General features: G+C 45.8%; 4 protein-coding genes and 1 long non-coding RNA gene across 5 annotated transcripts in view; 1 reads left to right on the top strand and 4 right to left on the bottom strand.

Annotated features, from left to right (window-relative positions):
• The window catches only part of LOC125546547, a gene marked incomplete at its 5' end in the record, with an annotated part of 45,565 nt that extends 34,301 nt beyond the window's left edge, over window positions 1-11,264 (bottom strand). Inside the window, 10 exons of the mRNA XM_048710772.1 lie at window positions 403-441; window positions 1,145-1,275; window positions 2,080-2,160; window positions 2,341-2,426; window positions 2,602-2,685; window positions 2,779-2,832; window positions 2,931-2,971; window positions 3,218-3,359; window positions 4,145-4,194; window positions 11,226-11,264. Of these exons, the coding sequence (XP_048566729.1) occupies window positions 403-441; window positions 1,145-1,275; window positions 2,080-2,160; window positions 2,341-2,426; window positions 2,602-2,685; window positions 2,779-2,832; window positions 2,931-2,971; window positions 3,218-3,359; window positions 4,145-4,194; window positions 11,226-11,264 (747 nt within the window). The remainder of the gene's footprint in view (window positions 1-402; window positions 442-1,144; window positions 1,276-2,079; window positions 2,161-2,340; window positions 2,427-2,601; window positions 2,686-2,778; window positions 2,833-2,930; window positions 2,972-3,217; window positions 3,360-4,144; window positions 4,195-11,225) is intronic.
• A 29,673-nt stretch (window positions 11,265-40,937) lies between these two features.
• Window positions 40,938-48,151, bottom strand: LOC125546548. The gene is made up of 13 exons (XM_048710773.1): window positions 48,048-48,151; window positions 47,006-47,164; window positions 46,604-46,657; window positions 46,423-46,506; window positions 46,149-46,234; window positions 45,895-45,975; window positions 44,924-45,054; window positions 44,389-44,427; window positions 43,806-43,882; window positions 43,643-43,733; window positions 43,197-43,272; window positions 41,212-41,284; window positions 40,938-41,085 (listed from the first exon to the last, which is right to left on the bottom strand). Exons 1-13 carry the CDS (start codon window positions 48,149-48,151, stop codon window positions 40,938-40,940), a joined length of 1,203 nt encoding a protein of 400 aa, XP_048566730.1.
• A 3,954-nt stretch (window positions 48,152-52,105) lies between these two features.
• Window positions 52,106-52,654, bottom strand: LOC125547790. The gene is made up of 3 exons (XR_007300775.1): window positions 52,507-52,654; window positions 52,294-52,419; window positions 52,106-52,198 (listed from the first exon to the last, which is right to left on the bottom strand). It is a non-coding gene; the product is annotated as an uncharacterized LOC125547790 (long non-coding RNA).
• A 79-nt stretch (window positions 52,655-52,733) lies between these two features.
• LOC125546550 lies at window positions 52,734-53,703 on the bottom strand. The gene is made up of 5 exons (XM_048710774.1): window positions 53,685-53,703; window positions 53,379-53,582; window positions 53,122-53,295; window positions 52,811-53,040; window positions 52,734-52,761 (listed from the first exon to the last, which is right to left on the bottom strand). The coding sequence occupies exons 1-5, from the start codon at window positions 53,700-53,702 to the stop codon at window positions 52,734-52,736; spliced, it is 654 nt and encodes a 217-aa protein (XP_048566731.1). The 5' UTR covers window position 53,703.
• Window positions 53,704-67,028: 13,325 nt separating this feature from the next.
• Window positions 67,029-71,711, top strand: part of LOC125542540 (LEAF RUST 10 DISEASE-RESISTANCE LOCUS RECEPTOR-LIKE PROTEIN KINASE-like 1.2) — a 5,904-nt gene continuing 1,221 nt past the window's right edge. The window contains exons 1-3 of the mRNA XM_048705616.1: window positions 67,029-67,857; window positions 71,363-71,401; window positions 71,485-71,711. The exon at window positions 71,485-71,711 is cut by the window's right edge and continues 43 nt beyond it. Of these exons, the coding sequence (XP_048561573.1) occupies window positions 67,101-67,857; window positions 71,363-71,401; window positions 71,485-71,711 (1,023 nt within the window). The 5' untranslated portion in view covers window positions 67,029-67,100. The remainder of the gene's footprint in view (window positions 67,858-71,362; window positions 71,402-71,484) is intronic.

The raw sequence follows: 71,711 nt of genomic DNA on the forward strand, positions 1-71,711 counted from the left end.
AAACATTAGTATTCAAAGAAATGAACTGTAATATATCCCCAAATTAAATACATACTGAAGTCTATCAAATGTTTTCCTAAAACCTTTCAAGAAAATGTTTCCTTAAAAGATGAAATATAGGACAACCATTACATGGCAATGGTCTTGCCTACATATGCAACTAGCTAAAAGGATTAGAACAATGATATTCAAAATAATATGCACGTTATATAACTTGTTATTCACCTAGGAAAAGATGGCAACAGGACAAATAACCCAATCCTCGAGGGCTGGCAGAGTATTTTTCTTATGGAACTGCTAGAGTAAATTGCTAAGTAGGATAAAGGAGATATCTTTTAAATCCCAATTGTAGTTGCAGGAAGCAACTCTAGTTATCAAGAAATGAAATGCAATTGCACTTGCCTTTGCAGAAATATGGTGTTGATAGAACGACGCAACCAGCTGCACACCAAGGAAAAGGAAATGCCATTAAGCGAGAATAAATAAATGTAACTTTTGATGTGTATGAGATTTGATGAAGGAAAAACTATATTTATATATCAAGGTTCTCCTTTAGTAGCTGAGGGCCACTTCTTAAAATAGTCTATCAAAGGAAACATACATAAGATCACTGGATTCTTTATTTGTAAGTCAAAATCCAGGAATTTTACAATGGAACTGCTCTGCACACGACAAACTCTATGCACGACCATTGCACGATCGCCCATCTGTGGGTGTGCTGCCGTCTGTTGCCATGCATCAACTGACTGATTGGATTGTCGTCTGTAAATCGTGTGCATAGTGTCGTGCATATAGCAGTGCTCATTTTACAAACACATGCATACCGTAGAAGTAATAATTTATTGAAATTATAAACAGAGAATGGTATAGTTAAATAATTCTTCCAAAGAATAATCATGTTCACAACAGCAGTATTAAATTTTACAAAATAGGAGCATCTTAATTATATGCATCAAATACACATGATGGCCGGCAGTCTGTTTATAATCCTGTCAGAATGCATAAGCCATTGCAACCTAACAAACCAATACACATCATGCCTGGCACTCTGTTTTTAATCTTGTGAAAAATACCTAAAGCTATTGCCAGCTAACACACAATATGAAGCCTTCATGTCAACTAATAAGGAATAAATATAACAAACCTGCGAACTTCTAACAAGCTCTAGTGCAAAATTAAATGAAGGGCTGAGTGGGCTACTTGAGCCTACACCATAACCGATTGCACAATTCCAGTTCTTCAAGTCTGTAAAAGGCATAGGATGCTTGCTTCCACCTGTTGGAGTATATTTTTTTGTACACAGAAGAAATCAAAATGCTTGCGTTTGGTGACACAAAATAAAATGCTGGAAAGTGTAAATACAGTGAACATCTATATCCCGACTATCTTTATGTAAGAAACGGCACAGGACTCCAAAGAGAAAATGCTTGTAATAATAAACATATGACATGTCAGCAGAACATTTAGAGTTGATACAGTGCAAATTACAATAACCTAGAATTGTAACTAGTAAATGCATAGCACGGAAATCTCTGTAATTTGTAAAAAGAAAAGGTCTTTAAGTCCACAAACGTGTGCACACATGAACTTGACAAGTTGCTTGTTTATTTATAAAGATCCCTTAGGTATAAAATACACGGTAGGGTCTAGTAATATCCTACATAGAAATCCACAGTAGAGAAAAACCAAATGATGATATCATGGTGTTTAATTGCACTTAGCTTCAGAATAAATTAAGAACAGCATGTTAGTGTTCCACTTTTAGTTTTAACAGGACAACATGAATTTTTGGTTTATAGACCTTTTGTAACTAAAAATAGTTGTCCAAAAACACCCGTGTACAGTTATGTATTGTATGCACCTTATTTATGGTCCTTCCTAAATCAAGAATTTTTTATGGTAAATTCTAAATGAAGTATTAACATTGTAAACAGAAAGCCTCAAAAAGCAAAGGAGCATTTTCCATGTGGACACAGAAGAGTATCAAATATTTAAATAAAAAAGAATATGCAAAAGCCTCAAAATCTGCGGTGTAGAATATATCGCTCTGATAATCAGTGAACGTTTAGTAACACAAACCTATTGGTTTGTATTGTACGCCTGCACTTAAATTCCCTTTTCTCCCAACCAACCATGCACCATAGGGTACCTCACCAGGCGCTACAAACAAAAGTCATATCAGCATACCATGACATAACTGAATTTAAGTATTATTTTATTAGAGAATAACACAAGTAAATATATTTAAAATTGATAAGAGTATTAATACATGGTACATAACATTTTTACTCTGCAATCATAATTCAATACTCCAAGTAGAACTATAAGTAATTGGCATACAAGGAAATGGGACGAAGGAGGCCCCAATTGATAGATTCTCTGAACCATATCTTAAACCCATGACACCATAATCTTCTGGGCATGCCCTGCAAAACAGAAGAATACACTTCTCCATGTTACTAATCGTATTTACAAATCAAGAACAAGAACATCTTGTACCTGGTCGTCATGGAAATGTCTCATCAAGATGTTAGTAGAAAGCTATGTACAACTAAATAGATGATCGACAACCACAGTCAAGATATAAGATACACAACCTACCTGTTTGCCATATTCAAAGGGAATGTCCCAAAGGCGCCAATACGATACTTCGGATAGTAAATGCTTGAAGACAGCCGCATTGTGCTGGAAAATACAAGTTATAAGCCAAATCGGTATAATTTCTGCACCTTGCATAACAGAATTAGAACTGTTCATGACAAACAAGAGATAACTTACGGCTTTGAAGTTGACACAAGAAAGTCTACAAATGTATTGGGATCTTTCAAATCCCTACAAAAAAAATATTTCAAGCCATTTGGTGTTCATCATAACAAGTATGCATTAAAAACTGGAAAATATAGCTACGGTAAACTGTATGCAATAAGCACCTCTGCCATCGAAAGTGAGCTTCCCCCCCATTTGTAGACATCTAGTGAATTAAAGTTAGGGAAAACAACTTTTCTTGCAATAACTCAGGAAAAGAGACAAGAGTCCTGAAACTGAGCAGCTACGTAGAGAAAACAAATAGGGTATAGATAATTTAAGAACTCATTTTATACCAAGCTTCAACAGCAATTATATATACTACTGAAACACAACTTGTAGTCATGAATGGGACAGAACCATACTAATTACAAGAAAAAGCAGCAATGAAATATATTTGCTTGATGGATACGGTGGCAGTGAGATCAGCATGAGAACCTCCCAGCTGCTTCAACACAATCTGCGCATCCACGCCCCCAGAATGGAGGTAGTCATCAAAGAGGCTGTGTCGCGCGAGCTTCCCGAACATGAGCTCATATGCCGGCACCAGCATCCTGCATGATTGATTATGTACTTGAGCGCACATACAACAATCAAAGAGCAATCTAGAGCTATACATATACTCCCTCCATTCTCTAATATAAGACATTTTAGCTTTTTCTTGATTCGTATGTATTTAGACACATTTTAATATGTATGTTCACTCATTTTAGTATGTATGTAGTCAATACTGAAATAGCTAAAAGGGTCTTATATCAGGGAACAGAGGGAGTAGTAGTGATAGTAGTGTTGATACTTGATAGTAGTGCAGATTGTCAGGATGTCACTTCTTTCAGTTCGTCAGTCAGCAGTTGCTGTTTTCTTCAGTTAAAACGAAGTGAATTGTTAAGTGGCATCGGATGGTCCACAGCGAAACAGGAGATGTGAACGGCTCAGATGGGCCAAGCGCGAGAAGGAAGCTGCCGTTGGCTGTTAATTCGGTGTCTTCCAAATTTCAATTTTCAGCTAAACTGGTGCTAAACTGTTAATCGCCGGCTAAACTCAACCAATAATGATGATGCGAAAACTTAGCTTCTATCTACCTTCTCTCCAGCCCATAGTTTGTGTAGCTTAGAGTAACTCTAGCAGATCTAGAGTAACTCTAGCAGATCCCCCCAAACCCTAGTTCATTAAATACCAAATTTCCCTGCGATTTGCGCTACGAAATCGCCAGAAAGATGCAAATTTGTGTGTGTGGGTGGGGGGGGGGGACAATATAGGAATTAAGAGAGGGAAGTAGTCCTAATTGATAATCAAAAGAAAGAATTTGCAAAAAAGATAGGAGTCGACGGACGGCGACCTGGTGCGGGCGGCCAAGGGAGGGAAGTCGAAGACGGGCGGCACTAGCACCTGCGGCTCCGGCTTCACCACGCGCAGCGTTGTCGCTGGCAACCAAGTCAATAACACAGTTCGGGACCTGCTCCATCCACCAGAAGTTAGACACGCCCGCCCTGAACCCGAAAGCAGCCAAGCTATGGGCAACCCTATTACAGGAACGCTTACAAAAAGTGAAATCAAAGGCGTCGAACGACGCAAAGCAGATGCTTCGAGCTTCTCGTAGCAGGACTCCGATGGAGGACTTGTCATACTCGCCCGTCTTCAGAGCATTAACCAGCTGCAGCGAATCTGACTCAAAAATAACCCGATGGATACCCAGTTCGCTAGCAGCTTCAATGACCTTGATGCAAGCAGTAGCTTCTGCCTGAAGTGGTGAGGCAAGGAACTCGAGTTTTCCAGCACAAGCAGAGATAACCTCACCTTGGTCTGAACGGGCAACACAGCCCCAAGCCCCTTGCCCCAAAGCCACGTGAAAAGCTTCATCAAAATTGATTTTAATGAATCCCTCCTCTGGTCTGCTCCAAGATGCAGGGTCTGGTGTTACAACCTGCACCCCAGCCTTGCTTCCTAGTGCTGCAAGTTCAGTCACAAGCTTCCTAACAGTAAAACAGATTTCCTCGCATGTACGAGTCCTTTCCCCTGCATTAGTTTTATTTCAAACATTCCACCACTCCCACAACATGATGAGCGCTAGCTCACGTCGTTCACTATCTAGAGCCCACAATTGGTCAAACATTGCCATGGGATTATTTGACTGGAGGAGGTTCAACCTGATGTCCTCTATCAGTAATGCTCTCCAGACTTGTTTTACTTGTTTGCATTTAAGGAAGAGATGTCCGCCATCCTCGTCAAGACGCATGCACATCGGGCACCTAGTATCCAGCTCAACATGCTTGCGTTTAATATTCATCCTCACAGGCAAGCTATTATACGCAAGTCTTCAAAAAAACATACAGATTTTTGGAGGGAGGTTTAAGTTCCAAATCCTGTTCCACTTCTGTGAATCTGCAGGTGCTTTCTTCTTTCTTGCTAAAGAAGAAGAAGGGTGTCCCAGCCGACCCTGAGCGGGAGTGCCCCAGTGCGTCACGTGGCACGTCTCAGCACCGTTGTGTATATCCTCAAAAAAAAAAAAACACTGTCGTGTATCACCTAGGCGCTTCCCGCACTCGAACGGTTTTTTTCCTCGGTTTTCTGGGCCTTCGTCCCGTGAACACGAGTGGTGACCAACGGTTTTTTTCCCTCGGTTTTCTGGGCCTTCGTCCCGTGAACGCAAGTGGGGCAAATCCTATTTAACGCTGTAGGCGCCCGTTTATGTGTATTTTGCAAACGGGCGCCTGCAGCCAACCAAGCTGGGCCGGCCCATTTCATCCTGTTTTCTTTCTGTATTCCAGACAGCAACTAACCAGCATTAACCATCGTGCCACCGTGCCCATTGTGATGAATGACATCCTCGTACCTCTTTTCTTAGTTTAACTTTCCTTTTTCCTTTTTTTCCTTTTTTCTCTTTTTCTTCTTCCTGGCTCAATGATTTTTTTATAATTCGTAAACTTTTCTTCAAATCAATTAACTTTTTTCAAATTCACTGAACTTATTTTAGTTTCGATGAACTTTTTCCAAATTTGATGAACTTTTTTCAAATTGGATGAACTTTTTTCATATTCGATGAACAATTTTTTCAAATTTGCTGAACTATTTTCAGTTTCAATGAACTTTTTCCAGATTTGATGAACTTTTTTCAAATTCGATGAACGTTTTTCATATTTGATGAACTTTTTTTTTCAAATTCAACAAACTTTTCTAAATTAGATGAACTTATTTTCAAATTGATGAACTTTTTTGTAATTTGTAGATTTCTTTTTATAATCCATGAACACTTTTTTTCATTTTCTGAACTTTTTTCAATATCAATGAACTTTTTTTAAATTTGAGGAACTTTTTTCAAATTGATGAACTTTTCTTCAAAAATGATGAACTTTTTTCAAAATCAATGAACTTTTTCTTATCATAAATTTTTTCGAAAAAATTTAAGCGATACAGTACATGATTATGTGCAACAAATAGCGCTTCGACAGTGTTATTACATATTTCAGGCTGCTACAGATCGCTCCAGTGGTTAGAGAGTTCCGACATGGAACGAACGTTCTGAATTTGAAACCTGTAGCAGAAATCTTTTTTGGGATTTTTCCGCGCGAGTTCAGTGGCCGACGCGTTTCGTGGGCCGGCCCAACTTTCTGGTCGCGTGGGCGCTGGATCTCCTAGCCGGCGCCTTAAGGAGCTCCCCGCAAGTGGTGACCAACGGTTTCTTTATCCCACAGTTTTCTGGGCCTTCGTCCCGTGAACGCGAGTGTTTTTTTTTGCATGGTAATACGTATCTCATTTATATAGAATAAAGATCAAGTTACAAGGCACGTAAGCACCGACCATACATGACTGAAAAGATAGGAAAATCCTATGCAAAATACCAGCGCATGTCCCTTTCCTTCGACGCCACCGAAGCGGCCACCAAAGGGTAAAAAGACAGATCACCTCTTCGCCCAAGCTCGACGCGGCTCCATCGCTGATCAGCAGCTTTACGGACTTCCAAAGTAGTTTGCCAAAAGCAAAACCATAGCCATTGAAAGAATCAGACTGGGGCAACATGTACCCAGACACGCCATCGAACTTCAGAACTGACACCCTTGCATGACGACGACGTCGGAGAAGGAAACCAGAACTGCTTGCCTTCGACCACAGACCCAACACAAGATACTCCATCTTCCAGCTGTCACTTGCGTAGACAACCGCCTGCGCGTACTCCTGAACGACAAAACCTCCCTGCTCCACCATGACGTCGGAGACAACGCCACAGCAACGGGGACAGAGCAGAAGGAGAGACACACCTGATGGAGTCGCCGCCGCCGCCTCGTCAACACCATCCATGAACCCTAACGCTGTCGATCTGAGGGATCGACAGAGACCTGATGCCATCAACTCCGAGACGCCGCCATGAAGGACAACGCCGGTGTGGGAGTGGGGTTGAGGCATATTTATTCGTCCGGGTGCCGCGCCCACCACCCCAACGACGCACCACGACCTACAAATCCAAAACCTAACTACAGAGCGGAGGAACGGGGTCCCCCCTTCCTCCTGCCGCCGGAGCAGCAGCCGAAGGGAGAGGGGGCCAGCGCACCGGCCGGTGGAGATCGGAGGAAAAGAGTGCCTCGCCCTAGTCGCCTGGTGGCGGCGGCTAGGGTAGGAAACAGGGGTGAACGCGAGTGGTGACCAGCGCTCTATCGGCGACACCCACGTACAACCCACGCTATCCTTGTGGTACTGACCGCGGAGATACGTACGCACGTCACAGCGTGGGGCCGGCCTTTGCCTTTGCTGCTACAGTACTACTCCCTCTGTAAACTAATATAAGAGTGTTTACATCACTATTTTAGTGATCTAAACGCTCTTATATTAATTTACGGAGGGAGTAGTATTTTTTCCCAGGCCGGCGTAGAGGCCTAGAGGGCATCAGATTGAGCAGCAGTTGGACGCATATGAATGAGCAAGCGGCGGCTAAATTTCGTGTTTTGACCATTTTTTAAAACTTAATCGAGATCTGGCCCTGATTTGTAAATTTTTTGAGATCTGACCATTTTCTACTGGCAGGGACCTTGGTGGTAGGAAACAACCCTACCTCCAAGCAGATTGGCGGTAACCTGTACAACCCTACCGCCAAGGTGCACAGCGGTAGGTGAGAGCATGCACTGTGTTCCATACTTAGGAAAATTCTCCGGTAGGGTATGCAACCCTACCGCCAGGGACGTTGGCGGTAGGCTGTTATACCTTATCGCCATGGCACCTGACGGTAAGAAAATGGTCAGATCCCGAAATTATTGCAAGGAAGGGTCAGATCTTGATCAAGTTTTGGAAAAGGGTCAAAACACGAAATTTAGCGCCAAGCGGCATAGGTGGCCATTTTTTGAGCTGTTTGGTTCTAGGTCTTGCATTGCTACACTTCGCCACACATTTTTGTCAAACTTGTCTGAGGTTAGTTCAATAAAATGAGAGCAACAAGTTGGCAAGCCTAAGGGAATCTTGTCACATTTTGTGTGTGTATATGTCAAGCGGGGCCCTACTGTGGCTTGCCTAAGGTGTGGTTTTAACCACACACTCAACTAAGTTGGTCAAACTTGCCTAATCTTAAGTGTGACAAACTTTGGCAATCTTAGTCACGAACCAAACAACCCCTTTGTGTTTTGACCTTTTTCCAAAAAAAAATTAACATGATCTGACCCCGGTTCAAAAGTATTTCAAGATTTGACCATATTTCCTACTGCGAGGGTCCATGACGGTAGGGTTCTAAAGGCTACCACCAAAAGCCTAGGAGGTAGCTCACTCATCCACATCAGTCCGAGTAAATGACAGTTGTCTCCTGCCATCCACCCTACCGCCAGGTACACAGGCGGTAGGCTATGAAACCCTACCGTCGAAGACCCTGGCGGTAGATGTTGAACAGTTATAAACCACGGGGCCTGCCCACGAACCCCAGCCCCCATCTTCTCCCTTGAGCCACACCGCCCAGCAACAGAGAGCAACTCCTCTCTCATCCCTCCACTCCCCCTCCGATCTTCTTCGTCTCTCCACCATTTTGCAGATCGAGATGGCTCCTAAACGAGAAAAGTAAGCTCTCTCAATCCCTCCAATTAGTTTTAGTAAAAACATTTTCGATTCGATGCATTATTTGGTCGAAATGAACCATATTTTTCTGCTAGATTTTAATTTTGGTTGATGCTAGATTTGCTTAGCTTGATTCTATATGATGTATGAGGTTGAATATGAACTCTAGTAACTAGCTGGAGAGATTATATGTAGTTTCCATATGAACTCTAGTTTATCACAATTTTTTTAATGAATGGCCATATGATGGATGTTGGAGGGATTGTAACTAGTTGGCTACATATGATGGATGTTGTTGAATGAATGAATCATATACATATGTATGCTGCTTTAGATTTGAACTTGGTATGATTCATGTTGGTTGAAAATGATTCATGTTGATCGAAAGTGGTATCATTTATATTTGAAAACGATATGATTCATGTTGGTTGAAATGATATCATTTATATTTGAACTTGATTCATTTCCAATTGTTTTAGGTGCCCCCCCCTTGCGCCCAACATCGGTGTCAAGTACACCATGCTTTCGACAACGGCCATCGCGCCCGTTTTGTGGAGAATGGAGTGGTAATATCTATGATATAGTTGTTGCAGAAGTTATTGGTGAGAAATGAAGTTACTAACTATTTCTGTTTATATTTTGGCAGATGCTAACCCCATTGTGGATGAGGGGCCACACTAAGGCCGTTCAGATGCAGTATGATGAGCGGTACATGTCGTACTTCAAGAGAGCACGACTGCTAGATTCGTGCTTCAGTTCAAATGAAAGCTGCCGACTGATGTCTACTATGCAACTTTATTCTTGTAGACTCGTGTTGGGCCTCCAAGCGCAAAGTTTTGTAGGACAGTAGCAATTTTCCCTCAAGTGGATGACCTAAGGTTTATCAATCCGTGGGAGGTGTAGGATGAAGATGGTCTCTCTTAAACAACCCTACAACCAAATAATAAAAAGTCTCTTGTGTCCCCAACACACCAAATACAATGGTAATTTGTATAGGTGCACTAGTTCGGTGAAGAGATGGTGATACAAGTGTAATATGGATGGTAGATATTGATTTTTGTAATAGGAACAATAAAAAACAGCAAGGTAGCAAGTAATAAAAGTGAGCACAAATGGTATTGCAATGCTTGAAAATGAGGCCTAGGGTCCGTACTTTCGCTAGTGCAATCTCTCAACAATGTTAATATAATTGGATCATATAACCATCCCTCAAAGTGCGATGAATAATCACTACAAAGTTCCTACCTAGCGGAGAACATAAGAAGAAATTGTTTGTAGGGTAGGAAACCACCTCGAAGCTATTCTTTCCGATCGACCTATCCAAGAGTTCATACTAAAATAACACCAAATAATTTCAGATTCATAATACTGAATCCAACACAAAGAACCTCAAAGAGTGCCCCAAGATTTCTACCGGAGAAACAAATACAAGAACGTGCATCAACCCCTATGCATAGATTATCCCAATGTCACCTCGGGAATCCGCAAGTTGAGTGCCAAAACATATATCAAGTGAACCAATACGATACCCCATTGTCACCACGAGTATTTGTAGGATCGAAAGTATGTCTAGAGGGGGATGATTAGACTACTTGACCAAATAAAAAATCTATCATTTTCCTAATTTTAAGTCTTGGCAAAGTTAGCAACTTAGCACAAGTCAAGCAATCAACCTACACATGCAAGTCTGAGAGTATAGTAGCGGAATGTAAAACATTGCATATGAAGGTAAAGGGAGGAGTTTGGAGGGAGCAAACGCAATGTAGACACGGAGATTTTTGGCGTGGTTCCGATAGGTGGCGCTATCGTACATCCACGTTGATGGAGACTTCAACCCACGAAGGGTAACGGCTGCGCGAGTCCACGGAGGGCTCCACGCACGAAGGGTCCACGAAGAAGCAACCTTGGCTATCCCACCATGGCCGTCGCCCAACAAGGACTTGCCTCACTATGGTAGATCTTCACGAAGTAGGCGATCTCCTTGCCCGTACAAACTCCTTGGTTCAACTCCACAATCTTGACGGAGGCTCTCAAGTGACACCTAACCAATCTAGGAGACACCACTCTCCAAAAGGTAATAAATGGTGTGTTGATGATGAACTCCTTGCTCTTGTGCTTCAAATGATAGTCTCCCCAACACTCAACTCTCTCTCACAGATTTGGATTTGGTGGAAAGATGATTTAAGTGGAAAGCAACTTGGGGAAGGCTAGAGATCAAGATTCTTGTGGTTGGATTGGAATATCTTGGTCTCAACACATGAGTAGGTGGTTCTCTCGCAGAAAATGAATGCTGGAAGTGTAGGCACGTTCTTATGGCTCTCTCTCCGAATGAAGAGTGGGTGGAGGGGTATAAATAGCCTCCACACAAAATCTAACCGTTACACACAATTCACCAAGCTCGGTGGGACCGAATCATCAAACTCGGTCAGACGGATTTAGTTCAAAATGTGAACGTTAGGTTTTTCGGTGGGACCGACATGTCAACTCGGTGGGACCGATTTCATTAGGGTTAGGGCATAACGTAATCTCGGTGAGACCGATCACATAAACTCGGTAGGACTGATTTCTGTAATAGGCAAACAGAGTGTTGGTCAGGAAAACTCGGTGGGACTGTGATACGTCTCCAATGTATCCATAATTTTTGATTGTTCCATGCTATTATATTATCTGTTTTGGATGTTTAATGGGCTTTACTAAGCACTTTTATATTATTTTTGGGACTAACCTATTAACCGAAGGCCCGGTGCAAATTGCTGTTTTTTTGCCTATTTCAGTGTTCCGCAGAAAAGGAATATCCAATGGAGTCCAAATGGAATGAAACCTTCGGGAGAGTTATTTTTGGAACAAACGTGATCCAGAGGACTTGGAGTGGACTTCAAGAAAGAAGCAAGGAGGCCACGAGGCAGGGAGGCGCGCCTGCCCCCCTGGGCGCGCCCCCACCCTCGTGGGCCCCTCACAGCTCCACCGACCTAGTTCTTCCTCCTATATATACCCATGTACCCCGAAAACATCCAGGAGCACCACGAAACCCTATTTCCACCGCCGCAACCTTCTGTACCCGTGAGATCCCATCTTGGGGCCTTTTCCAGCGCTCCGCCAGAGGGGGAATCGATCACGGAGGGCTTCTACATCAACACCATAGCCTCTCCGATGATGTGTGAGTAGTTTACCACAGACCTTCGGGTCCATAGTTATTAGCTAGATGGCTTCTTCTCTCTCTTTGGATCTCAATACAAAGTTCTCCTCGATTCTCTTGGAGATCTATTCGATGTAATTCTTTTTGCGGTGTGTTTGTTGAGATCCGATGAATTGTGGGTTTATGATCCAGATTATCTATGAACAATATTTGAATCTCCTCTTAATTGGTTATCTTTGCAAGTCTCTTCGAATTATCAGTTTGGTTTGGCCTACTCGATTGATCTTTCTTGCAATGGGAGAAGTGCTTAGCTTTGGGTTCAATCTTGCGGTGTCCTTTCCCAATGATAGCAGGGGCAGCAAGGCATGTATTGTAGGGGCAGCAAGGCATGTATTGTATTGTTGCTATCGAGGATAAAAAGATGGGATTTATATCATATTGCTTGAGTTTATCCCTCTACATCATGTCATCTTGCCTAATGCGTTACTCCGTTCTTATGAACTTAATACTCTAGATGCATGTTGGATAACGGTCGATGTTTGGAGTAATAGTAGTAGATGCAGAATCGTTTCGGTGTACTTGTCACGGACGTGATGCCTATATACATGATCATGCCTAGATATTCTCATAATTATGCACTTTTTTATCAATTGCTCGACAATACTTTGTTCACCCACCGTAATACTTATGCTATCTTGAGAGAAGCCACTAGTGAAACCTATGGCCCCCGGGTCTATTTTCCATCATATAAGTTTCCAATCTATTTTTACTTTGCAATCTTTACTTTCAATCTATATCATAAAAATACCAAAAATATTTATCTTATTATCTCTATCAGATCTCACTTTTGCAAGTGGCCGTGAAGGGATTGACAACCCCTTTATCGCGTTGGTTGCAAGGTTCTTGTTTGTTTGTGTAGGTACGAGGCGACTTGCGTGTAGTCTCCTACTGGATTGATACCTTGGTACTCAAAAACTGAGGGAAATACTTACGCTACTTTGCTGCATCACCCTTTCCTCCTCGAGGTAAAAACCAATGCAAGCTCAAGAGGTAGCAGACCTATTTGCTCATCTCGGTTGGACCGAAACATTACGAAGGGAAACAGAGAGTTTGCAATCCCATCTCGGTGAGACCGAGATCCCTATCGGTGAGATCGAAGTGACTAGGGTTTCTGGCAGTGGCTATATCAAGTGAACTCAGTGGCGCCGAATAGATCGGTGGGGCCGAGTTTGACTTTTGGTTTGGGACATATGTGGATATGAGAAAGTGGTTGAGGGCTTTTGGAGCATATCAGTAAGCATTTTGAGCAAGCAAGCCATTAAGCAACACCTCACCCCCTTTTAATAGTATTGACTTTTCCTATGGACTCAATGTGATCTTGGATCACTAAAATGAAAAAGTAGAGTCTTGAGCTTGAGCCAATATGTGTCCTTAGCATTTTGAGGGGTCCACATTCCTAATCCATGCCATGCCAATCATTGAACTTTCTGAAATGATCGTCTTGAAATAGCATTAGTTCAATGAGCTATATGTTGTTAGGAATTACCAAAACCACCCAGGGATAGTTGCACTTTCAGTATTCATATGCAAAACATATATCAAGTGCTCTCAAATCGATAAAAGCATTCAATCCGATAAGAACGAAATCTCAAAGGGAAAACCCAATTCATCAGAACAAGATAGAGAGGGGAAAATACCATATGATTCAACTATATTAACAAAGCCCGCGATACATCAAGATCGTGACATCTCAAGAACACGAGAGAGAGAGAGAGATTAAACACATAGCTACTAGTACAAACCCTCAGCCCCGAGGGTGGACTACTCCCTCCTCATCGTGGTGGGCGTCGGGATGATGAAGATGGCCACCGATGATGATCTCCCCCTCCGGCAAGGTGCCGGAACGGGCTCCCGATTGGTTTTTGGCGGCTACAAAGGCTTGCAGTGACGGAACTTCCGATCTAGGTTAACCCCCGAGAGTTTTGGAATATTTGGTGATTTATAGTGCAAAGAGGGGGTGCCGGAGGCCACCGAGGTGGGCACAACCCACCAGGGCGCAGCTCTGGCCCATTGGGTGTCTTCTGGTCCATTAAAAATCCGCAAAAAGTTCCACAGTGTTTGGACTCTGTTTGATATTGATTTCCTACGATGTAAAAACGAGCAAAAAAACCAACTAGCACTTGGCACTGGGTCAATAGGTTAGTCCCAAAAAAATGATATAAAGTTGCTATAAAATGATTGTAAAACATCCAAGAATGATAATATAACAGCATGAATACTTCATAAATTATAGATACGTTGGAGACGTATCAGCATCCCCAAGCTTAATTCCTACTCGTCCTCGAGTAGGTAAATGATAAAAGAAATAATTTATGAAGTGTGAATGCTAGCAAAGTGCATAAGTTTGATCAATGATAATTTCAATCACTTTCCCTAGCATCATAACAGCAATTCTTTCTCATAAAACTCATCATGACAATGAAGCAACCAATTCACATGTTAAGGTTCAAACAATGAATTCTCTTGAAACTCAACAACCTATGTTCTCAGTCACCAACCAATTGCAATTCAACTTATTCAACAACGTCTAAGTAAGAGCTCAACATACTCAACCATCATATAGTCTTCTATGATTGCTAACATTCACCGCATACACATGAACAAAACGTTTCAACTGGACACATAGAAAGATAGGGGCTTATAATTTCGCCTCCCAATGTATTCACCTCAATGGTGATGCCAACAATAATAACTCATGCTACCCATATCCAACTGGATATATGTGCCTAGATCTTTCCTCACCACATGATGCTTGCCAAAAGAGAAAAATAAAAAGGAATAGACAGAAAAACTTTGACTCTTGCATGAAAGTAGATACTGGAAAGTAAAAGATAGGCCTTTCACAGAGGGAAGCAGAGGTTGTCATGCGCTTTTTGTTTGTATGCTCAACCCCTTAGTGCAAAAGAATGTCACGTTATATTGCCCCTTATCATAGCAACCTTTATTATGCAGTCTGTCACTTTTATTTTTTGCCATCACAAGTTCGTACAACGCTCAATTTTCTCTTACACTAAATGATCTAACACTTTTACAAGCAATTTTTATTGCCGTATTGCACCGATGACAACTTACTTGAAGGATCTTTCTCAATCCTTAGATAGGTATGGTGGACTCTTGAAAATAAGATTTGGGTTTAAGGGTTTTTGGATGCACAAGTAGTATCTCTACTTGCTGCAGAATTTTGGCTAGCAAAGATGGGGGGCAAGCACCACATGTTAAAGGATCTATGACAATATAACTTCTATGTGAATATGAACAAACATAAATCATTACATTGTCTTCCTTGTCCAATGTCAATAATTTTGGCATATAATATTCTGATGAGGGCTCACAATCACAAAAGATTTTCAAGATAGTGTATTTGCATGTGAAAGTTCTCTTCCTTATAGTAATCATTCGGGAATTGCTTGTATGACCAATATTGTGATTGTCAAGCCTCAAAAGATTTCACTTTCTAAACCCAATGTGAAGCTACCACGAAGCATGATATGATCATATAATTTCAAATTCATGATATTCAATTCATTCAACAATTTACTCATAGGATATAAGTGAACCACAAGAGTGAATGACAAACTACTCCAAAAAGATATAAGTGAAGATCATGCGAGTAATTAAGTAAAGGGGTGGCTATTTGAAGACTCTCTCTTATTTAAAAACTTTCATATCTAAGTATCTTATTAAAAAAGCAAGCAAAAATAAATAAAATAAAATTCTAAAAATAGCACACATCATGTGAAGAAGCAAAAGCTTAGGTTCAACCGATACTAACCGATAATTGTTAATGAAGAAAGGTGGGATGCCTACCGGGGCATCCCCAAGCCTAGATGCTTGAGACTTCTTGAAATATTATCTTGGGATGCCTTGGGCATCCCCAAGCTTGAGCTTTTGTGTCTCCATAATTCCTTTTATATCACGGTTTCCCTAAATCTTAAAAACTTCATCCACACAAAACTCAACAAGAACTCGTGAGATAAGCTAGTATAAACCAATGCAAAAACCTGATCATTCTCTACTGTAGCAAATCACTAAATTGTAATTCAACATTGCATACTAAATGCCTCTGCATATTTAATAGTCTTATCCTCAAATAGAATCATTAAACAAGCAAACATATGCAAACAATGCAAACATAACAGCAATCTACCAAAACAGTACAGTCTGTAAAGAATACAAGAGTATTCATACTTATCTAACTCCAAAAATTATGAAAAGTTAGCACATTGTAGAAAATTTATCAGAGCATATTTTGAAAAAAGTTTCAACCTTTTATCACATTCTGAATTTTCTGGGGAATTTTTGCAACAGCGATAAACTTTCTGTTTTTAAACAGCAACATGTAGACTTGCAAAATAAGCATGACAAAGGCTATACTTGACATTTTTATTGAAGTAAAAGATGTAAAACATTATTCTAAATAACATCAAGTTATAAACATGCCTAGTATAGTAGATAGAACTTGGAGTGGAAGATAGATATCCCAGATCCCTTCACCTGTCCCAACAACCAAGTTGATAAGCTCCAAGCAAAAAGGTGAGTGTTCCAAGACTTAAGCCAGCACCAACTGCCAAGGCCTCGTCCCTGCGCCTCTTCTCGTGGTTCTCTATAATCTTCTGCAGTGACCGGCTTCCAAAGAGGAAGGAGAAACATGAATGTTCGGATGTATTGCACAATGGATGAATCAATCAGACGATGATCTTGCATAGCAAAAAGGTGAGTGTTCCAAGACTTAATCCAGCACCAACGGCCAAGGCCTCGTCCCTGCGCCTCTTCTCGTGGTTCTCTATAATCTTCTGCAGTGACCGGCTTCCAAAGAGGAAGGAGAAACATGAATGTTCGGATGTATTGCACAATGGATGAATCAATCAGACGATGATCTTGCATAGCAAAAAGGTGAGTGTTCCAAGACTTAATCCAGCACCAACGGCCAAGGCCTCGTCCCTGCGCCTCTTCTCGTGGTTCTCTATAATCTTCTGCAGTGACCGGCTTCCAAAGAGGAAGGAGAAACATGAATGTTCGGATGTATTGCACAATGGATGAATCAATCAGACGATGATCTTGCATGTTTAGTGCCTTACCGAAACTCTGCGACGATGGGGTCGAGGTCGGGATCAACCCGTGCCTACATGCAGTTGAGTTTGAATCGTTAAAAATGGGATGGCTGGCAGCTAATGAAGGTTGAAAGTCTGGTACAGAATTAACAGCAAGACTCCAAAATTAAGTATTGCATCCTGTTTGGATGAGTGGTGTTCGTTGGTAATGCTTGGTATTTTCAGGTCAAAACCTGAAGCTACCTACTGAAATATAGAAGTATTAACTAACTTTGGAAGTCACTATTTATCTATCTATCCCAAATCTCAAAATCAAGACTCTAGAAGAACTTCATAAATTCCAGCAATTGAAACAATATTGCTAATTCAATCGAAATAACTATATTGTTAAGAACTCAAAGCCATCTGGCTGGTGTCTCTCTAGTAACAGAAGAATAGATTAGACTAATCACGTAACGTAGCATGTCAGAATGAATCGATTGCATTGCATCAATCAAGACTCAGACGGGGGCAGAAGATCGAGATGGGGAGCGAACCCGAGCATGAGAAGAGGCGAAACCCCGCTTGATAGCGGCGGGGATCCTCTGCTTCAGGTTCGCGGCCATGATGCACAGGGCCATAGCCATACTTCCACCAACCAAGTGGATCGCGACGAGCAAGAAGGCAGCGGCTAGGGTTCCAGGCGGTTCAGAGCTCTCGGTGAGATGCATTTCTTTCGCCTAACAGAAGCGAGCGAGGGCCAAAAAGCTGAGCGGTAGGGTTTGCAGAGGGGTTAGACTCGATCACAGGCACGGAGTCCATGGCGTGCACGAGATCGATTCAGAGCAGGGTGACAGGGTCGTCTCAGTCGAAGGTGGAAGAAAGTGGCGTGGGGCTTGTTGTCAGCGGCACATAAGCTAGGGGATTTTTTGTCGAAAGAGACCACCTGCGCGAATGAATTGCCAAAAAGGACCACCTGCAGATGAATTTGACAAAAAAGACCCCCTCGGCCGTGGCGGCAGGCGCGGCAGGCGACGCATGGCACCTGCCACCACGCCTGCAGGCGGCCACCGGGGCAGAATGTCTTTAGTATAGTTCCTCGTGCCGGGATGGACCGGGGCGGGCCTGGTGGGCCCTGCTGCCACCGGAGCAGGCGGCCACTGCTGCCGCTGTCACTCGCAGGCCGACAACAGCAGCTGCACGGAAGGCGAGGTGCGGGCCAGGCTGCCACCGTAGCTGGCAGCATCGCTAGCCAACATTACCACTATGGCAGACGGTGCTCATTCCCATGCTCTCGAAAATTGCTGCTGCAGCTGAGGTGACAACACCCAAGAGCGTGATTTTCGCTTTGTTTTGCATTCTGCAACGGAGGTGACACCGATGCCTTGTGATCTGGAATCGGAATCCCGCCTGCGTGATTTCCGCCTCCTGCCGCACACCCAAGAGCGTTGATATTGCTGGTGTGATGAGACACCACGATGCTGGAATCCGAGGCCGCGGTAGGTGAGTTCTAACTCGTTCTGCCGACAATACAGTGCTCCTCTTCTTTTTAAACGCACAATCGCGGCTCCGTGCGCATAGACTCTCTCTCAAATATCTCTGGTTGCCTTCTCTACCTCTCTGCTCTCTCTAAGTCTACAAGAATACACAGAAAGAAAAACTTGGTAGCCACTTTCACTCATGATTTTGGCCGATTTACAGTTGGATTTAGAAGATGTTGCAGTTGAAGAAAAGTTAGACTAAGGTAAGATATATCCATTTTTGTTGGTTTCGTTTGCATGCATGATGTTTTTGTTCTGTTTGATTAGTTCCTAAGTGTGTATTCTATGCTATTTTAGGCATTATTTCAGCACTTGGAGGAGTCATTTGGAGTTTCTGGAGTAGGATTTTCCGTGCAAAGTGAAGTACGAAGGGGAAGAGCGAGGTATGAGCTTTGCAATATATGAATTTTTTTTGTGCATGTACGGTGGTAAGTACTTAGTCTTTTAGCTTGTCATTAGCTATGCGATGTTAGTGCTTATAGGTTAGAAAAAATTTCAGACGACAGATACAACATTTATACTATTTTTTTGAGAAGGGTAGGTTGAAGATGTTGTATCAATGTTAGTTGTGTCCATTAGTATTGACATGCGAGAAGATCTTAATACGGTAATTAAGAAAAAAATTGTAATGCAATTGTTCATTGCATGTGGTATGTTATTTCATGTGGTTTGTTTATTACTAAGGCTATAGTTATTTTTTTGAAAGAAGGCTATAGTTAGGAAACCGTGTATCTACTTTGTTATGTCGCAATAATCTAAATTTTATATGTTAAGATTAGGTGCTAATGTACTTAATGATGTATGTAATTAGGTAAAATAATTCATCTTTGTAGAAAACAAGGAGGAGATGACGTGATTGAAGAAATTGGGTTTCCATTTTCGATGTCCCTTTTGAGGTGATGACCACATACATGCAAGTGCTATTTTCATACTTTTGATAGCAGAAAGAAAAATCCGTGTGTAATATTGATGTTCATGTGATAATAGGTTGACTCGGTTCATATAGTACTGGTGACGGATATCTATTCAAACTATTTTGACGCTTAATTGCATTCGCAAGCACATCCATATTGGAGCTGAGGTATAAATGATGCTGTAATTTTCTTACTATTATTTATATTGATGTACTGTTGTGAATAATGTGCATGCCACTGCGAATATTATTATTTGTAAATAAATGATTATTATCGTATGATATGAAAAAATTATATAAAACCGGAAGAAAGTGGCGTAATATTATGTGTTTTACTCATATGATATTAAAATGTTATTATCATACTATTATGTTTAGTGGTTGTTTGGATAGTGAGTAATTACCCTCGGTTTTGTCAAAACCTGTTGTAAGAAAATTTTGGAGAAAACTTGTTTTTACTAATAGTCGTTTTTCCAAAAGTTCAGTTTTTGCATGTTACGAGAACCATTTTAGGATATTTTTGGGGTAATTAGAGAAAAGCAAACAGATTTTTAGTTTGTTACACTGGTAGACGAGTTCGAGAAAAAATAGATCTCTAAATACTCGTTAACCAAACAACCCCTTAAAGTCTAAGCAAATGATTATTGAAAACAAACCGAATATTTGTAACGAAAATGCGGTTATTTTTAGTCGTATGTTATGTAAATGTTTTCATCGTACTACTACTAAATGTTCAATTACTAATCATTTGAAATGTAAATATGGATGTTGGTTAGGTACTACGGAAAATTGAGTAGTGTACTATGGGGACGTCTTACACGACGGTCCTTTCGGGGTGGATGTGTCATCGTGCGGGTCGACTACAGTTGTAGTGAGAGACATGGTGAACGTGGGTTACGCGACAGTCAGAAGGTGCATCCGAGCGGTGTTTGGCCCAGGGATGCAGGGGAAAAAATGACAATGGAGGCCTTCATCGTTGACGGAGGAAATGATGGGACAGTTGCCTGTTGGGGTTTGCGGCCTGTCACAGGTGATCAGTCCTGGGGGTCGTACATGAGGTTTGCAAGCAATCCCAATAACTCAATGTTTGGTCAGCCGATGGTGTATGTGGAGTTCATTTCAGTCACTAGTATTGTCGAATGCAGTACCAGGGGTGGTGAGGTCGAGTTGGCCATCACATCAGCCCCTAGCGTCGGCCCATCGGAACCGACGGGCGGCCAGCCTGTGTATGACACAGGATATTGGTCTGGACCGTTGACATGAGTGAACACGTGGAGGGATCGCCGGAAGCGCTAGATGATGACGATCACTCTTCCGCGTCTTCAGAGTCAAGTGGAGAAGAAGATGTTCCTCCTCAGAGGGCGGTCGCGGCTTCACTTCAACCTGGGTTTTTACATGATATGAGCATCACCAACGAATTTCACTCTGCTTCTAGCCTAGAAGCGGGGAGCCTAGAGGTTAGGCAAGTTTTCCCAGACAAGAAGTCTGCTTACCAGGCAATGGGTAGCTATGCAATCGCCCTCCACCGCCAGCATAGAGTGAAGCACTCTGATAAAAAAGAGTTGAAGGTCATATGCGTCCACACCGCGAAAGGTTGCCACGGAAGAGTTCTCACTAGACTGGAGCCTGGGGTGTGCCAGTCATGGCATATCACAAAAATAGTGGAGCATAGCTGTGAGCAAACTGGGACTCTTTCAAATCAATGCAATGTGACAGCAAGATATGTGGCACAGATGATGAAAAGATTGTGCAGGCAAGTCTCAACATTAGTGTTAGGGCTTTGCAAAAAGATGCAGAAGATCAAATTGGCTTCCTTGTCAGCTACAGCAAGGCTAGGTATGCGAAGGAAACAATATTCAAGAACTTGTATGGAACCTATGAGGAGGCCTATTCTTATGCCCCCAGAATGCTTCATCAGATAGCAAGTGCTAATAGGGGGACTCAAGTTTGGCGGAGATAACGTCCAAACCCAATGTACCCGGGTGAGCTAATCCTGGACCGCTTATTCTGGGCATTCGCCCAGACTATACAAGCCTTCAGGCACTGTCGCCCAGTATTATCAGTTGATGGTACGTTTCTCACTAGAAAGTACAAGGGCACACTATTGGTGGCGATTGCAGCGGATGCAAATAATTAGCTTCTTCCAATTGCATATGCACTGGTCGAGAGCTAGAACAAAGATAGCTGGTTGTGGTTCCTGAGCTGCGTGAAGATGGGTATCGTGAAAGAGCGTGAAGGTGTTTGCATCATCTCTGATCGCAACACTGGATTATTAAGCACTCTTGACATAATTAAGGCGTCGGAAGAAGAGTGGGGGTGGCCGGATCTAGAGGGAAGGTGGTGCATGAGACATTTGGCAGCAAACTTTTACTCCAAATTCAAAAACAAGGATTGGTTCAAGTTATTCAAGAGGATCACTACTAGGGAAAACCTTATACAGAATCTTAGCAGCAGCGCGGCATAAAAAGAGGCGCTGCTGCTAAGTAGTAGCAGCGCGGCTACGGAAAGCTCGCTACCGGTGCAAACTTAGCAGTAGCGTGTGACGCTTAAACCGCGCTGCTACAAAAATCCACCGACAGTACACAACGACATAAGTTTACCAGTACCGCGGCGTCAGGAAGCGCGCTGCTGCTAATGCCATAGTAGCAGCGCACTTTTTTGTCACCTCGCTGCTGCTAATTTTGAAATTGTGCACAGGGTTGGCCCGTTTAGTAGTAGCGCGTGACAGGAAAGCGCGCTGTTGCTACGCTCTTAGCAGCAGCGCGCTTTTTCTCCCGCGCTACTGCTAAGACGCAGCACCCACCACCTTTTCCACCTCCCCCTCCCCATCTCCTCTCCTCCCTTTCCCCTACCTCCCACATCCTCCCTCTCTCACTCTTCTTCTTCCTCAATACTTCTCCCCCATTACTCTCCCTCTTCTACCTACCTTTCTCTCTCTTCATTACTCCTAGCTATAACTACACCACCTTCATTAATTCATCTCCTTTCTCTTTTTCCTCCCCCCTCCACTAGTTGAAGTTGTCTCCTCCCAAATTAGCTAGCTAGGTAGATGTAGCATTTAGTTAAGTGACCTATTTGCCCCCTAACTAGATCTTTCTTTGTCAAGAAGAGATTTGTGCACTTTTGACCTCCCTACATCATCATCTCCACCGTGTGCTCGATCTCGAGATAGAGGTGTGATTAATATTTCATGCTTTTGCAAAATGGAAATATGTTTATGCATGTGTGTGTGATATTTTTATGGAAATTGTGTGTGTGGCATGAGTTGACGCCAAATTGTGCATTTGAGTTGCCTATGTTTTGCCGAAATGTCGATTTATTTCCGTTTCGGCGAATTCCGGGCAAACTCTAGATCTATATATGTCCTATTTTTAAGGAAGGTCATGCCGAATTTTTGTATGACTTTGATGAATGCACGCATTTTTATAATCAATTTGTTTATTATTACCGTGCAGAGTTGACGATGGTCAGTGGAACGATGGTGGACAAGTGGTTGCGGTCGGCGGTGCAGGACATGAAGGAAAATAACCTGACAGAGGTTTTATGTCCGTGTCAAAAATGCAAAGGAATAGTTTGGCTTGACCCCCATGTTGATGGTCGTGTCGAAGTGCACCTGCTCATGACTGGTTTCATGGATGACTATACTCGGTGGATAATTGAAGATGAGGATGACGATGTTGAGGATGCCGACGGGGCAAGCAATGATGACACGGGGCAAGACAAAGAGATGATCAATAATGGCGGCGGGGAAGAGGCCGGACATGGCGGCGGAGAAGGGGCCGAACATGGCGGCGGAGAGAACGACATGGACTCCACGCAGCAGAGTTCGTCGGTACTAAGTTCAATCGTGCGGGACCCTCATGTTCAAGCATTGCTTCGCAAGGAGACGAGTACTGAGAGAGCTGCTTCTAGAGAGGAGGCTAAGCTGGAGCAACTGGTGGTAGACTCGAACACTCCATTGTATGATGGTTGCAATCCTGAGGTGACCCGCTTGAGTTTCACGCTCCAACTCCTGAAGACGAAGGCTAAAAACAAATGGACCGACACTAGCCTCGATGAGCATCTCAAGTACCTAAAGGATGTTCTTCCCGAGGGTAATCTATGTCCTAGTAGTGTTGATGAGGCCAAGAAGATCGTGTGCCCTCTTGATCTGCCACACGTTAGATACCATGCATGCATCAATGATTGCATAATTTATCGGAAGGAGCACGCGGAAAAAACAAGTTGTCCGGTGTGCAATGCTTCTCGATACAAGAAGGCCGGGAAGAAATGTCCCCAGAAAGTGGTATGGTACTTACCGATCACTCCCCATCTCCAGAGGTATTTTGTTGATCCCAAGGAAGCAAAGCTAATGCGCTGGCACGCGGAGAGGAAGAAGCCCGACGATGGAGATGATCCGAAGCTGAGACACATCAAGAATGGAAGCCAGTGGAGAGCGTTGAACAGCTTCTATCGGTATTTTGAATGTGATGCAAGGAACATCGTGCTCGGCGCGTGTACCGATGGCATGAATCCGTTTGGCAACCAGAGCACCAACCATAGCACATAGCCCGTGTTTGTATCGATGTACAACCTCCCCCCTGGTTGTGCATGAAATTGAAGTACATTCACATGCTTATTCAAGGGCCGAAACAACCAGGAAATAATATTAATTTGTATCTGGGGCTACTTCAGGAGGAGTTAGACACGTTATGGAAAACACCGGCCAAGACATGGGACGCCAGCAAAGGCGAGTATTTCAACATGAGAGCCGCGCTGATCACGACAGTGCACGACTATCTTGGTTACGGATATGTGGCAGGCCAGGTGTGCCATGGATATTGCGGATGCACGCGGTGCATGGATGATACGACGTCTCAGCAGCTAACGTCAAGGAAAGATGGCGGGTCTGGGAAAATCGTGTACATGGGGCATCGAAGATGGCTCGAACAGGACGACCCGTGGAGAAACCGTGGAGATCTATTCAATGGTCACGCTGAGCATCGAGGACCTCCACGTAAGCGGAGCGGTGCCAAAATCGATGAGCTGTTGAAAAACTGGAAGGAGTGCCCCGCGCCGGGAAAGACGATGAGAAAGGCGCCGGAGCCGCTGCTGAAGGTATGGAAGACGAGGTCTGTGTTCTGGGACTTGGAGTACTGGCACAAACTCGATACACCTCATTGCCTTGATCAAATGCATATCTGTAAGAATGTCCTTGAGAGCTTGCTCGCAACACTGATGAACATGCCGGATAAGACCAAGGATGGGCCGAAGGCAAGAAAAGACTTGCAAGATTTGAAATTCAGGGAAGATCTGCACATGCCGCCCCGTAAAATGTCAGACGAGACAGAGACGGAGACAGAGGCACGGGAGAAGAAGGGCAAGAAAATAAAGAATGAGGATTATTGCTCCCCTTCTTGCTTCACCTTAAGTCAGGCTGAGATCAATCAATTCTTTAAGTGCCTTACCGGAGTCAAAGTTAGTTCCGGTTACTGTGGCAAGATAAGTAGATATCTAGACACGGACAAGAAAAGGTTCAGCGGGATGAAGTCTCATGACTGTCATGTGATGATGACGCAGATATTACCTGTTGCCCTTAGAGGGATAATGGACAAGCACGTTCATGACACGCTTATTGGTCTCTGCAACTTTTTCGACGTCATCTCTCGAAAGTCGATCAGTGTGAAGCAGCTCCGAAGGCTACAGGAAGAGATCGTTGTGATACTGAATGAGCTTGAGATGTACTTCTCGCCCGCGTTCTTTGACATGATGGTGCATCTGTGTGTCCATATTGTGGATGATATAATAGACCTGGGGCCGTCATTCCTGCACAACATGATGCCGTTTGAGAGGATGAATGGGATCATCAAAGGATTCGTTCGTAACATGTCCCGTCCGGATGGAAGCATCGTCCAGGGCTATTTGACACAAGAGTGCATCTCTTTCTGTGAGAATTTTCTATATGGCGCAGACCAGCCGCCTGGTGTTAGTGTTGGTTTTCCCTTTAACAAGCACGATGGGAGGCTCGAAGGAGAAGGTCACTGCAACGGTCGCAGGAAACTACACGTGGCATACTCAGATCGACGCAGCGACTTTGACAGAGCAAACTTGGTAGTGCTACAACACCTAGACGAGGTAGATCCTTTCGTGGCACTGCACAAAGAAATTATCGCAAAGAAGTATCGTGACCGGGGGGTATGCAGGACGGATGCCGAAGTTACTAGAGAGCACAACTCCACTTTCCTGCATTGGTTCAAAGAGCATATTATTGCTAATCCCCCGGAGGAGGGCTCTAAGGACGGATTGCTCATATACGCCTTAGCACATGGCCCCTCACCCAACCTCGTAACCTATCAGGCATCTGATATCAACGGATACACGTTCTACACGGAGGCCAAAGATATGGACAGTGATGAATATCAGAACTCAGGGGTGACGATGGAATGCATGACCGGCAGCGACAACGGCGCAACTGAACGATTTTATGGAAGGGTCGAGGAGATCTGGGAGCTTGACTACTGTGGACTGCACAACACGATGATGTTCTGTGTCAGATGGGCTAAGAATGTCGAAAGAGAAAGCCGGATTTTCACTACCATGACTATACCCGACGCCAAGAGCGCTACCGTGAACGCTATCGCAAAAAATGAGCCATGGGTACAAGCTAAGCACGTGACACAATGCTTCTTCATAACCGACCCATGCAATCCCAGTCGTGTTGTCGTGAGGAAAGGCAAAAGAAACATCATTGGAATGGATGGAGTCGCCAACGAGGAAGACTATGATCAATACGGCAACCCAATGAGGGAAGATGACGATGATGATGAAGTATACGTCAAAAGAAGAATCAATACTACATTACCAAAGAAAAATCGTACTCCATGGAAAAGGCAAAGTCACAATGAGGGGCTCAATTATTCTTCGACGAACAAGAAGGGAAAGAAGCTGACTCAAAAACGAAAACGTCAGCGCTGAGGAATCGGTCAAATGATGTAATATATATATATATGTTCCTATTTTGTATACACACTTAATTAGCCATTATTATGCATGGGTCCAATGATGTAATATATATATGTTCCTATTTTGTATACACACTTAGCCATTATTATGCAAGGGTCCAATGATGTAATATATATATGTTCCTATTTTGTATACACACTTAGCCATTATTATGCAAGGGTCAAATGATGTAATATATATGTTCCTATTATGCTGAGGAAAAGAAAAAAGGGAAACTGGTTATAGCAGTAGCGCTTTAGTGAAAAAGAGTTACAGCTAGTCAAGGTAGCAGTAGCGGTTTCTGCAGAAAATCGCTATAGCTGCTCGTAATAGTAGTAGCGCGTTTCATGTAAACGCGCTACTGCTACGTCCACTTAACCCAAAATTCTCCCTCTCCCTGCTTCATCCCGCCTCTTTTCCCCCAAATCCCCACTCTCTCTTCCCCGGCCCCGTCGCACCGCCGCGCCCCCCCCCCACCCCCGCGCCCCCCCCCCCCCCCCCCCCCCCCCCCCCCCCCCCCCGCCCGACCCCGGCGCGCTCGCCCCTGACCCCGCCGCCCCCGACCCAGGCGCGCTCGCCCCCGGCGCCGGCGCTCGCACCCGACCCCGGCGCGCTCGCCCCCGACCCGTCGGCCCTCGCCTCCCTCCTCTGCTTCCTCCCCTCCCAACCTCGGCCGTCGTCGGGCCTGCCTCCTCGCCCTGCACCCTCTGTAAACCACCCCCTCTCTCTCTCTCTCTGCTAGCTAGGGTTAATTTACATAGGTTTTAGTTATGTTAATTAGGTTATCTATTTAGTTATGAATTTAGATAGGTTTCAAAAATTGCTGAATTTATATGCAAATATGAACTGGACATGTGATATGTGGATATGTCATGTTTTGGACATGTCATATTTTGGTAAATGATCCGAGTTGCCTATGTTACGCCGGAATGTTGATTCATTTCCGTTCCGGTGAATTTCAGGCGCTCGATATGTCCATTTTTTTAGCAAAGGTCATGCCGAAATTTCCCGTGAATAAAGGCATGATTTGTGCTACATAGTTGGCATATTGAGTGCTGGCACATAGATTTCTTTTTTTAATCTCATTTCTCATTTATTCATACTTTTAGAAATAAATGAGGACACTTAATCATAGGAAACATGTCGAACAACGAAGAAACTGGGCCTTCTGACCAAGATGCAGACGAGATGGATTATGAGGGTGAACAAGACTACCTCGACTTTTTGACTGCTAAGCAAGGTTTGCAGGTCCGCCTCGATGATGGTACTGACGCCGACGCCGACACTGACGGCGCCGGCACCGATGGCGGCGCCGAGACCGGTGGGGAAGGTACTGGCGGGGAAGATACCGGCGCCGATGCCGGTACCGAAAAGAGGCATAAGAAGCAGAGGATACGAAAACCTAACAAACTAGGGATTGGACGACTTGTGATCACAAAGATGGCACCTGGCAAGTTTGAGCCGTTAGAGCCGGAAGAACCTCGCAAGTGCTATGGGAACCAAGTAGGATGCATCCTACGGGAATGCGCGAGCATCAATGACGATGACTTAAGGAGTAAAGAACATTTGACGCAGTTGCTCCTAACGAAGTTGCACAAGAGATTCAAGTTCCCCGATCGGGATGATAACATAGAACAACCATGGGATGATCCAAAGATGAAAAAGATTAACAATCACGCCATGGGCATATTCAGCAATGATTTGGCCTCCTGGAAATCAAGGGTGAAACGAGCTATTGAGGCTGAGGAACCCCTGTCCAAGATTCTGGAGGAAAATCCAACACTTACGGAAGAGGAGTTCGAAAAGTTCAAGGACACTTGCGCTACCGAGGACGCCAAGGCTAAGGCTGCGAAATTCAAGAGCCTTCAGCAAAGGAACACGGGGAAGCATCGCCTCGGAAGCTGTGGCTACCTCGGTAAAAGGCCCATATGGGATAAGGAGGACGCGGAACATGAAGCCGCGGGTCTCCCAGACCCCTTCGCGAAGTTCACCAACCCCTTGGAGCATGACTTCATCAGGGCCCGCTACAAGGGGGACAAGGAGAAAAAGGTTTTTTACACGGACAAGATCACGAGGAAATTGATTAGACTACTGGAGAAGCAACACCAGCTTGCAGCCGAAAGCCCTACTTCTCCGATGAGGCCCAAGTGGGACACCCCTCTCAACCGGGCCTTGAACGAACTTAAGGGACTCCCTTTGGGCCAGCGGCCGCAATATGGTCGTGTGCACGGCGCTGGAGATGGCGCCACATGGAAGGTGTTTTACAACGAGGGCCCGGAGGCCAAGAAGCAGAAAAAGAAGTTTAGTCAGGCGGACATCGACGCGAAGGTGAAGCTTGCGGTCGAGAAAAAAGCAGCTGAGGACGCGAAAAAAGCAGCCGAGGACAAATATGAGTTGTTACAGCAGGCAGTCAATGCAGCTGTAACTGCCTGCAGAAATGATTTCGCTACTAACTTGGTTCCAGTTATCATCAACTGGACGAAGGAAAATCCAGACAAGACGGTACATGATTTCCCGTTGCCCAGTTTCAACGGGAGCAACTCCATGAACAACAACATCATCGCACCATCACTTGCCCACGCAACCGGGCCTCCTCTCGCAGCCACTCCCGCTCATAGCAGCCCGTCCTCAGTCTCTGGCGCGCTCGGTGGGCCTTCGTCTTTGGCTGAGCTCGACGCCATCACGGTAATTACATGTCGCACCACCATATATATATATATAATATTCCATTTTTGTTGCCTTTCGGATGTTTTACGCCACAGACATATGTGTTTGCAGGCGAAAGAAACCCCGTGCACCATACTCTACTTGATCAAAGGCCAGAAGGTGGACGTGGGAAAGGGGATGATAATGGACCCCTTGCAACCCACGTTCCACAACCAGCCGATCCCTGCTGGGCACTTCAGGGTTAGCTTGTCCAGTGTGAAATCGGGGCACGAGGATTTGCCTCCTCCAGTACAGCATGTGGGAGCGGACGACGAGACCCCGCCGCGGGTTGGAAGCTGCAAGGTTGGGTGCTGCTATGGCCGAAGAATCTTATTCGTCTGGAGCCGGCCGAGAGCACACCAATAACCACACATCAACAAGCATGTGCGGAGACCACCACCCCGCCTACGCAATTACCAGCTCCTGTAGTGCCGGGTGAGAGCGGCGGACGACATGATGAAGGGGGTGCAATAGTGCTGGCTGATGTAATTTGTCCTGTAGAACAGAGAATGGATGATGAGACGGAGGTCGACCCTATGGATTTCCTCAATACAAACGCGTATGACTGTGACATAGAATTGATGAGTCAACCATATGACGAATCGGGCTATCAGCTTGCTAATGAGGATATGGATGATATGCCCGGGCAGGAAGGTCGTAGCAGGGATTGCAAAAAGTCTCTCTTCATGAAATCCTCACAGGACACGCCTGAAGATGCCGCCTCAACACAAGCTCAACTATCCCAGCGCGAGGGTCGTACAGTACTTAGCCCGGGAACACTGGGGCAGGGGTTAAGGAAGGGTCTAGAAGGTGTGCCCAAGAAAAAGGAGAGAAAGAGATCGGGGAAGATAGCTGCCTCCAAACAAGCCAGAGCACATAGCGGCCAAACGATGCATTCTGAAGAGCGTGTACCCGTGAAAGGTGCGGCCATGTTCCATCTCACGGGCGAGCTGATGCTATCGTCGAAACCGCTGGAGGCACTATCAGGGGATCTCAGGAGACTGCACGACCATGTGCTGTCGACTGAGAAAAGCCTACTAGCCTCAAAGGATCCAGGATATCCGACATACGCGGCTCGTGTGCCTGAGGGGAAGTGCTACGTCGAGACACGGCCCGCGGAGGTGTTCTTCCTGTGGTTTGACCATATCTTTGAGATGTTTCTGACAAGGCGGCTCGATTTTACAATCGTCCGCCTTTTTGCGCTACATATGAGCTCTGTCATGAACAGTGAAGAAGTCTCGCAAATCTGTGTGGCGGATCCGTACTACATGCATGAGTCTTTCTTGAGTCTCGGCGACTTTGAGCGTGAAACTGCTAGGGACTACCTCCAAAACTTCATGGTACAGAATAAGGACCGGGAAATTGTCCTCGTGCCTTATCATCCAAAGTAAGTCAGTTTCGAACAACCCTTTCATACATTTCAATCATTCCTTCTCTCTCTATGGGGAGTAATTTGATGTGTCTTTTCCCCGCAGCAACGGGCGCGCCGTCCTTATCGTTCTTTATCCGCAAGTCTCCCACGCCGTGTATTTTTACCCTTCCAGAGACTACGAGAAAAAGACTACACCCACATAATGAATATTCTAGATGATGCTCTCCAAGGCTTCAGCTTTAGAGGTGGCCACATGCAGATCAGGAAACAAAGGAACAAGAAGATGGGTTTCGCGCATAAAACTAACTTCTCCTGCATCCAAGTCCCAAAACCAAGCAAGAAGGATGGATTCTACATCCTCCATCTCATGATTCAGTTCAACACGGATCACCAAAAGCTTCGCATGAGAAGCAGAAATGATGATCATATCCACAAGTGGCTAGAATCTCATGGAGAAGCGGATTATAAACTTAGAGATGACTTCTTTCGCATCCAAAGCGACATTGCGACGATCATCATGAAAGAAGTCGTCGATGAGAAGGGGATGTTCCACCACGGCCCTATATCGCGAGCTGACGTCCGAACTCGCATAGGCATGCAACGTCTAGACCTCACGCCGTTCAAGAAGCTAGGGTCCATCCTCGATGATATGGAAGGATGGAACTTCTAGTGATTTATGATGCCGATGATGATGATATGTGTCGGTTGAACTTGTATACTATTTGTAGCGATGCAACTTTGTAATGTCCATGATCCCTGCTGAAATTGCGTAACGCTACTTTGTTAGTTTACGTATGATGACCTGGATACCTCTAGTTAATTAATTTGCGTACTGTATGTTGCATCTAGTTGCTAACCCTTTCTTTTTCGGTGTTCTCTAATATATTGTGTTGCATATATATGATTGTACATCCTCTTCATGAACATGCATCTCTAACAGGTACCTAGTTTCTTGATGGCGAGATGGAACTGCTATGTCGTGTACAAAGGGAAGGTTCCGGGGGTGTACAACGAGTGGCATGAGTGTCAGGCGCAAGTGAATGGGTTCTCGGACGCCAGTCATAAAGGCTTCAAAAGCAGACAAGAAGGAGAAGCTAGTTACTTGAGGTTCACGCTAGCGCGAGAGAGGACTCGTAACCGCCATCTCATGTACTGCATAGTTCCGCTCTCACTCATAGTGATAGCTCTTCTTGCGTATACCTTTGTTTAGATGGATGACGTTGTAGTTGCAAGTATTCGAGACTTGCGTGTATCGCTATTTTCGAGATAATGACAAGATACCACTTTGTGTTGGATGATGATTATGACGAGACTATTTGTATGTATATGCTATGATTACATTTGTGGTCTCGCAGGCATTTGTATGTGTATCATGATGACATTTGTATGTGCTAAAGATTTTTCTATAAAGCCTGTTCAAATACAAAACAAATATGCCAAAAAAAACAAAAAACTACTAAAATTAGCAGTAGCGAGTGGAGAAAAGTTAGCAGCAACGCGATTGTAGCAGTAGCGCGCACAGGGGAAGCGCGATATAGCTATTAGCAGCAGCGAGGTTCCTTTAAGCGCGCTGCTGCAACACTTGTGTAGCAGCAGCGCGGGTGGACCAGCGGTACTGCTATACGTCAGCTGTAGCGTCTTATTAGTAGCGCCTGCCCCCGCGCTACTAAAAGGCCGAAAACCCGCGCTGCTGCTAGGCTTTTCCCTAGTAGTGGATGTGCATGCAAAAAACTGAAGCCAAAATGAATGCGATCTTGGCAGGTATCAATGGTGGGATCGACCGCGCGACCTTGCCGCAGAGAGAAGACCGGAGGGGTCGTAGGACGCCCATAAATGTGAGCCAGTGGATCGGCGAGAATTGCCCTTATTTGTACAAGTGGGTGCAGGCTCACGACACCGGGGCTCGGCATGGAATAATGACCAGCAACATATCAGAGGTGTACAATGGTGTTCTTAAAGGGGTGCGAGCACTGCCTATCACAACCCTAATTGAAGAAACTTGGAACCGGACCCTGTCATACTTTGCAGACAGGGTCACCGTCGCCAATGCACAAGTTGAATTGAACAAGCCATGGTCCGAGAAGATGCAAAGACATCTGGACGAGAAAGCAAAGAAGTCCCAAAATCATGGCTGTAGGAAAGTGGACGCACTTAGAAATGAGTGGGAGGTCAATGTGCGAGCCAAGTACGTTAAGGGTCACCACAGAGGATCAAAAAAGCAAGCTGTCACCCTCGGTCCAACGTCTTGTGAGTGCACTTGTAACAAGCCCAAACTTGAGGGCTACCCTTGCAGTCATGTGCTCCGGGCGGCTGCTAATCAAAAAATCAGTGTCGAACCATACATATCGCCGTACTTCAACATGCACAATATGTACAACACTTGGAATGGTGAGTTCTGGGCCTGGGGCATTGATATGAAACTACAAAATGCTGTGGCTAGATGGGCCGAAATGGGTTTCGAACGCCGACTTGATGAGAATCGCAAAGGGACGATGTCAGTCTAGGCGTCATCGCAATGACATGGACCATAGCCAGATGGGAGAACCAAAGCGATGCCGCGTTTGCAGGTGTCCTGGACATTCACGTAGGGAATGCCCATATCGAGCCAACAACACCGCATGATGTTGATATATCTGTACTCGCTATGTTTATTTATATTTATACTCGTTATGTGTACTTATAAATTTAAATTAAATCTCTTTGTATTATTGTACTCGTGATGTTAACTTTAGATAATTAATGTAAATTGTATCTCTTTGTATTTTTTATTTGCATTTGTATTTGTGTCTTCTCAAAATTTATATTTGTATGTTTGTGTGCAGGTTATGGCTGAAGTGCCAGTGCTTTTGCAGGGGCCCCATGACGCTGGCCACCGTTGCCACCTATTTTTGAACCCAAATACTAAGCATGATTATTGGACTTTCAGACTTCGAACCATAAAGAAAACATGGCCAATACACAATTCTTTCCTTGCTCACCTTAATGCTTATGGACTACATGGTTTTGCTAGGCTCACATCATATGAAGACCAATTATGTTCGGACCCATCCCTTTTGACATCCCTCGTTGACCGATGGAGACCTGAAACCCACACCTTTCACTTCCGTTTTGGGGAGCTTGCACCTACACTGAAAGATGTTTCTATGATCACTGCTCTACCAATTAGAGGTGAGCCGTTAGTCTCTCCACGAGTGTCTCCATCTTGGACATTAGATATTGTGAACCGTCTTGGGATGGCAATGCCAGAATCACAACGTTCTGGTGGCCCTCGGGGCATCCCACTCGCCTGGCTTCATGATAACTTTCATATTTTATCTAGCTACGCCGATTCTGAGACGAGAAAAAGACATCTGTTTGCGTATTTGTTGTGGCTCCTCGGGACTCTGTTTCCAAATTCACACGGGGACGTAGTTTTCCCTGGTCTCATATACATTGCAGAGAATATGGTAGATAAATCTTTACCCGAGTAGCCAAAATACACCTTCGATTCTGCCATGCTATGTCATACATATAGAGGCTTGTGTGATGCCACACAAAAAACTTCTTTCGCACAAAAAGCTCCGTTACTGTGTGTCACCTACGAGTTTCTACAGTTGTGTTCCTGGGAATACCTCCCTGTAGGACGACCTCGTATACCAAATTCCATACACCCATACGACTGTAGCGAGGGCAACAGTGCAACTATGGCCACCAGGTGGACAAAGGCACGGAAACGTTGGTCTTCAGATATTGCGAAAAATTGTTACCCTATATACCACAAGCAGTTTGAGATACTTGAAGAGTCAGAAGTCACATGGAACCCGTGGACTCAGGATCAGATACAAATGGTCTTTGATATTCTACCCATCACAGCAGGCATGTTGAGCAATAGTGCATTCTGGCTGACTCGTTGCAACTTATTGTTCCTGTGGTGTGTTGAGCCTTACAACCCAGAGCGTGTCATGAGACAGTTCAATCTCTATCAAGAGATTCCACCACCTTTTCCAAGACGTACCGATGAGGAACCCATAAGTAAGATGTGACCTCCCTAAATAGTTAGTGTCTTTTTTAATTTACTAAACTCACACTTTGTTACATAATTTGCAGGCTAACCAATATGGGCAAGGGCTGGAGTTTATACGATTGGAGGGAACACAACAGTCAATGGGTACACAAGTGGGAAAATGAAGTGCTAGCAAATATAGTGCATCAACTTAGGTACATTTTATTTACATTATTTTATTACGATGACCATACGATGCGTGAAGATGTTTTGCTTTCATCACAACGGTTTATGTAATTATTTAATTTTGCAGACCGTACGATGAAAGTACAGATCAAGCGTACAAGTAGTGGTACTGCATCAGCATAGTACTAGCCTGGCCGGTCAACCAACTACGATACCAACAAATCTCACACCGGAGGAGCAGACGCAGAGACATATTGAGCTGCATGCAGCTTACTACCGTGACCAGATGGTAATCACTTGTAACTTTTTTTGGTCCATCATTTCATAAACATTTCAACCAAATAACATCCAAATTTTGTTCAGCTTGAAGCTTGCAACGAAGTAGGGCAGATGGCTGCGGAAAGCATGCCGGCCCAGGGCCCAGCTCGCAAGTCATTCCGGAAACGTTTTCAAGACTACATGGCACCAAACGTTTGTAACTTAGATTCAACAATTGACTTATATTCCTCTTTCTTATGCTTTTTATTTTTGCATGTTTCTACTTCTCCCTTCTCTTTGGTTTGTCATGGCATCTTAAATTGACTTATATTCCTCTGCTATGTTCTGCAATAGTTCCTGAAAGATGTGTACATCATATAAGTTATACTCATTTTTAACACAAGCAAATACTGTCTACTACTTCATCTAATCAATCCGGAAGACAAACAAGTTATGAAATGCGGCAGAGATCTTACATATAGTTAAACCACAAGAAATTCCAGAAATCGAGTACAACATGTGCAAGAATCTATGCAATGTTTATAGGTAAATCCGAATTGAAAATGGGAATCAAGAAGCATTGCATCGTAACTCTAAAGATCAAAACCTATGCATCTTCTGAAGGGAAATGATTAAAAAACACATCCTCACACTTTCTAATACGTAAAAATAGAGCAAGTCTTAAAAACAAAAACATCAACCATAATCATCTTAAATAAAATAATTAAATTGGAACAAAAAATAGAAAATGATTAATAAACTAATGTTAGAAATCAGAAACATACCCAAACACAATGGTACAGACTATCTCAAATGTGCATTACTTCAGCCATCAATCTTGTTTGATAACAGTGTGTCAGCCTTATTAATCTGCCGTCACAGGAATACACGGCATGGTAGGAATTTCATCAAGCACCCACCCCATCAGTGGATACCAAGAACGAATGCATATGTGGTCTGCTTGCTGTTATTACCTGTGTTGAAATCAGTTTCACCATTTGCGAGTTGGTGATTTGCTCGGCGAGTAGAAAAGGGCGTGACAATGTCCATGTCAGCGTATGCCAACACGGCAAATAGGCCTTGTCAAGTCTGCAAAAGAGTTGGAGAGTTAATTGGGCAAGATGGTGGATCAGGCACCGTCAATGGCAACACAAATTTTCTTATATTCTTAAACGATCTTCTTGTCACTCTTCTCCTTGCTCATCCTGAATGCAGCATTCAGATAGAGGATGCAACAACCCTGAATCATTGCACTGGGTGACCTTTCTAGTTCATTGAGATAGAAAGGAGGAACCAGAGCGAGATAGCATATACTCCTCAATGCCCTTGACGCTAGTCATGATACTGAATTTCGTGCGCTCTAGCACCAAGACAACACAGCTTCCCTGCCATGAGCCACTCTGCAGTTTGTAGCAACATAGATGAGAGAAATTAGAAACTATTTTGCAGGTGGTACAATACAAAGTCTCCACCAGCACGAACTTTAGAGTTATTACTCACAGCCCGTTGTTCATCGTGAACCTGTTTGCCACTAAATTAGTCGATGGGACACACGACCAACCGGCGAGGGGAGTGCGCGGTGGGGCGATGTACTGTCATGGGAAGCGAGAGTGGAGCCACGGGAAAGAATAGAGAAGGAAAGGAGCCACGGGATGAATGTCACCGGCATCTAGGCGCCGTCCACTGCCGCCGTCGTCCGCGCTATTAGGTTTCATGGGAGAAGGAAAGGGTAGTCGATCGACGTGGGACGAGCCCTGCCTTGCGCAGACTCACGTGGCCTAGCAGGCCCTGCGGGAGTTTTTCGGCCCAATCAACGAGAGAGCTTCTAGGTCCATCTCCAGAGCAGCGGCCCTGTGATGTTTGGGACGCGCAGTCGAACGTTCGAACGATCCTGTACATCCGTTCGTGGGATCCGACGGTATAGGGCGTCAAATCGCTGCGAGGGGCCCTAACTAGCTGAGTTATACTGTTTAGTAATGGCCAGACAGTACATGCGAGGGATCTGATCAGGTAGTCATGTTTACATTTTAATGCATTTACAATGATATCATATATTATCGTCTAACAGTTTGTTTACAATGTTTCTATATGCAGGACATACCTGATATTAATTGGGACGATGAGGACACCCAACATGGCATCAACACATGCATACGGGGAGCATCATATGATCATGGCGACACGGTTACAACAATAGTTACATAATTTTTCGGAGGGGACGTTATTGGCCCATCTTTTATCCCCGAGGAGTCACAACCATACGCTTACAATTATGCATCAGGTTCGCAACAAGGATTCCAGACTTCGCCACCTACGCAGGAGTCGCGGACACAGGAAGCCGAACTGGAGTACGGCTGCGATCTTCGTGTAACTCGACCACTTAATCGCTTGTCGCTTTCCGGTCCTAAGGAAAGGCCAGGTGGCCGTCGTCGACAAGGGTGATTCATCTATCCACGTGTGCCACCCATTGTATCTACATATGTCAGTATCAGACTTTCCGGTTTAAACATCTATGTATGCTGAAATAAAAATGCACCAGTCGGCAACAATGTTTTTTTTTTAATTTTGGCTTATGAATACTGTGCAACCATTGCCCATTTTAGACATTAAAAAAATATTTTCGTGCAACCCATTTCCCCTCAATATTTTCCTGCCAATTCTTTCCCTCCATATGTTCCCGCCCCCCGTTTCCCGCCAATCCCTTCCCGCCATATCTTCCCGCCACCCGTTTCCCGCCAACCCCTTCCCGCCATATGTTCCCGCCAATACCGTAGTCGTTCTTTCCTGCCATTTTCTCCTCTCTACCTATAAAACCCCATTCACACAGAGGTGGATAAGCAGTCCAGTGTAGTGTAGTCGAGATGTCCCATTACCCTTTCAATCGTAGTTTTCATCCTGGGATGAGCAGATGTCTTCTGAGGCTAGCCACCGATTTCAGGATGGACAATAGGATAGTTCCATGGGACGAACTCACCTGTAGTGACACCATAATGAATGAGTTGGCTCACGAATTACGTAGGTATGGGTGGCCTGAAAGGACCTATGAGGAGGTACGTAAAGAACTTCTTAGGTTGCATGTAAGGTGGAAGAAGGTAGTGGAGCCGAAGAGTGAAACTTTCAGAAGGACTACAGCAAAGCATCCATATTTATGGACTGACGATAGCGAGGACGAAGATGATATCTTCATGCCACCGCTTCTGAGTTCTGCATCTTCGAAGGGCAAGAGTTCTGCATCGTCCAAGGGCAAGAGTACTGCATCCTCGAAGGGCAAGAGTTCTGCATCGTCCAAGGGTAAGAGTTCTGCATACTCGAAGTGCAAGAGTTCTGCATCGACGGAGGATGACGATGATGCCTTCATGTAGTTTTTAAGTTGTATTCCAGTTGTACCATTTAATTCAGATGTACTTGCATTATTAGTTTGTACTTTCTTATTGTAGGGCATTATGTTCTATCTTAATTTCATTTTGTAGTTGTTGCACGATGTTCAATAATTAGTGGAGGGAAAGAAAATGCCACATTTTATTTTAAAACTATATTTTTTTTCATTACGACATGGTACAACTGAAAATAAGATACATCGTACTATTGAAATAAAGCTACATTTAACTATTGAAATAAAACTACATTAAACTGCAGAAATTAAGATACAAACAATTGCAAAATTTAAAATATTACCACAGGAATCTACTGAGTCCAGCGTGGATATTTTTCTTTTCCATCGCCAACTTCTTCTGCTGCCTTGGCCTCACGTGCCCTTTCTTTCTTTCTTTGTCTCTCCGCCTCACAAGGCTCCTTTCGCTGCCGTTCCTGCTCCTCCATGCGACGAGCCTCTTCCCTGTTTTTCTTTCCTAAATCCTAAAAAAACCGCTGTTGCTCCGCATAGTATTCTTTTAACTCTCTCTCTTGCTCTGCTTTCTCCTCAGCTTCCGCCTTCTCGCGTCGCTCTTCCGCATAGAAACTATTCCACGCACGGCAACTTCTTTCACGAATCTCAGTCACTGCCCAAGCCGGCATCTCCGTGTCAATCCAACGATAGTACATGCACAGTGGCGGAGAAGACTACAACAAGAAACAATAATGTTATTGAAGAATCAATCAAAATACCAACAATATCTATTCGTGATGGTTAAAGCATACCGGAGGCATGTCATACTCTAAAATAGCTACGGGTGGATCTTCCTCATAATTGGCGCATATGAAAAACTTCATGCCCAACCAATCTGAAAAATCCGTCACCTCCTTCACCTTGCAAAGATCGCCACACCAACATCGCAGGACTGCCACCCCCGGAGGCAAACTTGCATTCTTCATTTTCCTCGGCCTAATGCTTTGATCCGAGCAAGGCAAACTCATACCGACTGAAAAAATGTGTTACATACTTTGCGCCGTGGCGATTTCGAGGATGGCTGGACGAGGATGACGAGAGCCTCGGTGTCTCCTTTTATAGGCTCAGACGACAAATGATGGCGAGAAAATAAGCTCGAACAGACGAAATTAGGCAGGAAATTTTAGGATCCCGGTAGTGTTGGCACAACAGGTTCCCGCAGCATCGGATCCCGCAGTGCCGTCGCATCCGCTCAAGCAATAGCCAGAGCGATTCTGGCAGTGCCGTCCAATCCGCTGAGGCAAAAGAAGCAAAAGCAGGACCGATTCCCGGGCAAAAGAACCAAAAGCAGAAAAGCAGGGCATCAACGTTCATATTCCCGCGCGTGGGAATCACCGCCGTCAGCATCGCTATCGCGCCCGGGAATCAGCGCCGTAAGCGTCCGTTGTCGTGCGTGTAGCAGAGATGCCGCCTCTGGTAGTGGCGGCATGTTCCCACAAGCTGGGCCCGCGAGCGACAGGAGCAGCGCCGGCCGCCTCGTCCTCTGGCGGCGTGGCCCACCAGGCCCGCCCCGTTCCATCCCGGTACAAGCAACTCTAGTAAACACGTTCTGCCTCGGTAGCCGCCACCAGGCGTGGCGGCAGGGCCCGCCGCCTCCAGGCGTGGCGGCATGTGCCACGTGTCGCCTGCCGCGCCTGCCGCCACAGCCGAGGGGGTCCTTTTTGTCAATTATATCCACGGGTAGTCCTTTTTAACAATTCCGTTGGCCAGGGGGTCCTTTTGGACAAAAAATCAAGCCAGGGAGAGAGGTCGTTGATCCTTCCTCAAATCGGACGATGGGGACATGTTCCTGGTCGTTGATCCTTCCTTATTCGATGCTTGCTGTAGGGATGCTAAGGTGGTGATCTTGGATCAGTGTGGCATGGTTTCTTGTTCGATAATGATGGCGGCTTCAAGCGGAGCTGGGTTCGGGCTGAGGCTCAGTAGTTGTTCTGTCTTCCGACGTGCAAGACTTCGTCGTGCCTATGCTTGACCATGACACGAGATGGGTGTTCGGCTGCAAGGCTTGGTAGGCGCTGGCTCAATGCTTTTCTCCTACATGCCTCGTCGCCATAGTGGCATAGGACGGCATAGGTTCCCATGTCTGTTTTAGCGAGGGCTTGGTTGATGACATCAACGGTGAAGTTGGAGTCACTCGCTCGCGGAGGAGTGATGGCGATGACTTGATGACAACCTCAAGGGTGTTTTTTTAACTTGATTTTGTGCGTCTTTGCATGCATGAACACATGGGGGCGGCTGTTGTGAAAAATCAACCCGACAACCCTATTCCTTTTTTAGTGAATCAAGTTCCTTTTTAGTGAATCAAGTATTCGCGATCGTACGGGGCCGAGTTCAAGAGAGAAAAAAAGAACTCAGACCACCTGAGACTTCTGATAGTTGAAGAACTATTTCTAGAACATTTAACAGCTGTGTACAATAGCATTGTATTTCGAGGTACAGTTCGTCTCAGCACATGATTGTCCTTACCAAAGCAGTTGATCAACTAATCTAACGCCCACAATAACTATAATTTTGTGGGGTTTCCCGACTCCAGTAAGTATCGTAACAACCTACAATTACAATACTTTGTCGATAGGCCTCAACTCCCTGGGTAAATTGTCATAGTTGCCCCGAACAAAGTCAAACTCAAGGACGCGCTCCTTTCCATCGGCGTCCATGTCATGTTGTTTCAACACCTTACAATCTTCATCAAGTGTTTGGTATCTGCATTAAGATAGGAAATAATCTTATCAGTACAACATTAATCAGAATATTTGTAAACAAAACATATTGGTTTAGTTCATGATACTACTAGCGATAGAATCATATATATGTGACATAGACTGCAACCTGGGCTCTCTGAAATCCTCAACACCAATTCCCAATCCATACGATCTCGTACCATTCAAATGATCATTTTCAACTGCAAATAGGAAACATTGTTAAGAAAGCAGATGAAAGCTTGAAAGAACACTAACATGTCTACCACAAATAATTAGTTACTGATAATTCTTGTTGATATGTTCATGTATTTGGCCAAATACCTCTCCCGACCACCGCGTCGCCTTGCTCGGGCGACACTGGGGAACCCAGCACCGCCGCCGCAAGGCCACCACTCCTGCCCCCCCCCCCCCCCCCCCCCCCCCCCCCCCCCCCCCCCCCCCCCCCCCCCCCCCCCCCCCCTCTCCCCTCCGCATCGCCGCCGCCTAAGCCCGCGCATTCGACGGGAAGGTGGCGGCGGAGCGTTTCCTTTGTCTGCGTCATTGCGGCGCGAGGGCTGCGGCTTCTGGTGGATCTGGGCGCGCTTCTCGCACGTCTGCTGTTGTGGTGGCCTTTGCGGCGGTGCTGCGCTGTCGGTCATCCCGGTGACCATGGTGGCCGATAGCGAGACGAATGGGCTGTGTGGTGGTCCCTATGTGGCGACGGCACGGTTACTATGCAGGCTAGCTTCGGTCGGCTGCCTGAGGGTGTTCGTCAGGTCTGCTCCGAGTGCAAGCTTTGCCCAGCCGGCGGCGGCGGCGCCTTCGGGCGCCGTTCCCTTTCTTGAGGGCACCGACGTGGTGTTCTTCGACCCGCTTCATCCTTGGATCTCGTTCTTCAGGCGAAAGCCTAGACCCATCTAGGTCGGGCAACGACGCGCCGTTTCCCCCTTTGGGGCGTTGTTTTGAAGACCGGCGATCCTACCCTGTGCTTCCCTTCGCCTGGACGTGCATGGCATCACGGTTGGCAAGTGCCCAACCGGTGATGCGAGTGGTTGGTGTTGCGACTTGTGTGGCGACAACGATGATGTCATGCAGAGCTGGGTCGCGGCTTGTCCTTCTGATGTCGACGGCCCGGTTCGCCAATGAGTGTGCCTGCGCTTGTTTCTCACAGCGACAGAAAAGTTGGAGTTGCATGTGGCGGGGCCCGTGCGGCATCGATGACTCCTTGAGGGTGGTTTGAGCGGATGGTGCTCTCCAGAGGTTGCGCTGGGTTAGGTCGGTGCGAGGCATGCAACTTTCTCCTGTGAAGCGCATCGGCGAAATCAGAGCTGCCGATCCTCGACTCTTCGGTCGATTGTTTGGCTTTGGCTGGCGAGGTCGTCGTGTGTCGTTTGTTTCGAAGGGGTCTTCACGGGTTGTCTACGGCGAAGTTGGAGTCGCCTACTCGGGGAGAGATGATGACGATGACAATACATGAAGCCTCGATGGTGTCCTCTTCTCGGTGGTGTGTGTGGTCTTGTTGGTGCCAGGTAGGCCGGGTGACCTTTCTTGAGGGCGTGTTGTAACGGTTTTCGCTCGGGTATCCATAAATTAACCGGGCAACTCTATTCTAATGAATTGGGCCTAAGGGGCCGCGTTTCAAAAAAAATAATATTATTGTTCATGTATTGTGTCTTCATGGTCTACTTAGAAATCATTAATTTACAATTCTACTTGTCTAACAAAAACTATAACATGAGTTAAAGGCCGGCATCAAAACATCTTGCATCAGATTCTCGAGCAGTCAGTCCCCAATATATAGGAACACTAAGGTACTTAGTATAAGTAAGTAAGATATTTAGGGCTGAATGTATTTCGAAAATTCTGCTATGAATATGGGAAACATTGGATTTTTGTTGAAGAAGGCGTAGAGCTGAATTAGATAATATATTATGGCCACATGAACATAGAGAAGCTCGGGAGCAATTTTTTATGTAGCAGCCTTTAAAAAAATACTCCCTTTGTATCAAAATATAAGACGTTTTTTGATACTCCCTTTGTATCAAAAAACGTCTTACATATACAGAGGGAGTAGGCTATAACAAGGTTGTGCCTGCAAATAAAATTATTTCAAGGAATTGAAGGGTTGCAAACCTGTGACACTACATGTAAAGAAGGGTGGAAACTTATACGCGAATGCTGCAGAAGACTTGGAGGGGCCTAACTTCCCCTGGTAAGAAAATAACAATGATGATTCTTAAATAAATCAAGACATGAATAGATAACTCCAAATTTAGTACATACTATATAACTGGAGGAAAATGTTTGAAGGAAGGCAAAACATGTAAGTTATAAATCTCCCACAGGGTGAGTTCTCCTGAATATTGCCACCGCGTTGACTACTCGACAAAAATATTTTTCAATGAATTCTTAATTTTACAGGAATTTCAAAATAACTTCAAGTGAAATAATTCAGATCATGCAGGATTCTGTAAGAAATATGCAGTACTCCAAAACAAACCATCAAGACAGGAAATGCTTATGAAGCATTGTTGCCAGGATACACTGTCATAAAAGAAAATAACTGAGGTGCAGCTGACCTTTACAAGTAAATCAGTATTAAGCTGCCAACTTGCAGCTACCTGAAACGAGGAATTGCCAACATCGTCTGTTGGTTTGTCTTTATCCACCCTAAAGTTCACACAAGATAGAGTTGTAATAAACTGAATCGGTCGCAAGACTGACAAATATGCCTTCTTTTACCTTGCGGCTAGCTCAAGTCCAAGATCAATGTAGTTTAAAGTTCCAAAAATATCAGGTTCACCCCGATTTTTTAGTTCCTGATGTCATATGCAGACTGTTGGTTAGAATGAAATATCTAAATAATGCAATTTCGTCTTTGAACTCATGAAGGACAAAATTCTTTCTGCTAAGTGTCGCTCCTGTAATTCACCGGGTGGTTATGATTTCTCCTAATTTCGTAATTTTAGAAAGTAATCCCAAATTGGATTTTATTCTGCTAGAATTCCAAACGATGTGATATTTGTTTTAAATGCTCATAATAAAAATTTAATGCATGCATTAGACATTATTATTCGAAGAAATGAAATATAATATACCCCCAAATTAAATATTGTAGTCTATCAAAATGTTTTGCTAAAACCTTTCAAGAAAAATGTTTTCCTAAAAGAACAAATAGAGGACAAATAAACCAGTCACCAAGGGCTAGCAGTATGAACTGCTTGAGTAAATTACTAACTAGGATAAAGGAGATATCTTTTAAATCTCGATTCTAGTTGCAGGAGGGAACTCTAGGTATCAAGAAATGAAATGCAATTGCACTTACCTTTCCAGAAATATGGTGCTGATAGAATGATGCAACCAGCTGCACACCAAGGACAAGGAAATGCCATTGTGTGAGAATAATTACATGTAAATTTTATTGCAAATGAGATTTGATGAAGGGAAAACTACATGTAAGAGATATCAAGGTTCCCCTTTAGCATAAGAACTATGTTTCGCTGTGATTGATCATTGGTTACAGAGAAGTGCATACTATAGAAGTAAATAACTTATGAAAATTATAAACAGAGAATGGTATAGTTAGATAATTTTTTAGAGAATAATCATGTTCACAATTCAGCAGTATTAATTATTTAAAAATCGGAGCATCTTAATTATATGCATCACTGCATCAGATACAGATCATGGCTGGCAGTCTGTTTATAATTCTGTCAAACTATGTAAGCCATTGCAAGCTAACAAACGAATACACATCATGACCGGTACTCTGTTTATAATCTTGTGAAAATACCTAAGCCGTTGCAAGCTAACAAATAATAGGAATCTTTCTTGTCAAATAATAAGGTATAAATACAAACCTGTGAACTTCTAATGAGCTCTAGTGCAAAAGTAAATGAAGGGCTGAGTGGGCTAGTTGAGCCCAGACCATAACCGATTGCAAAATTCCAGTTCTTCGCATCTGTAAAAGGCATAGGATGCTTGATTCCACCTGTTGGGATTATATATTTTTAGACACAAGAGAAAACCAAAAATGCTTTCGCCAGTGACACAAAATAAAATGCTGCAAAGTCTAAATACAGTGAACATCTCTATCCTGATCGTCTTTATGTAAGATAAATCACATGACTCCTAAGAGGAAAATGCTTGTAATAATAAATATATGACATGTCAGCAGAACATTAAATTTGATGCAGTCCAAATTACAATAACCTAGAATTGCAGCTAGTTAATACTCCCTCCGTCCCATAATGTAAGTCCATAGCTGCAAAATGGTCTTACATTATGGGACGGAGGGAGTACATAGCATGGAAATCCTGTAATTTTATAAAAAGAAAAGGTCTCCAAGTGCACAAACTTGTGGATACATGTACTTGACTAGTTGCCCATTTATTTCTTTAAATTCCTTGAGTATAAAATACACAGTAGGATCTACTAATATCCTAGTGAGAAATCTACTATAGAGAAAAATCAAATGATATGACATCATGATGTTTATCGTTTATGAACAACATGCTATTTTTTTTTATAAATTATGAACAACATGCTATTTTTTTAGTAGAAAAAAATGAATTTGCAGCGTATAAACCCTTATAACATAAAAAAAAAAACTTGTCCAAAGCACTCTTGTATGGTATGCACCTTATTTATAGTCCTTTCTAAGTTGAGTAAAACATTGTAAACATAAAGCCTAAAAAATGTAAAGGAGCATTTTCCATGTGGACACAGAAGAGTATCAAATATTCAAATAAAAAAGGATATGCAAGAGCCTCAAAATCCTTGGCCTAGAATATATTGCTCTGACAATCAGTGAAAGTTTAGTAACACAAACCTAGCGGTTTGTATTGTACGCCTGCACTTAAATTCCCTTTTCTCCCAACCAACCATGCACCGTAGGGTACCTCACCTGGCGCTACAAACAAAAGTAATATCAGCATTCCATGACATAACTGAATGCAGGTATTATTTTGTTAGAGAATAACATAAGCAAATAGATTCAAAATTGATACTAATACGTGGAACATAATATTTTGACTCTGTAATTATAATTCAATACTCCAAGTGGAACTATAAGTAATAACATACAAGGAAATGGGACGAAGGAGGCCCCAATTGATAGATTCTCTGAACCATATCGTAAACCCATGACACCATAATCTTCTGAGCATGCTCTGCAAAACAGAAGAATAAAATTCACCATGTTACTAATCATATTTCCAAATCAAGAAAGAGAACATCTTTTACTTGGTCATGGAAATGTCTTGTACTTGGTCATGGAAATGTCTCATGAAGATGTTAGTGGGAAGCTATGTACAACTAAATGGACGATTGACAGCCACAGTTAAGATATACAACCGACCTGTTTGCCATATTCAAAGGGAATGTCCCAAAGGCGCCAATACCATACTTGGGATAGTAAACACTTGAAGACAGCCGCATTGTGCTGGAAAATACAAGTTATAGGCCGAATCAGTACAATTTCTGCACTTTGCATAACAGAATTAATTAGAACTGTCCATGACTAACAAGAGATCACTTACGGTTTCAAAGTTGACACAAGAAGGTCCACAAATGTATGGGGGTCGTTCAAATCCCTACAAAGAAAAATATGTCATAACAAGTAGTATGCATTAAAGAATTAGGGAATTAATATAGCAATGGTAAATAAACTATGCAGTAAGCAAGCCCCCCCCCCCCCCCCCCCCATTTGTCGACATCTAATGAATTAAGTCAGGAAAAACAACTTCTCTTGCAGGAAAAGAGACGGGTCCTGAAACAGAGCAGCTACATGTATATATAGAAAAAACAAAAAGAGTGTATACATAAGTCGAGAAACTCGTTGTACACCAAGCTTCAACAGCAACCATATATACTACTGAAACACAACCAGATGGTCATGAACTGGACAGAACCAAATACAACAAAAAGCGGCAATGGTATACATTTGCTTGATGGATACGTTGGCATTCAGATCAGCATGAGAATCTCCCAACTGCTTCAACACAATATGCGCGTCCACACCCCCAGAATGGAAATAGTCATCAAAGAGGCTGCGTCGCGCGAGCTTCCCGAACATGAGCTCATATGCCGGGACCAACATCCTGCATGATTGATTAGGTACTTGAGTGCACATACACGAATCAGGAGGAACAGAGATATATATAATGTTGAGAGTAGTGGACATATCGCATCTTAACTGCAGAAGGATCACTTCCGGCACACAGATACCCAAGGAGCATGGAGGCACCTATCACATATGCATATATCTACTCCCTCCGTCCCCACAATATAAGATGTTTTGCAAGCTAAAACAGCTTGCAAAAACGTGTTATATTGTGGGACGAAGGGAGCACATCTGAACTAGCTGGATCGAGGTAGGGCAAATGAAAGGCAATCCTTCCACAGAAGAGCGGTAGATTGTCATGTCGGATGTCTGAATGAAAGCTAACTCTGGAGAAGAGGTCTTGAGAGACAGATTGTCAGGATGTCGATTCTTTCAGTTCGTCAGTCAGCAGCTCTTGTTTTCTTCTCCAGTTAAAACGAAACCATCAGACAGTCCACAGCGAAGCAGGAGATGTGAACGGCTCAGATGGGCCAAGCGCGAGAAGGAGATCTTTATCAATTTCAACTTTCAGCTAAACTGGTGTTCAACTGCTAATCGCCGGTTAAACTCGAGCCATAGTTTCCTTCAATCCCCATGGTTTCCAATGCCAATACTTAGCTTCTATCTAGTTTCTCTCTAATCCATTGTCTGTATAGTTTAGAGCATCTCTAGCAGACCCCACTAAATCCTAGTTTCATTCAATCCCCAATTTCCCTGAGATTTGCGTTACGAAATCGACATACACCAGATGCATATTTTTTGGGGGAGGGAGACAAGACAATGCACATTATCTCGGAGTCGCAAGCGATAGGAATCAAGAGGGGGAAGTACTAATTGATAATCAAAAAGAATTTTCAAGAAAGAGAGGAGTCGACGGCGACCTGGTGCGGGCAGCCAAGGGAGGGAAGTCGAAGACGGGCGGCACTAGCACCTGCGGGTCCGGCTTGGGCTTCTCTGGCTGCGGCTGCGGCTTCTTGGCCCCCATCTCCTGCTGGATGTCTGGATCCTGCCTACCCTCCTCCAAAAGCACCTCGCCGCAGATAAAGATCAAGCCTTTTCGCCAGTTATTTCGACGAACCTTATGAGGGTCTGAAGGTGCGGCGGGGACTGTATCCTTTCTTCTTGCTAAAGAAGAAGAGTACTCATGTCAAAAAAAAGAAAAGAAAAAGAGTACTGCTACTAACGATGGGCCGATCTAGGCGGGCCTCGTGGATATGTTTTTATTTTATTTTATTAGTTAAAGGGCCTCCGGGCTATACTTGGGCTCTAGTGGATCATGAGTTGGCGTTGCCTCAAAAAAAATGATGATGAGTTGGAGCAAAACTTAGGAACAATCACCGAACCAAATGCAAAACAGTGGCTATTTAATCTCATGGAGCTTGCGGTTACTCTATAGGCCATACGGGCAGCGCGTCCGAAAGCTATCCACGAGGGTATATTTCAAAGCCCCCAGACTATTCACGGATTCGTTAACAAATACATAGAAGAGCTGAATATTTTGTCTGAACCTTTTACGGCCCTAAATCAAGGAGGGGCGCCTACATCCAATGTCAACGTTCAGCGCCCAAAAGCCCCACCTCCAGGCCATGCAAAAATAAATGTAGACGCTGTGTGCCGAAAGGGAGTTGGGGGCTCTGCTGTAGCCGTGTGTAGAGACGCGGATGGGACTTACTTGGGTAGCTCAGCCTTTGTTATCGGAGGAGTTGATGATCCTATGATTTTGGAGACTATAGCATATAGGGAGGCACTTGCGTTGGCACAAGATCTCAATCTTCATCATCTAGTGGTTGCGTCAGATGCAAAGGAAGTGGTTGGAGCTATAAAAAAAAAGGGCAGGGCAATAATCGTGCAATCATCAGTGAGATTAATAGTTTAGTAGATTCTTTTAATTGTACTTTTACTTTCGAGGTTCATGGTCAATGTTGAGGCACATAGTTTAGCCAAGTTTGCACTCTCGTTGGGTCTGAGACATCGCGTTTGGGGTGGCCAATCCCATGACCAGATTTTGCATCATCCGCCAAGGATAGGGGAGGAAACTCTAAGAATATATTTTGCATCATCCTTGGTACCATGCCATTCATGTGTTTTGGTATTCATCAGGCGACTTTACATTAATGACCATCCAATCTAAGCAAGAATAATCATATGAGAGTATTTTGATCAAACGATACTTGATTGTGTTGTGTTTCAAATATGGGTTTGAATTTATGAAACATTCAAGACATATATTATTCTATGTGTGAGACATGTTTCAATACGGTGCATTACAGACTTCCGTATTCCATGCCAAAAATGTTGTTACCTTGGAATAATGCGTGCGCAAGACTTCAGGGATGGTGACAACAGATTGACACTATACTTGGCAAACCCGAGGCCAAGCCTTGGATAGTTTGTATCGCTCTCGTGTGAATTCTGGACTTAAAATGACGAGACTCCCTATATACGTGTTGTGCGTCAAGATGTTGACCTTTTGCATAGGGTGTCGGTGAGTGGACCATCCCATCAGCAAGGCGCGGTGGCTAATCACTTAATTGTAGCGATTCACATTTTTACCTATTTTCAGTAGATTTGTTTCTATTAAAATGGACATTGTTTTAAAATTTTCAATGAAAACTTGAAATTTCTGAAGATTATCAAAAATTTTAGTAAATTCTAAAAGTACCAAACATTTTTTTTGAAATGTGAACATTTTCCTATGTCCCAAATAAAATTTGAAATATCCATACATAATTTGAAAATACCAAACAATTCTGTAAATTCAAACATCTTTGGAAATTTCCAAACTAATATTTATTTTTTAAAGAAAATAAAAAAACTTGAAAAATAAAAGGGAATTAAGAAAACCAAAAATAAAAAATGAGAAAGAAAAACATTCTAGAATGTTCCTGAAACCAGTAGAAAACTGAATAACAGAAACCGAAATAACGCTGCCTTAGGTCGGCTAAAATCGGCCGGTCCACCCCTAGCGCTGCCCATTGGTCGTACTTTTAGCGAGCGAGATTTCCCTACAAAAGCTGTAGCGAGCGGCTTTTCGTTTTTTTCCTGTATAACTGGTTTTCAGTGAGTATTTAATTTCCTACTTGTAACAAAAAATGTGTTTTCTTTCGAAAATAGAATTTTTTATTTGATTTTCAATTTTTATATTTTTACAAAAGTGTGAACTTTTTCAATTGTTGAAAATGTTTAAAAAACAGCCATATTTATGAAATTGTGAACATTTTATTTTTTATTTTTCTTAAAAATTTTGAAAGCCCTGTATAAATTTTAAAATATGGATGTTTTTAATATTTGAACAGTTTTTAAAACAAAAAACTACATTCCAAACATCTTTTTAGTTTTTTTTCTAATACCTGGTTAATGCTCTTAATCCTTTTCAAGCCGGTTAATGCTCTTAATGCTTTTCAATGGCCGCAGGTAGCGGTTTGTTTCATGATGAAGGTGCATTCATCCGTTTCAGGTCCTGGACAACGTGGGTGGCTCAAACGGCTGAAAAAACCTCAAGGAGGCACAAATGGTTGCTTGTTATAATGATGCTCTTCTTGGCATGGGCGGTTCTCATCAATGGCAACTAGTTGATGTTAGGGATTGTTATTTTTCTGTCTACCAAAAACAACTAAAAAGCTCTTGACGTAAAATTGCAGTTATATCGTTCTTATCTGAACAAAACTGTTTGTGTTTAGAAAAAAACAATTTGCGCTATTGCACACAATAAGTCATATAGTTTCTTTGGTCGCCGGTGGGTTGGGTGGCCTTGTTGGTGGACGGATCCTTCTCCTTTGATGGCTCGGTAGGAGCCGACATGATTTTGAGGGACAACAATGGTGAGGTTTTCTTTGCCTCCCTATTGCTCTACTACTACAACGCTCTAGAAACGGGGATTCAAGCAAAAATGGTAGAAATGTCGCTAACCTTTCAATGGGCTAGCCTTCCTGTTGTGGTGCAGTCAGGCTCTCTGGGAGTGTCTCTTTGATGTCGGATGCTTCCCTCGTTAAATCGCCTTTTGCTAATCTAGTTTGTGAGATTAAGTATTTCATGGTAGAACGAGTTTAAACCAATTAAGGTAGCTAGATCCCAGAATAGGGTATCTCACTACCGGACTCGCGGGCTATGCCTACGGCCACGGGCCATCGGCATAGGCCCCCAGGCCGTCGGTATAGATATATGCCTACGGCTGCCGTCGGCGTAGATGTCGTCAGCGTAGTCTTGTCAGACCGTCGGCATAGTATAGCCGTCGGCATAGGGTCCTATGCCGACGGCCTGACGTCAGCCGTCGGCATAGTATAGCCGTCAGCAGTGTTTTTCGTCTGACGGCAACGGACGGCGCCGTCAAAAGCGCCCACGAATCACGCAATGCCACGTGGCAGAGATATGCCGACGGCAAAGCCGTCGGCATAGATTATCTATGCCGACGGCTTTGCCGTCGGCGTATCTCTGCCACGTGGCATCTCCTGGTTTCTCCTGGCAGCAGGGCTATGCCTACGGCAAAGCCGTCGGCATAGATTTTCATATATGCCTACGGCTTTGCTGTAGGCATAGATGTGCCACGTGGCAAGCCCTGGTAACTCCTGGGCGTATATATGCCGACGGCTTTGCCGTAGGCATAGTTTTTTTCCCCTGTTTTCTCTTTTCCAATTCATTTGACAGCATTTCAAAACAGAACAATATGAAATTATGCAGAAATATGACAATTCATCATGTAAACATACTCAAGTTCATCTAAACATACTCAAGTTCACCATCATCATCTAAACATACTCAAGTTCATCACATCATCTAAAGATCATCACCGACGGAAGTTCATGAACATAAAAGTAGTGCAAGACATGAAACATGATAAAAGTAGGAATATGAAAGGCATGGGACGATGGCCACATGCAAGGAATCATCAAGCAAGAGCACCTCCGCCATAACCACCACCACCTTCGCCAAAACCACCACCACCACCTCCGCCAAAACCGCCATCGCGACCACCACCACTCTGCCAGATCGGAGTGACTGGGGTCGACGGAGCAGGAGTCGAGCCACCGGTCCCCTACATGTTTCAGAAAAGATTCTAACGGTAAATATGATATGATAGTGTTTCATGAACGAGAACTAGTTTGCTAGTAGTTATGCAAATGTACTAACCGGACCATCACTGCCTAGTGCCACCCATTCATCGAACGTGGGCACGTGTGGGGGTTCTCCCGCAGGTGGTGGTGGGGGTCCCATTTGTGGTGGATCCGTGCGGTTAGTCCAAGACGCCAACATAGCCTGAATGTTAGTTAAATAAGCAAACTAGAAGATCAGAAGGAATGAAAGTGCAAAATTTTAGCTTGGTTTTAAGAGGGCAAAACTAACCGTCATCATCTGACGGTTGTAATCATCGTTTGCCTTCACTCGTTTCAAGTACTCCCGCACCTCGAGATTCCTATGCTCGACAAACTCCTTATATGCCTACATAATTTAGGTTGTTTCTAAGTGAGCAATGCTGAAAATAAACTGAGAATGCAAGATAGAAAAAGATAAAGAGGAAGTACTTACAGCATGCTAGCGGGCTAAGGGAGTCTGTGAACGCCCCGTACTCTCTAACTGGCTCTGGTTGGTAGCCCGAGGCTGTGTGTACGAGATCGAAGGAGTGATCAAGCCATCGAAACACGGATACCGGCCATTCTTCTTCCCCTGGATGGCCACCACCGCCGTGTCGTCGATCTGAGACTGGGCGACCTCAGCAACAGGAACATCCGGATGCAACTCCTGATAGTGATGAATGTAAGACCCCAGGTGCTCCTCGGTCTTGCCGTAGTACTGGCTCTTGCCCTCCTTGCGATGACTCCGCTCGCGGGCCATCTTCCACGACTCCATGTCTGAGAGCGGCCTCTTCAACTTGTCCTCCTACAACGTCAAATAGAAGTCAGCCATACATAAGAACATGACGTAAAGAAGAACAAAAATGCATCATGCGCATAGATATACCTTCATGGCCTTGAAGCCCCAGTGGTTCCTGTTTCCTTGGCCGTGTGTCCCGTCGTCTCCACGGTTAGCCCGGGCCTTGATGCTCTTGGCAGCAAACTCTGCATCGGCGCCGAGCCACCTATCCACCAAACTCGCCCATCCGTCATGCCTTCCATAGCACCAACGAGGAACAACCTATGCAAATTTTGGAAGCATGACATGTGAGCACGAAACATATAGTTGACTGCTTGAAACAATGAAAAGTTAGTAATAGTTACCATCATGAACTGCTCCTTGCTCAAGGTAAGTCGTAGCTTCTGCGCTTGAGTTTTGGTCATCTTTTGGTGCAGGTAGTAGTGGTAGTACTGCGAGACGGCAACCCAGCGCACCTCGTACTGCAACTGACGAGCTTTCTTCTTCGCAGCCGCAAGCAAGACCACGTCGGCTCTGGCCTTGTGCTCGTCAAGAACTCTATAGAGTTGCTGCAATCATGCATAAACCAGAAGCAAACAAGGCATCAGTTGAGTGATTCAATGATAAACTATGAACGAAACTGAAGACAAGTGATTCAGAAGAGAACTTACCCAAAATTTGGTGATCATGGCCTTAGCGGTCGTCCCGTACTCCGCATTGCTGCAAGCCTCATAGTGGCCCAGCTCGTGGCCAAAACCCGCTGCTGCGGGTCCCTGTCTAGCCGCGGGCAGAATAGGCCAGGCCAAAACTCCTTCAACAGAACAGTGATAAGGCCGTTCGGTTTACGGCCCTTTCCGCGAAGGATCCAGTTTCTGCAAAAGAATCAAATGATTGCCATGTGTACAATAAGAAAATGTTGTCATGTGTTGAAAATATGATTGAGAGGCACTTACTCTGTCCCCACAGGTTCAATGAGCCACTTGTGCTCCTCGATAGAAGGTGGTGTAGGTAGTCCGGCATTACCACGCAGCCACCCCTGCGAAGAACCCGGTGGCAAGTCACCCCACAACGCGGGATCAACCTCCCCTCCACCCTCCTCGCCCTCCTCCTCACCCTCCTCCTCGGCCTCCTCCTCCTCACCCTCCTCCTCGGCCTCCTCCTCCTCGCCATCAGGAACATACTCCTCCTCCTCAGACTCAGAAGGTGCCTCTGTATAGGTGGGCATCGAAGAAGACCCTCCTATTTCAGACACGGCCCGGAGTTTTTTGCCCCGGTTGCCTCTCCCCCCACCTCCTCCTCCTCTAGGGGCTCTCCCCCCACCGCCTCCTCCTCTAGGGTCTCCTCCCCCGACCCCTCCACCTCCCTGTGAGGTGTCATCCTCGCGTAGTCGGGAGGGAACCTTGTGGGCTCGTCCACTCCGAGTAAGTCCTTTAAATTTACTGAGGAAACTAGCGCCGCTGGATTGCCCATGATTAGCAAACCTGCATTGAGAAGAGAATAAACAATTAGTAAGGATATCAATTAAACAAGCATACAGGAAAAACATTAATACCAGAAGAGCACATTAAGCATACTATTGTAATGATCATTAAAAGAACTTACATTTTCTAGAACCCATATGAATCATCACTATTGTAATCTATTTGTGGACCGGTCTCATCATCACTATCACGCATATCTTCTTCGTTGTCTGACGGAGGTGGAGGCTCTTCCTCATCGTCAGTGTCTTCATTTAACTTTTCAAGCATAATTATGTCTCTTTGATTCACAACTGCCTCACCATCAATCCGTGCGTCGTCGTCGTTTGGGTCCAGGTCAACATAACCCAAGTCATCATCCTCGTTGTTTCGGACCACGTCATCATGTTCCTCTTGATAGAACACTCCCTCGTATGTCATGGGGTTTATGTTGTAGTAATCATCATCGTTCGGGTCCGGTAGCTTACCATGCGGCGACACCTTGAACACAACTTCCCAACCCTTTAGGTACTCTTTCTGGCATGGGTAAGGCAGATAATATACTTGTGTGGCCTGGGTAGCGGCGATAAAGAGATCAGCTCCGGCATAGACGGTTGATGTTTTAACTTCAACTAAACCAACAGAACGTGTATGTCTCAGACCCTTTTTGGGGTCGAACCATCGGCATTTGAACACAGTGAGACTTAGGTGTTCGCGGCCACGTTTGAATGTAAGCTCGTATATTTTTCCTACCCTTCCGTAGTAATCTACTTTATTATCTCCTTCAGTGAAGACTCCGGTATTTATGGTTTTGGGATCAGGCCGACTGTTCTGGTGCTCCTCTGTATGGAAGCGATACCCATTCACATCATACTTTTCGCATGTCATGACGACAGGATCAAAACCCATGGAAACCCATCTCAATTCTTCATCCATTGATTCGGTCAGATCATTTCCCTACAAGTTTAATTGAAATTATAGGGTGCATGAGTTTAATTGAAATTATAGGGTGCATGAGTTTAATTGAAAGTGTGAAAAATTACTTTCTCGATGAACCACGCAATGAAATTTTTCCTTCCATCAGCACCCTTTCGGAGAAGAGCAAGTGCCTCCGCTTCAGAAGGAGGCAGCATTCCCGTCCATTCTTCTTCAACGAATCGACTACAATAAGAAAAGCGGTATAAGAACTAGGCAAAGTGAACATAACGAATTGACTAAAAGAATGGTGCAAAGGTATTACCTCATCCACTCATCCTCAACTTCCTTGATGTTGTGCAAGATATAGAATATGACATCCTCCCACTCATCTCGTGGCATGAGATAAGATTTCGAGCATCCAGCCCTACTACCTTGCCCGATGAATAGAGGCAACTTGGGTTTATACTTGGGTTCTTCTGTATTGTATCGAGACACCTTATTGTGCAACGTGGGAACATGGTCCGGATAGTAGGCTGTCCTGAGGTCTGCCACCTCCTCTAGGATAACTGCCTCAGCTATGGAAGCTTCAATCTTAGCTTTGTTTCCACATTTCTGTCTCAGATGCTTGTTCTGTCTCTCAGGGCCGTACTGCCAACGATTCTGCACAGGGCCCCCCAACAAAACCTCGTTCGGGAGGTGCAAAAGGAGATGTGTCATCGGAGTAAAGAAACCTGGCGGAAAGATCTTCTCTAGCTTGCATATCAACTCCGGCGCCTTCTTATGCATTTCTTTTATCTTCTCAGGACATACTTCTTTAGCACAAAGCGTGCGGAAGAAATGGCTTAACTCCGCAAGCACACGCCAGACACGTTCGGGAACATAGCCCCGAACCATCACCGGCATAATCCGCTCAATCCGTACATGATAGTCATGACTCTTGAGCCCGGTCACTCTGCCCGTTGAAAGATTGACCCCCTTACTTATATTTGACGCATAACCATCAGTGAACTTCACGACGTGTTTCAGCCACTTGAATGTCTCCATCTTATGATCCTTTTTAAGTACGAAGTCAGCATCTGGCTTGAACCAAGATTTTCGACTGCCTGTGGGAGGATGCATGTGTAGACGTGGTCTATCACAAATATTCTGTTGATCAACTCTAGCATTAACATTATCCTTTGTCTTATCAGGAATGTTGAGGATCGTGTGAAAAAGGGACTCTGCGACATTCTTTTCGGTGTGCATCACGTCTATGTTGTATGGAAGTTTGAGGTCCTTAAAATAGGGAAGCTGCGTGAAGGGGGTAATGTGAGTCCAGTTGTGCGTCTCACCATATCCTTCAAAAAATTTCCCTTTACCTTTTCCTTTGCCCTCGCCCTCGTCTTCGCCTGTGGCTTTGCCTTTGTCTTTGCCTTTGCCTTTGCCTTTCCCCTCACCGGCAGGCTTAAGAGCTTTCAGCTGAGCAAGCACATCCGCACCAGAAAATGTTGGAATCTCGTTTACTTCATGGACAACTTTGCCTTTTGTGAAGTTCTTCTTGTCTTCCCTATCAGGATGGTCTGGAGGGAGGAACTGTCGATGCAGGTCAAATGCAACATACTTGCCACCCTTCTTCAGCCAAATGAAAATCAAGGCCTGCATGCACACTGGGCAAGGCATCTTTCCACTTGTACACCATCTGCAGAACAAGGCATAACCGGGAAAGTCATGCATGCAATATTGTAGCCAAACTTTCATCAAGAAATTTTTCTGCAGATGTCGGTCGTATGTCAACCTCGGGAAGTACCAAGAATGGTGCAAATCATCCACCAACGGCTGCATAAACACACTCAAATTCTTCTCCGGATATTCAGGCCCCGGAATTATAAGCGACAGGAACATGGTCTTGCGTTGCATTATGGCGCCGGGAGGGAGATTCAGCGGAATAACAAATACGGGCCAACAGCTGTATGGATTAGACGACATACCATACGGATTGAACCCATCACCTGTTATAGCAATTCTGACATTCCCAGCCTCGGCTGCTTCCTCCGGGTACTCTATATCGAATGACTTCCATGCTTCACCTCCTGATGGATGTACAATTTTTTTTGGATTGTACCTTTTCCCTTCCTTGTGCCACTTCATCATTTTGGCAGACTCCTCGGTGATGAAAAGGCGCTGCAGTCTTTTTATAAAATCAAGATACCGAAGAACCTTCACAGGGATTTTTAGCTGCTGCTTCTGACATGCTTATCGACCACCTCAATATACCGAGAGGAACCACACTTCCTACAGTACTTGTCATCCGCATACTCATGCCTAAACAAAAGGCAATTCTTTGGACAAACATGTATTTTCTCATAGTCCATCGAGAGCGCCTTCATGATTTTCTTCGTACCGTACATGGTTTTCGGCAGTTCATGGCCCTCAGGCAGGCTGTTAGCCCATACTCCCAGAAATGCTTCAAAGCAACCTCGGCTACAGCCGTACTCAGCCTTGACTGCCATCAGTTGCGAGATGGCATCCAACACAGACAGCTTGGCACCCTCATAGAGAGGTTTCTTTGATGAGGCCAAGATTTCCAGGAATGCCTTTGCGGTTTCCTCCGGCTCCTCCGGTTCATTCGCTGAATGTGACGGAGGTGTCGGCTGTGCAGCAAAGACATCATCTAGCATGTCTCTAACCCCATCGTCCTCATAACCAGCGACGCGTTGTCGTATCACATCCTCTCTACCACGGTCCCGCTGGGCAAAGTTTATCGGCATATTAAAGTTGGGCATAAATCCATGCGTGCGAGGTGCTTAGTCATCTCACTCTTATCTCTGCGGATACGTCTCTTACATCTGGCACACGGGCATTCTGGCACCATCCTCATTGGACTACGGAATATCTCTTTCAAAAACACATCAGTTTTCTCGACCCACTCTGTTGTTACTTGATTCCGACGGAAAAACCCACTATACATCCACTGATTATCTGCCATCTCTGCTTTATTGGAAGCCACACAACAAAATTAAGGATTCATTTAAATTACTCACATCAATATTTTATTTTTTACAAGGTTGACGAGAATCGACATTTAATCCACCTACATCTCTAATAGGTAAAGATGGGTCCTAATCCCACCCGAGAATTTGTAGATTCAGTACGTTGTCCATGCTCTACCCCATTCCGAGACAAAATTTCGGCAGCACCTCCCCGCTATTCTCCAAATACACATCTCGGCAAAATGCCGAGAGAATGTGCATCCGGAGAACAACAGGGAGGCGCCGCCGAAATCCTGTCTCGGAACAGGGTAGAGCATGAACAACGTACCCAATCTACACATCCTCGGGCTGTCCGTGGAAAGCGCTGGACAATCCGAAAGAGCTGCGGTGATAAATATGCAATTGAATGCATATTTATCGATGCAACCCTTTCGGACGGGAGACCTAGGTTACGCGACTTGATGTGAAAATTTAATCTAGTGACATGGAAAAAAAGTGGACGAGGTCATGGAATTGTTGCTCACCCTCCGATGTAGAGGATGTAGTCGATCAAAGGAGGGACGATCGTGGACCAACACCTCCAACGTCGACGGTCACTCCACGAAGATGGAACACCACAAATCCTGTTAATTCGACCAAGTGCAAAAAAAAAGGTTAAGCATTGACACTTTAAACTATGAAAAAAATCATATTTTTTACATGCACGAACATTATTTAAAATGTACCATACATTTTCTTTAATGGTTTGAAACATTATTTTTAATGACATGATCTTCTTTTTATATTGTACAACAATTTTCTAAAATATCACGTATATTTTTTTGAACCGAATTTTTTCTATGGTCAGCAACATTTCTTTATGATATAAATATTTTCTATGGTCTCGCGAAAGGTGATACATAGGAGAGCAACTGACTGAGGGGTACCGTTACCTAGTGCCTCATCCGGTAACTATGCGAGTGCCTGATCCGTCTACTGCCGTGTCATCGCCGTCCGTGAGGGGGGGCCACGCCCCAGAGACGCGTGCCGCCTCTTCGGACATTCCACCACACCACCCCGCATGTATGAGGGCCCGGTGCGATGCTCCGGTGGCATTGCTACCCCCAGGGCCCCCGTCCCGCCTAATCCAGGAGCGGTTGATCATGAGATCTAGCCCTTTGACTTCCCACGGACGGGCTCTGACCAGTGGACCTCTCCACCCGGTTGTGTCAGGTCTACCCATAGGGACACCCGGGAGCAACATCCGGGCCAAACCCACAGCTACATCCACTCCGTGTAGACCCGACACGTCCGTTTCCCCCCCTCCAGGTGACGGCAGCGGCGCCGTCCGTGATGGGGGGCACCACCCCGGAGATGCGTGTCGCCTCTTCGGACATGCCACCACACCACCCCGCATGTATGAGGGCCCGGTGCGATGCTCCGGTGGCATTGCTACCCCCCAGGGCCCCCGTCCCGCCTAACCCAGGAGCGGTTGATCACGAGATCTAGCCCTTTGACTTCCCACGGACGGGCTCTGACCAGTGGACCTCTCCACCCGGTTGTGTCAGGTCTACCCATAGGGACACCCGGGAGCAACATCCGGGCCAAACCCACAGCTACATCCACTCCGCGTAGACCCGACGCGTCCGTTTCCCCCCCCCGACCTTCTCAGCGTGTGTGCTCTCCACTGGTGGATGTAGCTGTGGGTTTGGCCCCGGGTCTCTAGCGCTCCCGGGGCGTGTCCCGTCCGTGATTGGACGGGGGGGCACACCCCGGGCAGGACCTGATCGAGCTAATCTGTCCGGGCGCGTGTTGGACAGTGCCACAAGGACCCACGTCCGCAGTGCATATGCTGAAGTCGGAAGACCCGCCTCGTCCCGTGGGGGAAATCCAAAGGCTAGATCTCGGGTACGGGACTCCTCCGCTCGGATGGCCATTGCTACCCCCCCAGAGCCGCTCGTTCCCGCAGCTAACCCTGGAGAGGGTGTGACCAACGGCGATGTTCTAGGCGCTTGACTCTTCCGAGCGGGGGGCGGGGCTAGCCATGCCACCCACACGGACGGGCTCTGACCAGTGGACCTCTCCACCCACCGGTTGTGTCAGGCTCTACCCATAGGGACACCCGGGAGCAACATCCGGGCCAAACCCACAGCTACATCCACTCCGTGTAGACCCGACGCGTCCGTTTCCCCCCCTCCCCCCAGGTGCCACGGCAGCGGCGCCGTCCGTGATGGGGGGCACACCCCGGAGATGCGTGTCGCCTCTTCGGACATGCCACCACACCACCCCGCATGTATGAGGGCCCGGTGCGATGCTCCGGTGGCATTGCTACCCCCCAGGGCCCCCGTCCCGCCTAACCCAGGAGCGGTTGATCACGAGATCTAGCCCTTTGACTTCCCACGGACGGGCTCTGACCAGTGGACCTCTCCACCCGGTTGTGTCAGGTCTACCCATAGGGACACCCGGGAGCAACATCCGGGCTAAACCCACAGGTACATCCACTCCGCGTAGACCCAACGCGTCCGTTTCCCCCCCCCCCTCCAGGTGACGGCAGCGGCGCCGTCCGTGATGGGGGGCACACCCCGGAGATGCGTGTCGCCTCTTCGGACATGCCACAACACCACCCCGCATGTATGAGGGCCCGGTACGACGCTCCGGTGGCATTGCTACCCCCCAGGGCCCCCGTCCCGCCTAACCCTGGAGAGGTTGACCACGGGATCTAGCCCTTTGACTTCCCACGGACCGGCTCTGACCAGTGGACGTCTCCACCCGGTTGTGTCAGCTCTACCCAGAGGGACACCCGGGAGCAACATCCGGGCCAAACCCACAGCTACATCCACTCCGTGTAGACCCGACGCGTCCGTTTCCCCCCCCCCCCTCCAGGTGATGGCAGCGGCGCCGTCCGTGATGGGGGGCACACCCCGGAGATGCTCATGGTCTCGCGAAAGGTGATACATAGGAGAGCAACTGACTGAGGGGTACCGTTACCTAGTGCCTCATCCGGTAACTATGCGAGTGCCTGATCCGTCTACTGCCGTGTCATCGCCGTCCGTGAGGGGGGGCCACGCCCCAGAGACGCGTGCCGCCTCTTCGGACATTCCACCACACCACCCCGCATGTATGAGGGCCCGGTGCGATGCTCCGGTGGCATTGCTACCCCCAGGGCCCCCGTCCCGCCTAATCCAGGAGCGGTTGATCATGAGATCTAGCCCTTTGACTTCCCACGGATGGGCTCTGACCAGTGGACCTCTCCACCCGGTTGTGTCAGGTCTACCCATAGGGACACCCGGGAGCAACATCCGGGCCAAACCCACAGCTACATCCACTCCGTGTAGACCCGACACGTCCGTTTCCCCACCTCCAGGTGACGGCAGCGGCGCCGTCCGTGATGGGGGGCACACCCCGGAGATGCGTGTCGCCTCTTCGGACATGCCACCACACCACCCCGCATGTATGAGGGCCCGGTGCGATGCTCCGGTGGCATTGCTACCCCCCAGGGCCCCCGTCCCGCCTAACCCAGGAGCGGTTGATCACGAGATCTAGCCCTTTGACTTCCCACGGACGGGCTCTGACCAGTGGACCTCTCCACCCGGTTGTGTCAGGTCTACCCATAGGGACACCCGGGAGCAACATCCGGGCCAAACCCATAGCTACATCCACTCCGTGTAGACCCGACGCGTCCGTTTCCCCCCCCTCACTAGTAGAAAACAGGGCTATGGTCCAGGCCGGCTCAGCCCATTAGTCCCGGTTCAGTCTAGAACCGGGACTAATGTGAGCATTGGTCCTGGTTCGTGCGGCTAAGGCATTAGTCCCGGTTCACTCGGGCCCTTTAGTCCCGGTTTAAGACATGAACCAGGACTAAAGGGTGCGATGACCTTTAGTCCCGGTTCGTGCCTCAAACCGGGACTAAAGATTAGACCTTTAGTCCCGGTTTGAGGCACGAACGGGACTAATGGGGTTGAGACCTTTAGTCCCGGTTGGTGCCACGAACCGGTACTAAAGGTCCCATTTTCAAACTCTACCCCCTGAATCATAAAATTTCCTTTAGTCCCGGTTGGTGTTACATGTGGCCGCGCCCTTTAGTCCCGGTTAGATTTAACACCAACCGGGACTAAAGGTGGAGCTCCATGTGGCCGCGCCCTTTAGTCCCGGTTCTGGATTGACCAAGGGATCTAGCCCTTTGACCAAGGGATCTAGCCCTTTGACTTTGCACGGACGGGATTTGACCAGTGGACCTCTCCACCCGGTTGTGTTAGTTCAGCCCATAGGAACACTTTGGAGCAACATCCGGCCCAGACCCACAGCAAGATCCCCTCCATGTAGACCCGACGCGTCCGTTTCCCCCTCCAGGTGCCGGTGGTGGCGCCGTCCGTGAGGGGGGCCAAACCCTGGAGACGCGTGCCGCCTCTTTGGACATGCCACCACACCACTCCGCATGTATGAGGGCCCGGTGCGACGCTCCGGTGGCATTGCTACCCCCAGGGCCCCCGTCCCGCCTAGCCCTGTAGCGTTTGACCACGGGATCTAGCCCTTTGACTTTGCACGGACGGGCTTTGACCAGCGGACCTTCCCACCCGGTTGTGTTAGGTCAGCCCATAGGAACACTTTGGAGCAACATCCGGGCCAGACCCACAACAAGATCCCCTCCGTGTAGACCCGACGCGTCCGTTTCCTCCCTCCAGGTGCCGGCGGCGGCGCCGTCCGTGAGGGGGGCACACCCCGGACACGCGTGCCGGGCTTTTGCAACCACCACAACACTTCCAAACTTGTGAGAGGCCGCCTACGCAAGATTTGGCGGCATGCTAGCCCCCGGAGGCCGCCGGCCACAGCCGTAGACGCGCGAAGGGCAATCCGCATAGAGGGAAATTTTCGGATACTTCTCCATCACCAAAAATTATGAAAAAATATTATCGTTCCTATAGCACATGTGCCCACGTCGTGCAAAAAAACTCATGATTTTATCGCGCTCCGAGTATTTAATAATATTCACGCCGCATCGTTACCACAGAATGGCTACTACCGTGTCATCGCCGTCCGTTAGGGGGGGCCACGCCCCGGAGATGCGTACCGCCTCTTCGGACATGCCACCACACCACCCCGCATGTATGAGGGCCCGGTGCGACGCTCCGGTGGCATTGCTACCCCAGGGCCCCCGTCCCGCCTAACCCTTTAGCGTTTGACCAAGGGATCTAGCCCTTTGACTTTGCACGGACGGGATTTGACCAGTGGACCTCTCCACCCGGTTGTGTTAGTTCAGCCCGTAGGAACACTTTGGAGCAACATCCGGGCCAGACCCACAGCAAGATCCCCTCCGTGTAGACCCGACGCGTCCGTTTCCCCCCTCCAAGTGCCGGCGGTGGCGCCGTCCGTGAGGGGGGCCAAACCCCGGAGACGCGTGCCGCCTCTTTGCACATGCCACCACACCACCCCGCATGTATGAGGGCCCGGTGCGACGCTCCGGTGGCATTGCTACCCCCCCCCCCAGGGCCCCTGTCCTGCCTAACCCTGGAGCGGTTGACCACGAGATCTTGCCCTTTGACTTTCCACGGACAGGCTTTGAACAGTGGACCTCTCCACCCAGTTGTGTTAGGTCAGCTCAGAGGGACACCTGGGAGCAACATCCGGGCCAAACCGACAGCTACATCCCCTCCGTGTAGACCCGATGCGTCCGTTTTCCCCCTCCAGGTGCTGGCGGCGGCGCCGTCCGTTAGGGGGGCCACGCCCCTGAGATGCGTGTCGCCTCTTTGAACATGCCACAACACCACCTCACATGTATGAGGGTCCGGTACGATGCTCCGGTGGCATTGCTACCCCCCCCCCCCCAGGGCCCCGTCCCGCCTAACCGTGGAGCGGTTGACCACGAGATCTAGCCTTTTGACTTCCCACGGACGGGCTTTGACCAGTGGACCTCTGCACCCGGTTGTGTCAGGTCGCCCGTAGGGACACCCGGGAGCAACATCCGGGCCAAACCCACAGCTACATCCACCGTGTAGACCCAACGCGTCTGTTTCCCCCCTCCAGGTGTCGGCGCCGTCCATGAGGGGGGCACACCGCGGACGTGAGGGGGGTCACACTCTGGATACGGGTGTCGGGCGTTTGCAACCGCCACAAAACTTTTCTCGGCATAGCTGTTTTTGATTTTAATAAAATATAATGATCTATATTCAAAAGAACATGACCGCACATTATTAACGTGCTCGAAAAAATACAAACCATATATATATATATTCATAATATATGAAAAAAATACAAACTACATATATATTCATATGTATGTTTATATTTAACATGCTACATGTTAGTTTATATAATAATACATAAAAAAGCTTAAAAATATACATATGAAAAAAAATCTACCTATGCCGACGGCTAGCCGTCGGCATAGAGACGGCCAGGTTTTAGGCGGCGGGCGGCGTGCCGCGGATCGCTGACGTGGCTGGTATGCCGACGGCAGCCGTCGGCTTAGCTCGTGGACGGTGCGCCGCGGATCGGTGACGTGGCATGACGATATATGCCGACGGCCGCCCGTCCAGGCCGTCGGCATAGATTTAACGACGTTAGCCGCTGGTCACGGGCGGGGTCGCCGGGCCCACGGGTATGCCGACGGCCTCGGTATGCCGACGGTTGCTGTCGCCATGTTCGCAGCTGGGCCGACGACATATGTATGCCGACGGGTGCCGCCGGCTTAGCTCGTGGTAGCCTGACGGCCAAGATACGCCGACGGCCAAGACGTGGCTGTCGGCATAGCGCAAAGTAGGCCGACGGCAGCCGTCGGCATTGATTTGGCCGTCGGGGTAGGGCCAGTTTCCGGTAGTGTCTCATTGTCTTGCTACTTATGCGTGGACGGCTCGCATCATCCCCTGTTCGTTGCAGCGGGCCCCTGAATATCTTCATGATCTTGTATTAGATTATTTTGGGGGGAATATATGATCGGAGGGAGTAGTTTCTTCCTAATCTCCTTTTCCTTCATGATCTTGTATTAGATTTTTTTAATACTAGTATAGTGTAAAAAATGCTCTTATATTATGAGACGAAGGGAGAAGCTTGGTGTCCATAAAAGCATCTCCAACAGCCGCGCTATATAAGCGCCGCGCTGAAAAATCAGTGCTTTTTGCGCGCGCGCTATCGCTTCGGGTGCTCCAGCGGAGGCGCAAAAACTGTGCGGGGCATATCTAGTTCAGTGCACGGGCCGAAACACCATCGCGCGCCGCTTATTTGCTGCGCCCGCTCCCGTGCGCTGGACTCTCGAGCGCTCGCTCGCAACTCCACCTACCCCATCCAACCGCTGCGTCGCCGCCGCCCGCGCCACCCCATTTATTCCGGCGGCCGTTCCGGCACTTTCCCGGCCTATCCCCGCGTCGTGGCGGCTTCCTCCATCTCCCATCTTCCCGGCCTAGTCACCGCCGCCCGTCGTGCGCGGCAGTCCTCCGATGAACAGCGCCCGCCGCTCAGTGCCGCTCGGCGCCCGCAAGGTGTTCGACAAAACGCCCGCAAGGTATGTATTGCTCAAACTTCACAGTTTTTACATGAATTTGGTGCATGTTGATTGTAGTTTTTATAGCCTAGTTTATATTGAACATTGTAGATGAGTTCGTCGTATAATTCTTTCGAAGAAGAATTTGATATGGAAGAGGAGGATCTTGCAATGATCCTAGCTATGCACATTAATAAAAAACCGAAGCATGGTGGTTAGGTTTTGGGTCGACAGAAAATTTGGAGGGGTAGGATCGATGCCCATAACAGATTGATGAGGCACTATTTTGTGGAGAATCCTACATACCCGGAGTCGTACTTTCGTCGCCGGTTTAGGACGAGCACCGAGTTGTTCAGACGCATTGCAGAGAAACTAGCGAGTCATGACCGGGTTTTTCAGCAAAGGAGGAATGCCACCGGAGAGCTCGAGCATAGCACCTTTCATAAGGTGACAGCCGCTTTGCGTATGTTGGCATACGGTATACCGGCTGATCTAGTTGATGATCACTTGGCCATCGATGAGAGCCAAGCCATCATGTGTGTCAAGCGTTTCGCAGTCGGAATTGTGCATGCTTGTGTGATCATGCACAACATGATCATCGAGAATGAGCGTGGCCAAGATGTAGACTACTTTCTGTATGAGCTCTTGGGACAACCCGTGCGAGTGCGGCGGAGGGCTGAAAGGGTGGCCCATTTTGTTGCCTCCTGTCATGCCATTCGACGTCCCGCAGCGCATGGTGATCTTCAAAAGGATCTCATTGAGGAGTGGCGGGCTTGGAATGGCCGATAAAGAGCATCATGATTTGTGCGTTTGATGTTGTATTGTTGAACTATTTGTTGTATTGTTGAACTATTTATTGTATTGAACGATAAACTATTTGTTTGAGTTGTAATAACGAAATTAAATTATTTATTGTTGATTTATTTTGTTTGTGTTTGATTTTTTTGCTTGTGTTTAGAGCGCATATTCATTTTGCCGCGGCTGCTGGAGCCAGCGCTACCCGCCATGCTAAACCAGGCAATGAACGCGTTGCAAGCTGATTTTTAGCACGGCGCGCGTTAGGCGCTGTTGGAGATGCTCTAATATTCGAGACGTGCTTAATTAAGCTTCGAGCCTGCGGCGGAGAAAACCGCGATGCCGTTGCTGCCACGAAGATGCGATGGAGACTTGCGTAACGAAAACCGGAAGCAATACCAGTCAAAGACCATATGTACCAGCGTACCGACATCATCCACTTCATCCCTCATCACAAAGTCCACAGTCCAACTGCGCGCGTGCTCGTCGCAAACCATGTCGATGCTGTCGCTGCAGCTGCTTCTTCTCCAGCTCGTCTCCTTGCTCCGTTCAGCCACAGCCACCACCGGCAGCAACGGGAGCTGTTCGCCGGAGTCATGCGGGGCCCTGGCCATCAGGTACCCTTTCTCCCTCGCCGGCGCGCAGCCGCTCTACTGCGGCTACCCGGCCTTCGACCTCACCTGCGACAACGGCACCGGCCGCACCTACCTGAGCAACACGTTCAGGGAGCACCTGTTCCGCGTCGACAGCATCTCCTACACCAACAACTCCATGGTGGCCGCCGTGCAGACCGCCTTCGCCGGCGACACCAGCTGCCCCGTCCCCGACTTCAACGTGTCGGCCAGCCTCGCGCTCTTCCCGTTCAACATCAGCGCAACCAACAAGCGCCTCGTGTTCTTCTACAACTGCACCGTGTCCGCTGAGTTCATGCTGCGGCGGCTGTGCGCCAACCACACGATGGGAGCCTACATCTCGGATCGCAGCTGGGACAGCCACGAAGGCGGCAAGCTGCCGGCACCGGCAGGCGTTCCGACCAACTGTAGCTCGGTGAGCGTACCGGTGCGCCGAGGAATGGAGCTGGCTCATGAGCACTACAAGCGGCTGATAAGCGATGGGTTCCTCCTGGAGCTGCCGGCGCCGCTGGGAGACTGCGACGGATGCAGACAAATGGGCGGGGAGTGCACGTTGGATCAATTTGCGTTCCAGTGCGTCTGCGGCCCCGACGGGAAGCTCTGCTCAACAACTCCTTCAGGTAACCGAAGATCGTTTCCTTTCTTAACTTGCACAGATTATTCTCAGAATCAGTAATACATTTACAGCACTGCGTTGAGATGTCTTATGCACCATGTCACTTAATTTAAGTTAGATACTGAAATGGTCAATTCCTGAACTTGGACTGCGTGCCTTTGAATAAGTTCGGTCATGGCAAATTGGTTTATATATATGTGTCAGTCACACGTCCATAGGGCTAACCTCATTGTACAATACAAATCTATGGTCTGACCGTCTATGGGTAGCAGCCACTCATGCTATCATTGTCAAAGTTGTGTCGTTGATTGTGAATTTGTGATGCAAATGTCGTTTTCTTAAATGACCATTCAACCTTCCAATTTAGTCCAACCTCTGCGTTAGAGGTTTTTTTTTTTTGGCCTTAGAGTTGAATAGTGGTGCTTTGATATCTTTCGAGAATGAATACCTAAATCTTATCTAACTCCTATGCTATTTGATTTTAGTTGAAGATTGGTGTGAATCTTTTTTTTTTACTTTTACCAGTTTACATTTCTTATATTTTTGTGCCTTTTTTTGTCTTTTCCGACCCCACTTGTGTGTTTCCCCAAAAATAAAATAAAAATGATGAAAAAAAATAAAAGGTGAAAAAAAAGTGAAACAAGAAGAAAACATGAAAACAGAAAAGGAGAGAATCAATGCTGACAGGTTCTCATCTACTCTCTCCGTTCGGAATTACTCGTCCAAGAAATGAATGTATCTAGATGTATTTTAGTTGTAGATACATCCGTTTTTGTGACAAATAATTTCGAATGGAGAGAGTAGATAAGAGAGCTAGGCCACACCCTTTAGGAAAGCCAACAATAATCTTTGTGGACAGTTAAAAGATGAAAATGGACACTTATTCTTCAGAGTGGAAATTCAGAAAGCAACCGTGGCTAAACTAGATCCAGAGAGAAAGTGGATTGTGGGGTCAGGTGACTCATCTGGTCTGCCCCTAGTATGAAGGGAACCTGATCTCTGCAAGTCTTCTCCCCAAGTCTTCCATGGATATCTCAAGATGACATCTCACTTTGTTTGATATTTCCTACCAAAACTTTCGACGTGAGGACAACGGCAGCCAACCTACCACGCATGGCAGTTCATTTTGTCGTCTCCCTTGTGAACAATGCAGAATTGATCTTTTGGCTATTGTAGCTTTTTTCTTCTTGCATGTCACATCAGTGAATACTGCCATTTCTTTTTTGGGGGTTCTTCACCTCAATTTACTACTCAAAGCATTAAGGAGATTACTCGTCATGACATGACAACTTGACAAGGGTTATCCAAAGGGTTTTGATAACGATATCTAAATTTTTGGTCAGCAGGTAATAATATTCCACAGTTTGCTCTGACCGGTTAACTGTCTATCACTGTCATGAGACGTGCGGCCATAATCAACGTAGTTAATTTGGAAAAAAGGATTTTTCATGGTGAAAAAAACTAGAGTCTAATCTGCCTTCCTTCTTAAACCGAAGAACCAAATCTGTATTTTTAATCACTCCAAATTTAGGTGCCCAAATTTATGCATATTCGGTGGCTTCAGCTGGAGATTTTTAGGTGCTCACACTTTGTGAAGCTATGTACTCTCCCCGCTTCATAACATAAGCAGTTTTAGAGTTTGTGTTTGTCAAGCATGTTTAGATTTGTTCATCATTAGTATAAAAGCATCATTAATCCGGACAAGTTCATATTACTAGATTTGTCCGGAAATATATTCATGATCAATTTTTGCTTGAACACAACTCACTCCATTTCAAAATAGTTTCTCTTTCTGACTTTGCATAGTCTCTAATATGCAACTTTGACTAATATTTTCTACTCTCTAACCGTAACTAGATCAATCAAATGAACTAAAAATCCCCAAAGAGCCATAGGGTACCCTAGCATCCATCAATTTGCATCCCTAGATAAATGCATGTAAACAGTAATGATAAAATACATTGTAAAACTACATGATGAAAAATCCGGTGCTATCTGTGCGAGAACAGAGATTTGGAGCTCAGGTTCTATTGATCCCGGTGTTTTAAAAAGAATTGAAAATTCATATGTAAAATCCCGAAGACGGCAAGGACGATGGCTCTTGGCACATCTTCATGTTTCCGTCGACCTGGGCATAGAATTAGCGCACCAGCTAACAACCTTTTAGATATGCCCAAATGATAAGTGCCACACTATGGCATGAAGCACTCCCGCCCTGCAGTTTTACAACTAAAGTTGCCATCCAAAAAGAAAAAACAACCACAAATTTGTTTTTGAAATTTGCCATAAAAAAAAGTTGTCATGCTTGACAACTAAAATTGCCATCGTCACATCACTAAACTTGCCATAAAAAATGTTAAGAGTTGCCATGTGTTCGTGTTGTTGGAGTATCCAGCCATCTCCTCTATTCCATCCCGCATACACAGCGGGAGCGGCGTGGACGCTAGTGACGGCGCCGATGCTGTTGACTGGAGTTGTTGCCGATGTGTTGTTGTAGACGTAGTCAAGGTCGTCGATCATGATGTAGCCATGGTCAAAGTAGTCGTGGTCGATGTAGAATTCGTCGTAGTTGATGTAGCCACAATCGGCGGAGCCGCAAAAAACTGCGCAATGTGTATGACGGAGCTACAATCGTATAGCCGACGTTTTGCACCTGGAGTGCTCCGTCGGGGGCGACGTTTTGCACCTTGAGAGGTACCGCCACGAGCTTCTTGCGGATGTCAGAGGACGCGGATATTGGTGAGACTGCCAGTTTTGCTAAGAATGGAGGAAGCCCGCCGAGTACACGACAGTTTTGCCAGGACCGTGTGTGCGGTTGTACTGGCTTTCACAAAAGAGATGTCGGTGTGTCGATGCAGTCTTAGCCGTCGGACGCGGTCAATGCCTTCGTCGGTCTTGTGCGGTCTTGCAGTAGTACTGTCAGAGGACGCGTGTCCATCCTTGTGGACGAGGTTGTAGAGGTGGCGGCGGTGTGTTGACGAGGTTGTTGATGAAGACCATATTGATGTAGACCTTGACGTTGGCATTACAGCAATGTGTCGAGGAGAGGTTTGGACATTATACTCCAACACGTGCCACACGTATGACACCTATGAGTCCTAGATATGCCCGTCGCTCGTAAACTGAAGAGCGCTAATGGGCCACATATATGGCTCGTCAGTGGTACGTAGCAGCTCGTCATCATTGGCTTTTTCCTCAAAAAACAGTTGTTTCTTGTAGTCACTGCAGATAGGACATGGAGTTATTAGCAAATTTTGAATACAAATATCATAATGTATTACAAATTACGTACTAATGAAGTAATTGTTGCTTTTTTAATGTGAATCAGGTAACTGTTGCTCACAGCCTTATTTTAACAAATCAAAATATGTCTTATAGAAATATACCACGAATGAGATAGGATATTTGTCACTAGCAAGTCTTCACAATTCACGGTTTTTTTTCCTTTTATGTTTCTTGATGTGCATACTACATTACTGCTATCCTGATTCTTCTTCATACAAATACAGATACAGGTGCACGCGATGTTGGAATAAAGTATGTCACAGGTAGATAACTTCATAAACCCGCCAAAAAATTGATAACTTCATGCAGTATTCAAATCGATAACTCAGCACATGTATGCCTTCAGGAATCACAAGTGCTGTTCTGTTTGTCATCGTACTGGGGCTCGTGTGCCACCTTATACAACTCAACCGAGCCAAGAACAAGAAACGATCTGCGTCAATGGACGGCCTCATCCGTGAAGGATCGCCGTTGGCATCGCTCCGCAAGGAGTTCAACGGCCTCGCCGGCTCGCCGTGCACCCACATCTTCACCTACGAGGAGCTCGACGCGGCCACCGATGGCTTCGGCAAC

This window comes from Triticum urartu, chromosome 3 (assembly GCF_003073215.2).
Source record: "Triticum urartu cultivar G1812 chromosome 3, Tu2.1, whole genome shotgun sequence".
NCBI classification, from domain to species: domain Eukaryota; kingdom Viridiplantae; phylum Streptophyta; class Magnoliopsida; order Poales; family Poaceae; genus Triticum; species Triticum urartu.

Bases quoted from the DNA above. Each gene is read 5' to 3' on its own strand.
- LOC125546550 (XM_048710774.1), bottom strand. The intron at 53,296-53,378 runs GTAACTATTACT...AAATTTGCATAG, and splicing joins GCAAGGAGCAGTTCATGATG to GTTGTTCCTCGTTGGTGCTA. The intron at 52,762-52,810 runs GTATCCGTGTTT...TCGTACACACAG, and splicing joins CAGGGGAAGAAGAATGGCCG to CCTCGGGCTACCAACCAGAG.
- LOC125546548 (XM_048710773.1), bottom strand. From the start codon at position 48,151: ATGGGGGCCAAGAAGCCGCAGCCGCAGCCAGAGAAGCCCAAGCCGGAC. The intron at 46,235-46,422 runs GTCGGTTGTATA...TCTGTTTTGCAG, and splicing joins CCTTTGAATATGGCAAACAG to AGCATGCTCAGAAGATTATG. The intron at 41,285-43,196 runs GTTTGCAACCCT...TCCTATTTGCAG, and splicing joins CTTTACATGTAGTGTCACAG to TTGAAAATGATCATTTGAAT.